A 69724-nucleotide genomic window follows, 5' to 3' on the forward strand; every position below is an offset into this window, starting at 1 on the left:
TGTCATATAGTATGTGATGAATAATTGATTTGTATCATCTATATATATGTTCTCGGCAATTTTCAGAAATTGATTTGTACCAAATATCAGTATGTAGAAGAATTTGGTTTGTCCTCTTCTTCTTCAAATTTCAAATTCATAGACAACAACTTTTTTTTTTAACAAATGATACTATTTACACTAAGATGGTGAGGGGGTGAGGGAGTGAGATAAACTTTGTAATGGGTTTGCCACGATAATGTGGTTTAACTTCGTTTTTGGTGAGAATCAAATTGAAGACCTTACTCTTCAAATCTCAGATTCACAGATAACAATTTTCTCCAACTTTTTTTTTTTTTTTTAAATAAATGATACTATTTATACTAAGAGGGCGAGGAAGTGAGATAAGCTTTGTAATGAGTTTACCATAATAATGTGGTTTAACTTCGTTTTTGGTGAGAATCAAACTGAAGATCTTATTTACAAGTGAAGAAGAATATCACCAGACCGTAATACTAAGTGGCCATAGACAACCACTTTAGTACCTCACCAACCATATTCATGACACCAACTCTATGACCCACTCTATTCCCATATCAACGATATTGCACCGAAAGACCACAATTTTCTTAAAACTGCAATTAGGCTCCCTCCGTCGGGACCCTCATAGGGTGGCCGCCTGGCCGGTTTCGGGGTGGGTGTGTGTGGGTGTGGTGGTGTCACTTGTATAGAGAAAACAAGTCCTCTCCACATCTTTGCATGTAATGAGGTTTTAACACCTCACTAACAAATTCAACACCGTAACCTTAAACCTTTTGCATGCATCGTTATTCACGCAGTTGTGAATAACAAACTTTTACTGTCACAAATTTTATAATTGAAATGTTTATTATTTTAATTATTTAAAGATCATATCAATAATATGTTTATAATCAACAAGTAAAAATTACAGTTCATGACGAAAATCTATTTATTTGATGTATATAGATGATTAAAACAATCTCTAATGATCTTTTGTTGAGATGATCTTTAAAATAAATAATAAATGATCCCAACTATGAAAGTGCAAGATAAAAATTTGTTAATCACAATTGAATAAGCAATGCGTTACACCTTTGAGATAGACCAAGTATTATGGATATATGGTGTGGCTCATTGTCATCTTTCTCCTTCCGCAATTCTGGGTTTAAGTCAGAAAATCATTGTAGGCACGTAGAAAGGCAGGTCTTCATCAAGCACTATCATGAAAAGGACAAGCTTAAAACAAGCTCTTTGTCTATAAAATCCCAGATGCATATTGAAGTTTTGCACCCAAATATCAAAAGATAAACATACCTTTAATTATTCGTGCTTAATGATATTCCATGGCTCTTACAAACCTACAAGGGCCAACTCCTCTTCTCAGCCTTTCTTTAACTTCGCCATGCCATGCCACGCCATTTGCTCCACCCAAGCATTTTCCCCCCAACTTGAAGACCAAACATTTGCACCCAAATATCAAAAGATAAACATACCTTTAATTATTCGTGCTTAATGATATTCCATGGCTCTCACAAACCTACAAAGGCCAACACCTCTTCTCAGCCTTTCTTTAACTTCGCCATGCCATGCCATGCCATTTGCTCCACCCAAGCATTTTCCCCCCAACTTGAAGACCAAAAATTTGCACCCAAATATCAAAAGATAAACATACCTTTAATTATTCGTGCTTAATGATATTCCATGGCTCTCACAAACCTACAAAGGCCAACACCTCTTCTCAGCCTCTCTTTAACTTCACCATGCCATGCCATGCCATTTGCTCCACCCAAGCATTTTCCCCCCAACTTGAAGACCAAACCATGCTGAAGAGGCACCAGAACGGGACGGCCCGATTCCAGCAGGTACGTTTATTAGGATGCAGAAAAGAAGGAGAGGCGATGCATGATATTCAAAGATAAAGTGGACTTCAATGAGGTGAAAATCATGGCCGTCAAGGTGGTCTAATTGGACAGTGCTTTCCAATTGATCCAACGCAATGGGTCAACACTCAGAAGTCTGCATTCCAAACAGTTTCCTAAACGGGTACGTATGTGCCATTGCGTACCAGCCAGTTTCTGTAGTCAATACTACTAGTGTGTTCATCATTATTGCCTTAGACCATGGTGTTACCTCAGCTGGATACTAGATTAGTAGTGATGGACTAAGTATTGGCTTGTGAAGAATTCTTGGCCCTTGGGGCACAAAATGGAGAGAGTGGATTATGGGGCTTTCATGCCAAAGGAAGGACTCTATGGCTTGCTGTATATAGAGGCTTCTTATCTAATGGAGGAGAGATTTTTCAATGTCACCTGTACACGAGGTGGTACATCACGTGTCACTATATAAATGGTGGGATATATGTACTAAAAAGTTAATAACTTAAAAAATAAAATTTCCCACCACTCCTATTAAAATACATGATATACCACTTGTGTTCCCGTCACAACTAAAAATTTCTCCTAATGGAGTGATGAAAGATGGAAACAATAAAGCCACGTGGATTAGCCCCAGTGCCAGGGGTGGGTAAAGTGATGGGTAGGAGTATGCTCGGTACAAAAATCCTCTAATGTAACAAAAAAAAGGGAAGAAAAAAAAATGATAATGTATAGAGTGGGTAAATTAAGACTAGATAGTTAACTTAAGGCTAATTAATAAAGCAATCGATAATGTGATATTTGCCACCAGAAGATGAGCAACGTTGCTCTTGTACCTGTTTAATTTATGGGAGCTGTAACAGATCAGAACCAGCCATGCATACTTGATATATGAAAAAGTCTAAGGATATATATATGGAACTAGAACTTAGAAAATACGGTGTTGGTTGCTACAACTTCAAATACAAACCGTATAGCTAGCTTTCTGTACGTACGTACACAGTAAACATTATTTAGAACAAACTAGCTAGCTAGAGCTATATTTTTCAGAGAGGGAGAATAAATACATTATATATGATGAAGAGATGTGTCTTTTCCATTGATAATGCTCCATTTCTACATCCATCGCCCACATATGCATCCCAGTTGAGCTCTTGTAGTGGTCCTGCAATGAACATGCATAGAAAACTAATGAAACAACTTCGTTAAATTTCATAACGAATTAGTTACTAGTTAAACATGATCAATGCCATCAAATTTAGTTACAGAATTTCACTACATCATAACCAAAAATAATTCACGATATCATATATTAGATATGTTGTCTCTTCTCTCTATCACTCTTCTCAAGTGATTTTTGTATAATTACTTCTTTGTCACGGTGAGCATCTCCGGGCCCCCTCTATCTCTTTTCTTGCATGACTAACACTGTGATAGGAAAGGTATTTGTCCCCGACTGTTTTTGGTCTACTGCAAATTTTCTTGTTGACAAGAAATTGTGTTTAACATGTTCAACAAGAAAGTGTAATAAACCTCTCCAACTTCCAGCCCTAACATACCGCGTGGCTTGAGCCAAAGTTGTTTGTGTAACTTATATTGGGTGATGTGAAAGCACGTATTATGTGATTTTGTTGAGCCTAATATGTGGAATGCTTGCTCTACTACTACGAATTACAACATCCAACCGAAAACCAATACCAATTGGTGGAGAATTAGTCTTAACATTATATAATACTGTGCAAGACTTTAAAGTTCCTGATATGATACTCTCTCAACATCAACTGGATCTAAGAAAAGAGTTCATGGCTAGCTAACAGAAGGAACTTTCTTATTAGTGAACACCAAGTGATCAATGTTTAACTTTTCAAAGGAAGAAACTTATAAATTTCGACGTGTAAAGATCAATGTATTAAAAGTGTGAGGCGTGGGCGAGGCGTCCGAGGGATAGCCCAGCTTAGGCGTGTGGCGTGAGGCTTGAGGCGAAGCCTCATGGAACCTAAATTTTTTAATATATACACAAAGCGTACACATATATTATATTAAAAAAAAAAATTATTAATCAATAATCATCTTGAGCACACAAATATATTATAAATACATATACACACATATATATACATATATTATATTATATATATAAAATAGAGGATGAAAAGCACAATGAACACACATATAACAATGCACGTAGACAGCACACACATTCATTATATAAAAAAAATAGAAACCAGAAAAAAAAAAAAAAAAAAAAAAAAAGGCAGAAAGACGATAGTGCAAGGAAGAGGTATGAGACAATTAAAACCCTACCCAAAATTTGGGTTTGGGAGAAAAAAAAAAAAAAAAAAAAAAAAATCCCTGAGGCGCGCCTAGCCAGCTCCGCCTTCCGCCTTCCGCCCACTCCCTCAAAACAAATGCGGCAACCCTTAAGCCCCGCCTCATAGGGCGCCTAGGAGCGCCTTGAGGCGAGCCTTTTAAAACATTGGTAAAGATAAAGACCATGGTTTTGGTCTCTCGATGGATCCTTGGGATTTCGTACAGAAAAGAGTTGGTATTTGTGGGGCAAATACAATTGCCTCACGAGAAATTTTTAATTGTGATGGGAATACAAGTGGTACACCACGTGTTTTAATAGAAGAAGTGAGAAATTTTATTTTTTAAGTTATTAACTTTTTAGCACATATATCCCACTATTTGTATGGTAACACATGGTGTACCATTACGTGTACTGGTCACACTGAAAAATCTCTCATTGCCTCAAGGGAAATAAGTTATCATCTAACCTTGAGAATATATATTAATTAACTAACTACCTAGCATATTGGCCTAATAATGATTACTTCCCCATTTCTCCTCCAAATAAAAAAGTTAACAATTTGGATGTAAACAATACCAATCTTAACTTTGAATCTCAGTGCATTGTTACTAATCAGTCGTACATAAACTTATTGGGCATGTTTGAGACTGTTAATCAAAGAGTTAAAAGTCTTTTTAAACAACAAAAATACTTCTGACCACGTTTGGAAGAAAAGGTAAAAGCGTTTTTGAGATGTAGTAGTACTTTGTGAATTAAAGCACATGTTTTTCCATGAAGCATAAAAAAATCTAGAAGTACTTTATATAGAAGTAGTCTCAAACAAGCCCTTAGTCTCGTAATTGAACACTTTTTGCCACTTAATGAATGTGTAATTTTAGCTACTAGCAAGCTATGGCCTGACCTTGCCGATTGATGTCAATTAGCTTTTCATATCAACTTCAACGGCCATACAAGAAGCTTGGAAAATTGAATCCGGTCATTTTTTGTGGACTCCAAATTCCAATATTTTCCAGTGCTCATTGTCTCAAGATGGACACACACACACATATATATTAAAACAAATTAGGAAGTACTGAAGCCATGTATAGAGTCAATCATAGGAAGAAAAAAGAATTGCTTGGAACATTCTTAAGATATGATGCATAAGCAACAAAGCTAATTAATCACTTGAGTTTATAATTAATGGAACATATAATCCTAATTGTGTGGAATACAATAAGATTAAGATAACTAATACAAAATACGCGAAGATCTCATATATGCATACGATTGAATCATTGATGCATACCTCAACCAAGATTTTAGGACGCAGTAGTGATTATATTTAAGCAATGTAGCTAAGAAAGGCAACGAATTCTTTAATAATTAACAACTAAACAAATCATATGTCAACTAACACACACACACACACACACACATATATGGTTTTGGATCCATCACAAGAATGATATATTGTTGCATGCATCCATACAATACATATAAATACAAAAAAGGGATTTGATTGGGTAGAATCATACTATTTTGTATAATGAGAATACACACACACATCAGTTTCAGCAATATACGTACGGTAGTACTTACATCCAGAGTATAAGACTCATGCAAGGATTTACGTTTGTATGATATAATCACAATGTATGGTGCACCCATGGGGGGCACTAAATCGCACAGAATCACAAAAGACCCCAAAACTAATGAAAAATAAAAATAAGAAAGAGAGTATATATAAACACAAACACACAAGCAAGATAGACATTTAATATTAAGGACAAAAGAGAAACAGAGTTTTGTCTGATTGATTGTGAGGAAGAGAGAGAAAGTAGTCTTGCCATCAAGTAAAAGGTACCCACCTCTACCAAATTAAATAAGTTCTTCATCGATATCACCCAGTGCACTATTAAGCTATAGGCTGTAGCCTGCAGTAACTAAAGTTCGATCTTGCAAATTAGGGTTGTTTGGGATTAGGGTTTTATGATGAAATTGAGATCTCAGTCTCAAATTTTAGTCAGAATTTTGAATCATATAAATTTCAAATTAATTAACCTACCTCCTCCATCTATCCTTTCAGTTTGAATTCCCTTTTTCAAGAATTGTTTAAAACTTATTTAACATGAAGCTGATCATGAATTACTATGACCAGGTATATATCTACAGCAGCAGATCGAGAGTAGCTACCATATGTATATAGTACTTGACGATCGGGTAACAAATTAAAAAGAAAAAGAAAATTTACCATTTAATAATCTTCAGAAGGCCAAAGTAACTATTTAAGAAGTGATCTGCTTCAGAGTACCCTCATCGTTAATTGCCTTAAGCTGACCGTTCCTCTTCTTCTTCTTCTTCTTCTTGTACGGAATCCCTCTTGCTTTAGCCTGACACTCCTTCACGTCACGTAAGTAAACCCGAATAGTTCCATTCCCAAAAGGGTTTGTCTCCGGAGACCCTCCATGCTCCTCGTAGGCAGCGCGGAGGCGTCCGATCAGCGCGTCCAGACTGCCCCATGCCTGCCTGAGGGGGCAGGTGCACGGGGCAGGCGGGTCAGGCTGCCCAAAGAAGACGCAACCCTGTAAGTGAACCTTAGTCTTTCCGAACTGATCCAAGTAGCGGAGGAAATCGAGGACGTGGTTGCAGTTGCAATGAGAGAGTGAGACTGGAGGTGATTGGTTCTTCAAGTACTGGCCGAAAGTGTTCCAGTCGCGGCGTTTCTGAGACTCGTATCGGCTGAGGGGTTGAGGTGCTTTCTGCTGCTGAGAAGTGGATCGTGATGAGGAGGAGGAGGAGCCCTCGATGGGAGTGGAATCTTTTCTTCGATGACTGTGATCATGATGGGGTGCAGACATGATATTATTGTGGTGGTGGTTGTGGAGGAATTCCTGTGTATTTTTGGCAAGAAATAGAGAAATGACAAGGGGTAAAAAAAGGAAGCAAATGGAAGAAAGAATGAATAGCGTATAGATTATAGTGCAATGAAAGAAAGATGAAAATCACATCTTGATGAAGTCTATTGAGAGGACTTGTCATGGGCCCTATGAAGGTGCTTTATGTTCCTCTTTTTCTCCCCCCTTCTCCACGACTCTCTCTCTCTCTCTCTCTCTCTCTCTCTGAGGTTGATTTTGACACTATTAGCACTAACTATATTTTATTTATGCTAATGTAGTATATAGTGATATAGGGTATTACTCATCCAAAATAATTAAAAAAACAAAATATTAGCTACAGATCACTATATAGTAATGCAAATATGATATGCCATCATCCATGCAATGATTACCATTTTCATATTGAATTCACATTGTAATCACTAATCACATATCATATTTATGGACCCAGGTTAATTACACACAAATATATCTACATACATATGTGAACAAAAATGAGAATTTACTCTTTTTATTTTATTTTATATAATCTAGCATAAGGAAAAATAAATAAAAATTAATTACCGTTCCTCGGATGCCTTACTATATATCAACTATAGTTGGTACTAATTAGAATTGACTAATATTCGACACAAACACGACATAACATGATTCAGACACGATATGACATGACTAGATTTACCATCTTTAATGAGCAGTAAATGCACTTAGGAAACACAAATAAAAGTTTATAGAATTATTAAAGAGCTAGAGATAGTTTAGTATTGTGAAAAATTATTACCAGCATGATTCATGATTTATATATTCACCCCACTAATAAAGTTATATCCTGCAGTGACCAATAATGTACATACGTATCCTTATTTTATTTTGGATACTGTTTTTTTTACCCATAAATTTGTGTTTTCACATTCGTTTTTATTTTGGATACTGTTTTTTTCTTTTTACCCAGAAATTTATGCTTTCACATTCGTTGCTTGCCAATGTTAGCTTCAGTTTCTTTATCTTGCTTCTTTTTTCAAGATTTTACTCGAATGGGCATAAAATGGCCATGGGAATATTAGAGATATGCTCAAATCCTGCGTTGCAAAATTAGAGATATGCTCTAATGTCAGCTCGTGTTTGCGTAATGACAAATTTTCCTGATGATCATGCAGGTACGCTCGGAAAGACTGAATCCTCTCATCAAGACTCGAGGTAAATTCAACAGAACATTACGACTTTCTGCTTTTGCTGCAGCAGTTAAGAACATTACGACTTTCCAAAGTTTTACTCACAAACTCCTAAACCTAGTACTAAATAGGGGTACTTATTATATACCCATAATTTTGAAATTAACCCAGAAAGAATAGGGTGTATAAAGAGTGAGCCATCAGTTAACTGTTTAGCTGAGTACTTGCTCCCTGATAATTGGGCATTCGAAAAATCGTGCGTTAGCTTCAGTGACTAACTACTAAATAAGTAAGTCTTTGAAAAATCGTGTGTTGGTTCCAGTGAATAACTACTAAATAAGTAAACTACTAAATAAGTAAGCCTTCGAAAAATCGTGTGTTGGTTCCAGTGAATAACTACTAAATAAGTAAGCCTTCGAAAAATCGTGCATTGGCTCTTGTAACAAATTATTGAATATCGATCAAGCTCTCGAAAAGTCGTCCGTTAGTTTTCGATGCGGAAATTGGTTTCCCTTGTGACCCTATGTGGGGCCACTTGTTGGGGGTGTGTTGGAGATGGAATCTCACATGTATCATATGACAAACAATCAATATGTAGGAGTTTTCACTTCTAAATTACTGAGATCTTTTGAGATAAAATCAAACATCTAGTGATAAGTGGTTAACTTGGAACAAAATTGGTGATGTTGGTGGTGGATCATGTTAAGCCTGAAAGGTTTAAGTTAAAATATGATTGCCTAGAACTTGCCCTGTGCTATGGGCCACAAGAGCTTATACATAGCTCAACTCTTGCGTCTAATTATCTAAAAGTGAATTATGTATGTTATCTATATATCAGAATTGAGATACGTGTTTTTTACTATGGAGAAGATGATTAATAAATCACAGTTCTGGATTACATCATATGAACAATACACAAATTGGGTGTGGACTTAGTATACTTATATCTAGGGTTTGAAACTCTAGATTTTGGAGACATCTTTGAGAGATGAGTAAGGGTCTATGATCAACATACTTTTATAGAACTTTGAGAGATGAGTGAGGTAACAGATTCGAACAAATTAGAGGACGACGATTCAACCTTCTATTAAACTACTCTAATTTGCAGAGGGCAAACAAGTTCAAGAGTTAAGAACAAACACAATGTTCTGACTAACTTATCCAAACTCAAGACTAAAGACGGAAAATAAAAAAAAAGAGGTATAATTCTTTCAGGAAAAGTATGGGAAAGAAAAAAGAAATCTTTTGCAATGATTATATGCACAGCAAGAGTAAAGATTACGAGACACTAAAAAGAGGGGATGACGCAAATTTTGTAGACATCTTTGAGAGATGGGTCCAACCCTAAGTCTATGTTCCAAATGCATAATGCTGCTTGGAGTGCGGACACAGGCTTTATGGGAACAACTTGTATGGCATTCTAGATTTTTTACAGGGGAGCTGCTATCGACATTTTAAAAATACTATTTTGATTTTGCAGCCCTAAATAACTAAAAAAAAAAAATAAGAAAAAAAATGTAAAATGATTTTTTGTTGTGGAGTTCTAATAACAATTCTTTACATATATATGATGGCTCTTAATTTTGCTTATTCATATTATACTTACTATGAATATAACTTTGAATGATTTAGGTAGTAATTGAGGTGTGTGTATATATACACATACATACATACATACATATATATACATATATATATTGAACAATATGAACTTCCTAGAGACAGAGAAACACACTCTCAAAGGTCTCATCATCGTCACGAGCGATGATCAAATTTGTTAAATACTTCCGACACATTACGTTCTGGAATTAATATTACAATTATGTGAGGTTGATTGTATATGGATGGGTCTTATTATGTTTACCAACGTTGAATATAGTGTACACGTGTATAAAAGTACACAGATCATCGACCCGAAACACAGGGTGGACCGAGTCATATAGCTAGGCTAGGAGATGGTTTGGTGAAATAAGCTAGGGTTAAGTTGTTTCTTAGACGACTAGAGAACATAATTGACCCGAACACTCAAAAGCTATTTTGTTAAAACAAATCCAATTGAGTTATCTCCAAATTTTGAGTTGTATTATTAAACCATAAATCTTAAAGGACAATCCTTAAAATTTCATCATATCAGCTACCCAGGGCAATTTTTGGTCTTCACATTCTGATGGAGGTTTCAAATTATGGCTCATTTGGGATTTAAATTTAGAGAGTTTTAACGAAAAGTTCTCGGTACTGTTCATTTTAACGAAAAATTATATTTTTACATTAAAAAATTAATCATGATACTATTTACTTTATCATTTATTTTATTGTTATCGTTAAGATTTAAAGTTTACAAGTCATTTTCATAAATTTTGTTTAAAAAATTAATGAACTTTTCTTTTTGGCTCTGACATATATTAATCAAAACCTTTATGCTGCTTTCAGCTTTGTTTGGCCAAAGATGGTGGTTACTAAAGGCAAACAAAACTTTCTCAGCAACCAAAATTTTACATGGACATGCAAATACTGTTTACCCTTTGGATTATATCTTTAGGGATTTTGGTGTGCCCTTTGCAGGTCCCTTTGACAATTGACAGCTTACATACTCTACCTATATTTTTCAAACAAAAATATCCTGTGACTACTTCACCAGTGCGCTTTACAGAGATCCACTGAGATGAGACCATCATTCTACATACTGTCAAATAAAAGACTGATATATATATATATATAAGTTTTTCATTTTTAAAAAAAAAATCAGAATATCTTCTTGATCATTAAGTTTGGCTTTAATGAAATCATATTGTTAAGATTCTGTGACCTGTGATTTAATTTCAACCATAGAATTTCCTTAAAGCCAAATCTAATGATCAAGAGGGTGTTCCCATTTTTTTTTTTGAAAAATGAGGATCTCTTCCCTTAAAGGGCATATATATATGTAAATCCTTTAACAAGAGGGATCCTCATTTTTCAAAAAAAATGAAGACACCCCATTGACCGTTAGATTTGACTCTAATGAAATTAAGTGATCTGTGATTTAATCATAACCACATAATTTCATTAAAGTCAATCCAACGGTCAAGAGGGTGCTCTGATTTTTTATTTTTTTTAAATAAAGATCCCTCTTGTTAAAGGGTTTATATATATATATATATATATATAGAAGTCGCTGGTTGGTGCAGTTGGTAAAGTTTTTCTTTTAATCTGAGGAAGAAACTGGACGATCTACCATGTTCTTTGAGTGTCCAAAAGAACTTGATTTTAGATTATTTGCTGTAAAAACATAAAATTTTATTCTTTCATGCAAATAGATCTTCAGTCTCTTTCAACCTTCCTTTTTGTAATGAATAATTGGTTCACACTGTTGTCTTGTCTGGTCAAAGTAATAAGTTTTCTGAAGATGAAGATATTATTGCATCTCTCTTGAGATTGTACCAAACGTAACAGCTTTTGTCATATATATCCTCACCAAATGACCAAACAGAATCACATGTACTGGAGTTAGGAAAGTTTATAGGGGTGGATTATTTTTCTTTTTCGGTTCGACGTAGGCTAATTTTATCAAAAAAGGTTGTGCTAATTTCAAATTAGACAACTTTAGCTTATGAATTGACATGTTTTTTTGTACTTCCAAAATTTACCCTAGGCTATAGCCCACCCTCATCGTACTCGGCATCTGCCCTTGCATGCATTTTCATCGGTAATACAAATAATAGACATTTAGATAACATATATTAAGTGACGTGAAACACGTGTAATAGTTGGACTTCACACATGTAAGTGAAGCTACTCTACTACTATAAGTCCCGCCGTTATCTAAAGTTTTAATTTGTAAAAACCAATTAACATTTAATGTAGTGAGTAATCCAACTTCTTGTAAAATTAATTATTGAATTTTTTTTTTTTAATTGGGACGATTCACATCCTCACTTGAACTATCATTTCAAAAGTAGCACATGAAAAATAAAAACACTTGATTAATATTAGTTGATTAGTGTATATGTGGGCACACACTATATATATTGGAAATTTTAATATTTAATATTTATATTTCCGAATTGATGGAAATAAAAAGTTGTAACCCTTATTAATAAAGCAATTAGATTCTATTTTCCAACAATATATTCCAAACATGTTATAATGATATTTTAAATTTGGGATGGATGTTCATGAAGAGTTATTAATTGATTTTTTGCTCCTTCGAAATAATTGAAGGGTTATTATCCAAAATAGTCCCTGAGATTTGCATGATCAATAGAAATAGTCTCTGAGATTGAAAATCAATAGAAATGGTCATTGAGATTGTCCACCATCCATGATTTTGGTCATTTCGTTAAAAACTCTTTGGGCAATTTTTAAAGTTTCGTAACTCAATCGATTCTTAACCAAATTCGACCCATAATATATCAAAATGAAGATAAGAAAGTGTAGAACAAGATTATACATATTTGGAAGTACAATGATTGTCGGAGACGGCTGGAAAATAGCCTGAAAGGTGACTGGTCCGCATGAAAACTGGAAAACTGGAAAACTCGCCGGAAACTGGGTAAACTTTAAACGTTCATAACTTCTTCAATACTCAACGAAATGGAGTGATTCAAAAACAAAAATCATACTTCTCGATGAGACAAAGAGAATGGTATCTTTTTGTACTGCTAACTCACCGTGGTTTGGCCGGAAAACTGCTCGAAAGTGGCTAACTCGAAAATAGTTAGCCATTTTCGAGCCGTTGTCCGACCAAACCACGAACAAGTTAGCCTTCGAAAAATGTACCATTCTCTTTGTCTCGTCAAGAAGTATTATGTTCGTTTTTGAATCACTCAATTTGGTTGAGTATTGAAGAAGTTATGAACGTTTAAAGTTTACCCAATTTCCGGCGAGTTTTCTAGTTTTCCCGTGAACTAGACACCTTTCAGGCTATTTTCTGGCCATCTCCTGCAACCATTGGGTTTCCAAATAGGTATAATCTTATCCTACACTTTTCTATCTTCATTTTCATGTATTATGGGTCGAATTTGGTTAAGAAACGATTGAGTTACAAAGCTTTGAAAATTCCCCAAAATCATTTTTAACGGAATGACCAAAATCATGGATGGTGGACAATCTCAGAGACCATTTCTATTGATTTTCAATCTCAGTGACCATTTCTATTGATCATGCAAATCTCAAGGACCATTTTGGATAATAACCCATAATTGAATGAAAAACATTACACAAACTATCTAGTCATGATTGGAAAAAAAAAATGATATCTCAGATAATGAGACGATCTTGTGTGGGACAACTTAGTATATAACTTTGTGGTATATTATTCTGTCAACCAACGTGGACAATGGGGCCAAGTGTTTGCTTATGAATCAAGTAAATCACCACCACTGTAAATTTCAATAGTCACCACAAAAGAATTAATCTTCGGTAACTATTTTGTTTTTAGTATTCAGTCTTTCAGCTAAGAATAGGAGAAAACTATATAGAGAAAAGAATAAAAGAGGAAAGGTAATGAAGTAAAAAGAAATTGTAATGAAATGTTATATAAAATGAAAACTAAAAACTAAAAGCAACTTGAAATGATTTTGCTTTGAGTTTTTGTTTCATGCATTCTCCTTCATTTGTTTATCCTCCATTCTCTCTTCCTTAGTTGATTACAAAATTAACCCTAAGTTAACTTATGTTTGGTACAATACTTCTCCCTCTAATATGAAGGATTGGTTACAATAATTAAGGCCATGCTTCTGACCATTACAGTAAGTCTCTATTAGTTGAGAGTGAATCTTATGTCGAATAACTAAAGCCTTGCCTAATAGTTTAAATGAATTTGGACCTCTTCATCCACTGTCAATTAATTTTGAGTTAAATGCTCGTATTTAAACACACAGTTGAATCTCGATATACCTCATACAAAGGAAATTTGACAAGCTTAATGAATAAGTTGAGGTTTCACCATAAAACCAAATGACAATATGAGAGTAGCCCAATTATTTATAAGCACATGCAAGGCTCCTTTTTTCGATGTGGGGTTAATACTCTCAACACTTAATACTAAGTTTGGATAAAGAACTTCAAAGTACGAAGAAACTTTAAATTCAGTTGCTAAACATGCAATACATGAACATTACCAATGAAGTACTCTAGCATTACAAAGCTACTACAATTGGTAGAATCAAACCTTTGTATGTTTGTTCTTTCCTTCTTAAAAATTAGTGGTAGCTAGAATCAAACTTGTGTGATGCATAGTGAATTGCAGGGTCACTTTAAAGGGGAATTATGCAGTGTTTAGTCATTCAAAATGGAAAGGAAGGCAAGTGGGTTATGCTTATGCGGATTGCATTTGCACTGAATCTCGGTTGCTTTATAATATCAACTTAGAACTTGGGAGTAGAGTAGATGCTTGCAGCTTGCTTATATTACTGCTCATCAACAGTGGTTTTTGGTTCCAACCAAACCAAACGAATTATTACATTCTTTGCTTTTAATTTCCGTACAGCATGGACACGTGATTGGCCCCATTTTCTTGTCCAACTCCAATTCCTTGGTGATTGGAAAGATATTTCAGTGTTTTAGAATATGGCTAAATACATGATGTATTGGACCGTGTTTCAAGTACCTGAAAAATTTCTCATAAGATTGCACCTCCCGGTCAAAACCCTAAAAATTGGAGTTTGACTTTAACCTGTCAATTTATTTGCCCCATTGCTTGCCACTCAACCCAAGAGACTTTGGGCCGACCCTAAGATCGAGTGCAGGCTCGGTATTAGAAGCCCGATAATAACCTTATTTTTTTAAGTCATGCGTGCCATTGTTGGTCTCCCAAACCCAATGCATCATGAACCACAAACCTATGGTGGAACAAATGAGATGGCCTAGACAAGCAAAATTGGCAATTGGCAAAAAGAAGACTGATAATAGGTTTTGGGACCGAAAATATTATTGGGTAGGGCCGTCCGTGTCACGTTATCTATCTGTTTAAGGCACACACAAAGAGGCTTTCTGCATTAGAGCAACTCCACCGGGACTAATAGCCCGATGGACTGGCGATTCTTTTTACCCAATAGCCCCAGCTCCTTGCTCCAGCCCATGCGGGCGATTGGGCTGAGGGCGGCCCGAGTGAGAGGCCCGACTCGAATCGGTGGCTCGAGAGCTCGAGGCCAAATGATGCATGGTTGACGTCAACCACGTTATAAAAAAATTTGCATCAGGCGCATGTCGCAAACGTGCGTGTGGGGGCCTGTCACCAACAACTTTTCAATCGGTGGGGCCCGCGGTGCAGACAGCTGAAATGTTACTGTTGGTGGGCCATATGGCACGTTCTCATCCGTTGGATTTCAACAGTTACTTTTTTTGGACCATTGGATTTCCAATGGTCAAAAAAATTTCAAACGTTCCGCAATATCAGCCGTTGGATTTAAGATCAATGGTCCACGTTATTCACCTTTAAAAATTAAAAAAAAATTCACATTAAAAAATTCATATATGTTACGTTGTGCCACGTGGCACAATCTGGAGGGTTGGATTTTTTTTAATGCAATGGTAGAAATTAATTAAGTTAATAAAAAATGTTAAAACTTAATTAAAAAATCCGAATTTTCTTTTTAAAATTAAAAAAAAATAGTTGATTTTACTTTTCTATAAATACCTTCTCATTATCTTCTACCTTACACCACAATTTCATATTTTCTCAAATACTTCAACCACATTCCAATCTTTCTCTCAAAGTTTCAATCCAATTGGTTTCCAACAAAATGACTAATGATGCAGGTACGAATTGGACGCTTATCGAAGATGTTACGTTGTGTTCTTACTGGGTTGAAGTTACTCATGATTCGATTACGGGTAATGAGATGTAGTTGCAAGAAATGTGGAGTTTTATTCATACCCTTTTTCTTGAGAAAATTGGTGGGAAAAAAAAACGAAAGAATCGATATTCAGTCGTTGGAGAATACTTAGCCAATCGTTTAGTCTTTGGAGAGATGCCTTGGCACAAGCTAGTAGTAATCTTCGAAGTGGGGAAAATTTAGCGGATCAAGTAACAATATATTATTTATTTGTTTGTACTATACCCAAATTTACATTAGCTACTTTGATTATAATTATTTCTTATCCCGCATTGTGTAGACACTTCAAGCACAAGCTTGGTGTAATGCCAAAACCAAAAACAAAAACAATCATTCACCAGGTGGGAATGTTGGAATATTGTCAAAGATTGTCCTAAATTCAGAGTTGTGCCTGTCTTTCCAGAAGTTGTCATGAACAACACCCCTCTACACTTTACGCCCGATCATGCTTTGCATGTTCATGAAACCAACACAAAAGAAATGCTGGAAACGCCCCCTGAACAAGGGTTGGGGACGACCTGTTATCCAATTGGGCCTCAAGGTAAGAAGGCTTCAAAGAGAAAAGGGAGTGCTTCCAATAATGATTATGCAAAATATACGGAAGAACTTGCTTGTCAAGTTGAATTGGCTTTGGCGTGGGAAATGGCTAAATTTGAGGCTGATAATGCTAGAGATGAGGCAAAAGCTGCAGCTGTTGAGAGATTATTTCAAGCTAATGAGAGAGAAAGAAAGCTACTTAGGCAAGAAATGGAAGAGTTTAAAGAAGAAAGAAGGGCTCAACAAGATCGTGACATTATGAAGGAGCTTGTAGATGCGATGTCTTCGAATTCTAAATATTTTTGGAATTTGGAGAAAGTGGACGTGGTGCGAATGAGGCGTGTAAGAGAAGCGAGAATAAGAGAAGATGATCTTAGCACCACAAGAGGAGATGGTCCTAGCACCACAAATTGGTTAGGTGATGATTTTCCATTCACGATGAACTAGGGAATTTGTTTTTAATTGGAGCCCATAATTTTCCAATCACTTTGGGTAGTAATTTCTTATTTATTGAATGGAGTACTTTATGTTGTTTCCAATTTATTGAATTTAGTACTTTATTTAAACTAAGAGTATATTTATTTAATTTGATAATTTATTTAAACTAAAAGAATCTTTATTCAAGGGACATAAACACACCAAATAAAATTACATAAACATACCAAATAAAATTACAAACACACTAAATAAAAAAAAACTCACTAAATGAACTTAAAAAAACACACCAAATAAAATTAAATAAACACACCAAATAAAAACAAACACACTAAATGAACTTAAGTTTCTTGAGCTTGTTTCAATTCCCACTGTTGCTTTATCAAGTCAATTTGTTGGGCATTGTGCATATATGGGTTTTGAAGTGAAGTATATCGTTGAATGAGCCTTTCATTGTAATGTCCATCCTTTTGGAATGACTCATGTTGCACGGGTTCTTCGGTGGTGTCATGCGCACAATATATTTATGTTCTGAAATTGTCACGCCCCGATCCCGACATACGTCCAGGATCGACATGTGACGCCACTCAAATACTCGTAATCTCACATACCCCGTCTCATAAATGTGGCAAATCTCAAGGAAATTTTCGTTTACCTTATGACTGCATCTAACCTCCTCGTTAGACTGCCAACGTACCCTCAAATAGGGATCAAGCCATTCGTAGTTCATTAACACAAAATCAGAGGTTTATCCCACTAAGTTCAGAAAGAAAACAAAGCATTTCTCAAACATTTATTATAACCTGATAACATGTAGTTCCTGGACTCAGGCTACATAAGCAACCCCCATGAAAACATGATTTCTCACCCATCTAACATATAAATCATTATGTATCATCATGATATCGCAATTCACAACATACATCATATTTAAGAACCGACGACACACAAAACCATTCTCTAGCCGCACTAATTAATTAATTTGATCAAAGTAATAACAATCATTCTCATATGTTTTAAATTCATACCTTATGAAATCATAATCGAATCATGAAAACTCCCGAAGGAGTCACCCGGACGTCCAACATATTTTCTAACTCAATTCATAAGACTCGAAACCATTGAAACAAATATATATAAAAACTAAGGCTAGAGTGACTTAGTTAGGCCAAGCCTACTTCTCTAAATAATGAGATTTTAGGCCACTCCACGAAAAACAATAACTTGGGTTCCGGACCATCGCTCAACGGAACTAAACCAAATATGATCACCTACAAAATGTACCAAGTACAATCAATCATCATCACCTCTAGAATGCGTATGGTCCCCCATCGTGGGTATACCAAGCAGGACCATCCATGTACCACCTCTACATGGTGCAATCTCATCATAACACATTGAACACAATGTTAGCATACATGCTATCGATTCCACATATCAACCAGCATCTAGTCAAATGGCGCACAACACAAGGAATTCCCTCAATTACTATTTCCACTAAAAATCTAATAAAGTACCTAACTCATCTTCTGACTTCCATCCCCATCTCATGCTAGGTAATAGTGCCAAGTTCAAATAGGTATTCAGTTGGCAAGCATATCCAAATAATTATCAAACAATATTTAATTCCCATAATTGCCATAATGTTCATCATAATTATCAATCACATTATTAAAAAGATAATTAAACACATATATCACAAACATCATCAGTACACAAGCCAAATCCTATTTAATAAGCATAGGTTATAAGTATGTAACATTCACATTTCAATAGAAATCACATTATAAAACCAACTCACATTTTCATACTAGTAAACATGCATAATATTTCTCAACTATGCAATCAACATCGTAAGGTTCTATGTCTATGTTTCGTAACCTTCTTTCTTTATCGTTTAATAACCAACCTAAAGTTAATGGTTTTTCAAAACACTACCTCTTCACTTCTACCACTACCCCTTTTCGACAAGTATAAGCCGCAATTATATACATATATATAGACACACATATATACATATATAAGAGAAGTTGGTTCGTTTACCATTGATTTGAATATAAATACTCGTAAAAAAACAAAACTCTTAAACCCCAACCAAACACACTGAAATAATCACAAAATTAACAAGGATGTTATTTCAACTAGAATTCCCTTCTAGGTCTAGATGCTTGGTAACGAAAGAAGCATTTCATAAATCAAATGTTACATATCAGAAAATTCAATTTTTCCCAAAAATTTCCAAATTTCACAAGAATGAAGATATCAACAAGTAGAGTAAACTTTATACCTGCGGCCAAGACCAATTTGGCCGTAAAACACCCCAAACTGGCCACGAACCGCCGGAACCCAAAGATGGGTGCTCTTCAATTCGACTTCCTCGGTATCCCAACGCCCCTACAACCTATTGGGTCTTGATCCTGGGTCCAAGGGGAGTTGACTAAGGGTGGTGATGGGTGGTGAAACTCACCGGAACGGTGGAATCGCCGTCAAAACTCCATAGGTCACCCACATGATTTTTACATGGTTTTGGACCCAAAACCTTTCAATCCTAGGCGAAAAAGGTAGAAGGGAGGTAGTGGAAGAGATTGCAGGTAGTTAATGGTGGTGGTTCAACGGAAAAGATAGCGAAAATCGCCGGAATTTGCTTGGGGTGGGACGCGGGTGTACGGACGGGAAAGGGAGATCTCTTTCTTCCTTTCTTTTCTTTTCCCCCCCTTTTTCCTCTTAAAATGCCGGTCCCCCATCCCAAAAAGGGTTTTGGCCACTTATACTCCTAAGTGGAAATTATAATAATTTCCACAATCTATAGTTTCACAACTTCAAACGTCCATAACTATACCGTTATAATTCGGACTTGCAAACGGCTTTCGCCTATGCGCTCGTGGCTTCGAGACCTATTCGAAAACGTTACTTGTGACCTCGAAAGGTCAACGAGTAAATAATAATTTTCCAAACTTCACCCTTCATACCTAGTTTAATTGAAATCTAATTTCAAATAAATTAATATAATTTCTCAAAAATAATATAAAATCTCAATAATACAAATACATAGATTATAACAGTGAAATTCGGGAACGGGATTTCATAGAAATTGTTCATCATGTTTGGCTCATATTCATCAACAACATCATAATCGTACTCATTTTCAACAATCATGTTGTGAAGAATGATGCATGTCATCATGATGGATCGAAGTAACTCTAAATCAAACATTCTGGCAACATCCCTGACAATCACCCAAAGAGCTTGGAGGATACCAAAACAACGCTCCACATCATTCCTACACCCCTCTTAACAACTTGTAAAGTGTTTTTCCTTTGCACTTCGCGGACGTGGCACTGTTTTGACAAATGATGACCACCTTGAGTAAATGTCGTCTGCTAAGTAGTATGACCCATGGTACTTATGTCTGTTGACCCAATATGTGACTCTTAGTGTTTTTCCTTGCAGGACATCGTTGAACACTGGGAATTGGGTAAAGACATTGAGGTCATTTTGAGCTTCCGGAACACCAAAAAAAGTATGACAAATCCATGTATCAAATGATGCCACTGCCTCCAAAATGATACTTTTTGTTCATTTTTTATCTCCATAAGCTCATTGTCATGCACTTGGACAATTTTTCCAGGTCTTGTGCATATAGTGGATGCTTCCAATCATCCTAGGAAAACTTCGCATCTTGCCCTTCTTCAGAAGCCTTTGCAAGTCCATCTCAGTAGGTCTTCGGAGATACTCTGTGGTGTAGATAGATTCGACTGCCGAGCAAAACCTTTTCAGGGACTCAAGAATGATTGATTTTCCCATCCTCGCTATCTCATCCACTTGGTTTGCAGATACTCCATATGCAAACATCCGCAAGGCAGCAATAATTTTTTGCTCAGGAAAGAGACCCATAACACCAAAAACATCATTCTTTTGCATAAAGTAAGAATCATGGTTGCAATAGCAATTATGATTTTGTTGAACAAATGTCGTTCCATTCTAAAACGACGTCTAAAGTATGTATTAGGGAATGCACTATTACGAACAAAATAATCGTCCAAGAGATCCGTACCTCGTCGTTGCCTGCTTGTATCAATGTTTGTGGAATGGCTGGGCCTAGAGATTTGAGCCACATCTTGGATGACTTGACGGGAATGTAAGACTCTTTGGCTTCTTGCTTCGTCATTTCTCCTTCCACGCTCCTCATCCTCTTCTTATTCCATCTCATTTTTACCCATCTGGAGATTGAACATTTCTTCTCATTGCTTAAACAATTCTTTCTCTTGCTCATCGATTTCCCACAACATCCTTGAAGAAGACATTGTAAGAAGGAAGCAGAAACTATGAATAATGATAGAAATTTTGATTTTGGTGTGTGATTTTTTAGGATGGATGGTGGGTTATAAGGAGGAAAAAGAAAGGATTAGGTTATAGATAATGCCACATGGCATGCCGTCGTTCGTTAAAAATCTGATCGAAATCTATCCTTAACGATTCTGAAAAGGTAACGACATGTGGCACGACAGCATTGGATAAAAATCTTATCGAAATCTATCACCAAAAATTGTCTTTTCGGATAATGACACGTGGCACAACAAGAATGATTAAAAATCTTATCCGAAATTACAAATAAAATTATTTTGTATTATTTTATAAAATAAAAAATACTAATATTTTATTACATATTGCCATGACTATTCAGTTTAGGGGTGGAGATGCAAAAGGCAGTTACTGTTCATTAAAGGCAGTTGTTGTTCACTAGAGGGGATTGAATATGAAGTTGCCCTAGGGGGCCTTTGTCACGTTGGAGTTGCTCGTAGGATCTCACACGAGCCCATTTTTGTGGACTTGAATTTAGGGGGTTTTCGTATGACTTATACTATGTTTCGATGAGGAAAATAAACTTGAAATTTGGATAAAAGTTAGAATTTATAAATTGACATGCCCCAATTCCCTTGTTTGGATTCGTTAAAGTTAGAATTTATAAATGGGTGAGAAATCATGTTTTCATGGGGGTTGCTTATGTTTCCGTATTCAATTCCATTGTTCTTTTAGATTAACCAAACAAGAAAATTCACAAATTCTAGAAAATAAAATCTCGTCGTTTCAATTTTTGTTATTTTAAAGTTCCTTAATAATGTTAAATTTCTTCATCCAAATATAATGTTATGTATATCTTGAGTAGATAGATAATGCGACACAGACTCGAATTTAATTATGTCGGTAATGATTTTGTCAAACCGGAAATTGGTTCTATTAAGACGGTTTGGTTTTGTTCAGTTTGAAAGACCAAGTCTTCTCAATGAAGGAGGAACTGTATCCCCAATAAATGCAGGGGAACCAAACTTCCCTAAATTGGTCTTAGGACAAGGAAGGAGAGCATTTGCCGGCCCAATCCTGCCATGTTTAGCTAGCGAGCGTTGTGTACCCACATATATGTTCCAAAGTTAATTCTATTTGTATCCTATACATTTTTCATACCCAGAATGGTCCAAAAAATTATGAGTTAAATCTTGCATATAGAAATTTAGAGCTTGTTTGAATGTACTTTTAAAATGACTGAAAACGTTCTTGGTGAAAATATTTTTAGAACCAATCATTAATAAAGATGCAAGTAGATTCTGGAAAAACACTTAAACTACTTCCTGGAAGAAGCACATAATTGGTACTTCTTGCAGAAAACATTTTAAGTGATTTTGAAACCCAAAATATTTTCTTTAAAAACGCTTTCAGCTATTTTAAAAGCACATCCAAACGAGCTATTAATATTCTTTGCAACGCTTCTTTTTTTAAACAAAATTTATTATTATTAAGGCAAGAGAGAAGAGTTCAAAACTATTACAATAATTTAATGAATTGAGAGTTGTGAACTCGAAATGTATAAGTAAAAACCTAACGTCTTATCTACTAAAATATTAGACCACATGTATTTTTTTATAACGGTTAACTTGGTACGTAGCATTATAATTAAACTCAGTAAAAGTGAACAATTTGGGAACTTGAGTTTAGATGGAAAACCTTGTTCATTGGTGATCATGATTCATGCATGTGAGCATCTTCAGACTGGCAGTAAACGTGGACAGAGGAGGCCTAAAACCTTAATTGCAAATATTTAGCCCACCAACTCTGCAAATCTGCAGTAAAAACAATTGGACGCTAATTAATGCATGCATCGATTCATGGTGTGTTGGCTAATTTTGAACCATGGACCATACTTCATATGGATCATCAAATGCAAAATTTAATCTCTCCTCGGGCATGCAGCAGAAGATGCAGAACTAGAGAATTAAATAGCGTCACCTCCTACTTGTAGTGCCATACTGTCATTCAATGACAAAAAATAGTCCACTTCTGTTTGCCATGGCATACCTAGAATCTTAAGTCGAGAGTTACAGTCATCGAAGATCAAACTTGAATTAGAAGTTAATCACAACCACGTACGTATTAACTGAATCAACCCTTTAATCATGCATTGTATTGCGGCATTCTTTTCTTCCTAATTAATAATTATATGCAAATATTTGCCTAAAGTATTACATTGTAGCTGCATGTTTTGGAATCAATGATATAAAGTATTACTCGGTCTGCCACGCTGCTCATACTATAAGCATTGCACTGCAACAGTGACCGTCGACCGATATTGATGGTGGAATATTTCGGGCGGTAGCGTGGAAGACCCGCCACGAAGCCGCTACTATCTTTGGTGGCGGTGTAGTAATACGTATTTATTCCACTTCAAATATAATACAAGACTCATGATCTCATTTATATTTTAGGTATGACTTGCAATGTACTAGGACTCGGTCTCATAACTTCCATACTAAAATATTTTCAAAAGAGTAATGCTATTTATACCATATTAGGTGGTATCTGATATGGACAACTATATTATTTGAAAATTTTGCAAAATCCAAGGAAATGAAGGAGAAAGACTTATCGTATATCACAATCATCATTTAATTAACTAGTTTTTCTTAATTACTAGTTTATTAAATAGAGAGTTTTAACGAAAAGCCCGCGGTACTGTTCACTTTAACGAAAAACCATATTTTTACACTAAAAAGTCAAACCTAGTACTATTCACTTTACTCTTTATTTTGTTCTTATCGTTAAAACTCAAAGTTTTCAAGCCATTTTCATTAGTTTTCCTTATTAAATAATGAACTAAATTTAAAAATCTGATTAAATCAAATGATGTGGCTGTCCACATCAAATGCTATCTAAAATAGTATGAAAATATAGTACAAAAACATAGAATGAATAACATTACTCCTCTAAAAAAAATGTAATATAAAATGGTTTTTGAATCATAAAATGTGCAGTTTGTTATATTTTTCTAGGGGTTGGAGTGGAAGCTAACTAAGATTCTGGGATGCTGGTTGAAGGTCAATCGCGCACCAAATTTGAGATGAGGTGAGTCAACCCCATTGACTGACAGAAGATGGGACCTTAATGTTTGTTAGGTCATCTCGGCTAAAGTCGCATTTAGCCCTAAGTTGACAAAATCAATCTCCAACCAAAACGTTAAAGGAAAGCGAATACAAGAACATGCTAAATTTTGACCTACTGCATACTAAGTAAATAATGAGAAAAAGAAAAATCTAATTGTGTAGCGTATCTGGACTTACTTAAGTTGACTAAATCAGTGTATTTTTTTCTTTGTATAGAAGTTCAAATACTACTTAAATGTAATTTAGATTAGATTAAGATACCATCAAATAAAAAAACTACCTTGTGTTTTTCTAGCCATGTGTAAAGCTACAAAGAAAGTGCGTTTAGCAACAGATTGGCTCCCATCATAGTTAAAACTGCCTTAGTGCAATTGATGACCGTTGGTGCTAACAAAGTCAAAGACTCTTGAGAAAATTATAGAATACATCAATGCACGACATACATTACCGAAATTAAAAACTAAATTTTCAATAATTATTTTAAGAATTTAATAAACGAAAACAGTCAATTTCGTCATTAATTTTGTGGACAGTACAACTTTAAATTCATTTTTTTAAATAATAATCATATATTTATTTAATCCACATTTATAAATATCACTTTCCTTTCCATCACGCAATTTTCTGTAGCCAGAATTGAAAAAGATACAAAACCAGAAGAACCCAACGAAATTCCACTTTTACCCTTCATATTTTTGAAATGCATCAGAGTTCTCAAAGGCCACTTCACCGTGTTATTATATCAACACATAAGGGTATTTATGGTATTTCAACACAATGATTTCTCTATTGCACCCAAAGAATGGCTTGCAGAGTTGGCAATGTCGCCTCTCCCTTTCTCATTCCAAACGACACAAACACTCGCACTCACAAATCAGTCTCTCTCTCTTTGTCTGTCTGTCTCTCTCTCTCTCTCGCCCTCGGCAGTTAACCTGCTTCAATTCAATCTCACCACCTACTCTCTCTCCTCTCCCTCTCTCTCTCTCTCTCTCTCTCTCTCTCTCTCTCTCCAATTCCATTCCTTCATTCATTGCAATTTGCGTGTTATTTGAAAAGCTTCAAGCCTGCTTGGTTGCTATGAAAACATTTCCTCGGATTTTCTGAGAGCAAGAGAACATCAGCTGGAAGAGTAATTAAGCGAGAGATGCCGCTGGTGAGGTTTCAGGTGCGGAACGAGTACAGCTTGGGGCAGCCTCAGCTGTACAAGGAGGTGAACAGAGAAGATCCCAAAGCTGTGCTCGACGGCGTCGCCGTCTCCGGCCTCGTCGGGATCTTGCGCCAGTTGGGTGATCTTGCCGAGTAAGTTTGCCCCTTCCTTTGCTCCAATTTTACTCAGGCAGTTCATTTCTCACCACCCTTTTGCATTTTCTTCCATTTTCTGTGTATTTTTGTATCTGGGTTCAGCTCATTCAATCTAAAGTTTACTTCTTTTGGCGTTGAAGTTCTGTTGAAGTAATGCAATTTGGTAACTTTTATAATTTAGCAAATTGGGTTTTGCGTAATGGTTATTATTTTTTGAAAATAGCTGACAAATCATTGGTAATTACGTGTTCTTTTGGATTAGTTGTGGGATTATATATTACAAGTCGTAAAGTTGGTTTTTCTTCTTCTTTCTGCGTTATATGGGGATTGGCATGAATTATCACCTTCGCAAGGCCATTGAGTGTTTTGAAAATGCTCTGGATCCTGAATCTTTACAGGTTTCTTTGATTTTGGTGTTTTTATCACTGCAAAATATGGTAGCCTTGTGTTACAGCTATTTTCAGCGTAATGTCATTTTGGGGTGCTACCTATGAAGCACGGATGCTTTAGTTTGGTCGCGTTTCCCTATACTTCATCGGATACGATACTCGTCCAATACTCCCGGATACTCGCCGCTTATGAGTTTTCGGCTGTTAAGATACCGTTACACTTTCAAATGAGAAATTAAGAGGAGAACATTAATAGGAAACAAAGATTTAGTTGAAAGTTGATGAATACAATGAGCTTGCCTCTAATGGAAACAAGGAATATAACTCTCACACTTGAATGAACTTGAATTTGGATGTTTTCAGGTTAAGAATATGTTCTAAATTATATATTTTTACTGTCGTCTCTATGACGTATCATATCCTAGTTTTAGAGATTTTACGTAACGCTGTCGTATCATAGGGTGCTAGTAGATTTCTCGCTAGCTCTTGTTAGTAAAATGGAATGATTTATCATGGTAATGGAAACTTAGTTACCTGTTACAATTGAACTTTACTTTGGCCTGTTTGGGTACATTTGGATGCTGTGAGATTGAGTTTCATATCATTTAGGGTAGTGGGCCGGTATTTCAGTTCTTTTCAAGCGAAAATGGCACTAACTGCAATAAGATCCTTTCCTTCTTATGTTTTATTAACATTGGCAACAAGAGACTGAATAAGTTTAAACTTAATTTGCCCCCAGATATGAAATTGCTTGAAAGTTATTTGTTGGGTGGAGATTCCTATCTCCTGTGCTTAGTGGAAGTTCCTCAGGTTGGTGAAAGGCCAAAATGTGAATTTTGGATCTTCGGTATAGGCTATCAAGTCTGAAATGTATAACGCAATAGGTTGAACCTAGTGATTATTCTGTTATAATTTATAACAACTGTTTGTATACATATAATAGTAAACGGTACTAACTTAGAAAGTAACTTAAAACATGTAGGTTTGCAGCAGAGGTCTTTCATGGCTTGCAAGAGCAAGTGATGACTACAGCTTCTAGAAGCCATAAACTGATGGTTCGTGTGCAACACATTGAAGCTGCAGTTCCTCCCCTCGAGAAGGCTGTACTTGCTCAAACAAGCCACATACATTTTGCTTACACCAGTGGTATGGCTTTTGTTTCTCACCTTTATGTCTGTATATCATATGCCAGCTATTAACAACTATCAGCAGATGTCGTTCACTCTTGTGTAAACTGCTCGGAACTTTTGTTAAATAAGCTGCAGGTTCTCATAAAATTCAATACTGGTGATGTAATACCTTATTTTATGATGTAAAAAAGGAATTATCTATGGTTAGTTTTAGCTACCACTATCATTCGTTACATATTTTTGTATAGGTTTGTTTTTGCAAACCATTTAAGAACTAGATATTGAAGCCGAAATCCTTAAAGGAAAGTCTAGGAAGATAGAATTATATGTCAATTCATAATCCGTGCAAGTATTCTTTTATTGTTTTGTAAACAAGAGAACTGCAATTTTCTTAGAAGTGGGTTATTTTTTTCCATATACAATCTTACGTTTAAAATATCTTGGAAACCTTGGATAACACTACTTACTGACCATAGCGGCAAATCTACACATATTCTGGGACAGCATTATATATACTCTGAATTTTGAGGGGATTACTTCAGTACAAACCTTTCATAATTGACCTTGTTTCATCTGTTCTTTATTGTGGATATTATTTTGTTATATACTCTATAGTCCTTATCCCATGAGTGTGACATCATTATCCTGATAATTGAATCATTAATAGAAAGCAGTTGCTTTGCAGGTATACAGTGGCATCCTCGTATTCGAAATGAGAAAAATCATTTCATCTACAATGACTTGCCTCGTTTTATAATGGATTCATATGAAGGATGTCGCGATCGTCCATGTTTGGATTTACTGGACAAGTATGATTGAAATCTTTTCTTTACCTATCTTTACCTTAATTGGCTTACATTTTGTGGTTAAATTTTTTTATTCACCTTAATTGGTGTACAAGTAGTGTGGTTAAATTTTTTTTATTCACCTTAATTGGTGTACAAGTGGTTTAAAATTTTATAGTAGCTGGTACATGATGGAATTATTTCCTTTACTGTTCAGATTTGATACTGGTGGCCCAGGATCTTGTTTGAAGAAATATTCAGATCCAACCTTTTTCAAAAAAGCATCTGCTATCCCTGATGAAGAAAATGTTGAAAAAATCCGAAGATCTAGGAAGGCTCAAAGAAGCAAGGTATGCACCAACCTTTTTCAACGGCTTCATGTGCATCCAAGTTATCACTGTCAGAAGTGGCTATTTAATAGGGTATCAAAGAATGCCCAAAGCATAAGTTGCAACCTATTGCCAACCCATCTTGACCGGTTTCTATTAGGTTTGGTTTTGGGTTTTGAAAAGTCACAACGTGTAATCTCCGGTCGGTTCTGACTGGAGCCCAACCTAAACCATCCCAAATCTTGCCCACTCTTAGACATTAGTGCTTCATCCCAAGCAGAGAATCTGTATTTCTTATTTGAACGAACTTTGCTTATATGCAATATTGTGGATGAGTCTGGCTCCAAAGTTTTCTTAAGACAGATAGATGCAAGCATATTTTATCATTGTTAAGATAGTGAAGTGCAATGGCCTCTCACATCAATTTCTTCTTGATCAGAGTTTGATTTTCTGCTATCTGTAATCTGTATGTAATGTTTTGTTGGATTATTCTATCTTCTAAGTACCTCAATGGTTCTGTGACTTGGGATTTTTCTAATTAAAATGTTGAAATGGACAGAAGAAAAGAGGATCACAACGTAAAGGAGATGTATTGCGTGGTGCATCAGCATCTAATCGCAGTAGCAGGTATCCTATATGTTTACACACACATATGCATAATAGAGGAAGTCTCTAATTAATGCATAAATCTATAAGTAACAAGTGGCTCCCATCTTTGACTAAATGGAACTAAATACTTATGATGTCTGACCATGCAGAATGCGATATATTTCTCCTATTGTAAATGGGCAAAGCTCGTCTTCTCAAACTGCCTCCACAGCCGACGTGGCATTGAAATCTGACCTGGGGGACAATTCCACTTCTTTTGATTCAAGAACTGAGTCGGGATATATTGAGTATGCTGCCCATCCAAGTTCCTCCATGCAAGGCGAAGAACATGAATCCAAGGAATCACCTACTTCTAAATTGGTGCAACATGTTGATACTATTGATTCTGTCTCACCTGCTGATCCAACTGGATTTGTAGATGATAACTCTCCTGGAAGTTCATTACAGGACCAAGTTACCTCTGGTTCATCTTGTGTTAACTGGGATGAGAAAACAGAGATAGTGGATCCGAAATGTCAACAGAATGGTATAGATGAAACTACAGAGACGCATCCAACAAAAGATAACTTGGATGCACATGAAGCAGGAGCTGGTAACTTTAGAATTATTGAGCGAATGGATGCCCTCTTTGATGATGAAAACATTGTGGAATCAATCTCGAGCGGGAACCAGACTGATGAAATTGAAAGTGAACCAGACAATTTCATGGATGCGCTTAACATCATTGAATCAGAATCTGAAACCGATCTTGATTGTCAAACAAAACGAGAAGTGGAACATATTGCCTCTGTTGTCAACAATGAAGGACCATACTGTGTGCATGAGACTACACGCGATTGTTCGGACGATCAAACTCCAATTTTTGAATCTCATACTTCAACGTCTTACATTTCCTCCGAAGTAGAAATGCTGACAGATCTGCCAAACTCAGCCTCGTTAGAGAGTCCCATACATAAGCAGGTGCCTCAGATAGACAGGGAACCTTCTAATCCAAACCACGCTGTAGGCACCAATAGAGCTGACATTTTTTATGGTTCAAGGTTAGAATCTGTTAGTGGTGATTCAGTATCCTCTGGCTCCGGAACTACTAACTTGCAGGATAAGACCATAAGCAGTATATATATTCCTCAAGAATCTCCTGCTGACGTTTCCAGGAGCAGTTCAACATCTCCTTCCTCTGGAACCGCTAACGATCAGGACAAGACCATAAGCAGTTTATGTGAGGCTCAAGAATCTCCTGCTGACGATTCCAGGAATAACTCAACACCCTCTGTCTCTGGCTCTGGAACTACTAGTGTGAAGGATAAGATCACAAGCAGTTTATGTGAGTCTCAAGAATCCCCTGCCGACATTTACAGGAATAATTCAATAAATTTCTGGACAAATGGTGGCCTATTAGGACTTCAGCCATCAAAACCTCCTGATTTCAGCATGTCAAGTCCTATAAGTCAAGATTCTGCTAACAGAAATCACACTGAGACAGTTGATCTCTCAAATCATGCTTACAAGCATATAGTCGATGAGCTTGAAAGCAAAGATAGTCCGTTGGTTGAGAATGCTGGCAGTAATGATAAGGATTTGAGTTCTAAATGCTCCATATCATGCTCTGAGAATCAAGATGATGGCATCTCTTTCAAGAAAATACCTAACGGATTTTCACCCATTGAGTTGTATCCAAAACTTCGTAATATTGGTGATTCTCATACGATAGAACCTGGGACTGTGTTGCCAGTTGCTCCGTCCACTTCCAATGAAGCGAATCAGGAGAAAGAGGAAAACTCTTCTTGGGTTTTTGGGCTTGGCCGTAGGTTACTTGTGAATGATTTTGGTCGAAAAATTGCACATGTCCATGATGACGGATCTGAGCCTACTAGTTATTCAGATGCTGGTGTACTGGACCAGAGAAATGAGCAGCAGAGAGTAGAGTACCAAGCATTTCCTGAGACATCCGTCAGAGAGCCATTTGAGGATGGAATTGGTGTTGATTCATCTCCTTCTTCACCACCACTTGAATATATGAAAATATCTTTCCATCCCGTAGATGGCATTGAAACTTCCATACTCAAACTGAAATTATCTGATGGAAATCAAAGCCATGAAAGTGCAAGAGACATGTTTCAGTCATTTCAGTTGATCCCAGAACCTGCTGTTCCTCTGCATGAATTTGTTTCTGATTCTGACGATGATACATTCTGTAGATCATCTGCATATATATCAGATGATTGTCATAGCCATCTCTCTGAATCGAATTCTGAACAATGGGAATCTGGTGAAACTCTAGAAAGAAATAACCATGAACTATATGATGGTTTATGTGGAATCTCATCAGAGGAACTATACGATGGTTTTTGTGGAATCTCATCAGAGGAACATATATCCACCTCCCCAGTACTAGACGGAATATCCCATAATGCCACTTATGGTGATGGTGGAAGTAAAAGTGTGCACACTGAGAATGGTCTGGAACATTCTCTCTCTGATCCTCTACTTGATCTTCCAAGTTTCGATGCTTTAGAACCTGTACTTCAGCAAGAAGCAAAAGATGATTCAGGTCCAAAGGATCTCCCTGGTTTGAGATGTTCAGAGGATTATACACCAGGATCACCACCTCTCCCTCCAGTGGAATGGCATGCTTCAAAACCATCCTTGAATGTTACAGAAGAAAAATGTGTATTCAAAGGTTTTAGACATGCATTAAATGCAGAACTTTTGGGGTCTGTCACCCTCCAGCAACCTAAGCCAGCACCAATACAGCAACAACAAATGAATGAGGATTCCATTAAACCGCAAGACAAGGTATCATGTATTTTAGTTCAATCCTATTATTTTAAGGCATGACAGGTATTCAAATAGGAATAGTGGCGACTGGCGAGTTGAAACTCAGTAAGGACATATTATCAAATTCTTCTTGCTGCAGCAGGACCACCACGTGAATGGACAGAAAGATGCTGATCAGGATCTAAATGGCAAAGGGATAGACGAAAAAGAAGATTTCCTGCAACAAATTAGAACAAAGGTGAGTCACCATTTTTTCTTGTCATTTGCCTGCTTTCCAAGTAAAAGTCACTTTGTGTTTGTACTGGAGCGTTTCATATTCGTATGTGAAATGTGCATCAACATTGCCAAATCGAGATTTTTCTCATCTCTTCTGCTGCTGCAGATCCATAGCTCTATTTACTTAGAACATGCCTGGTTGTACTAAATCTTGATAGATTGATTTCATCTTGTAGTAAAGCTTTACTTTCATCTGTTGCGACCTTGCAAACTAGACTAGAGTAGATTAAGCAACAAAGAAACTATTGCTAACTTCGTGCTCGTTTCTTGTTATGTCCTTCCAGTCATTCAACCTGAGACGCACAGTGCCAGCAAAGGCAGCCGCCACACCAGCACCTGCCGCCAATGTCAAAGTCACCGCAATTTTGGAGAAAGCAAACGCCATTCGCCAGGTTCCCCATTCCCCTGTACCTCTTTTCTTTCCTTTGCCTTTTGTCCATTCTCATTATTTGCATCACAGCAACCAAGTTGACATTTTATCAAAACTTATCAGGCTGTTGGGAGCGATGACGATACCTGGAGTGACACTTGATTCAACCGCGGTTTATGCCATCCCAGGAGAAGCAATCCACAAACTTGGCCGAGGCTGTGTTAAATATGTGTGAATAATTTCAGTTTCTTTGTGTAATTAGGTGTAGGGGCCAACGCCAATCTTGTATCCATCCAGTGAAGTATTTTGATTGATTCCTTCAGGTAGAAAGATGAGATAAGTTGTTGTCCGGTTGAGAGTACATGATCATCTTTACATATTTGAGGCAATCGTTTATACAAAATGCCATAAATGCCTGAATACATACATCGATCTATTCTTCTTGTACTGATTTTATTTTGAGAAGGCTTTTTATCCAAAGCGGTTCGTAAGGTGGTATAATTTTTCACTCCGTCCTGAAATTAAAATCGATAGGAGTGGTTATTGAGTTTGTCCGTCGTCAAACTTTTTGGTTATTATGTAAAAAAACTTGGTAACTAAGGATAAAATGACAAAATATTCTCAATTTTTGTCAAATCATTATATTAATTTATTAAATTAAGGGTATTTTTGTCATTTTGGTTTTTATTTGATAGAAAATTTTCGTTGCTGAACCAAAATGATTGATGATAGACAAACTCATAGACCACTTTATTGATTTTAAATCTTATGAACTAAAGTAAGGAGTTATGCTAATCTGAATTGACAGAATTTTCACAGAAACACCAAAATGATTTATTGTAGAAGAACTCATGATCATTTTTATCAATTTTTATTGTCAAAAATCAAAGTAACAAGTTATATTAATCTTACAAATCATTTTAGCTAAAAAGTTTATGTTATTGCCATGGGAACTTACATGGTATGTGGACAATAAATACATTTTCTAAAGAAAAATCCTAATTTTCTAGCTGGCATTGCAGCCAACCGGCACACTGAATTCAATATTTAGTATATAAATAAATAACGAACAGAAGACATTTTTTTTTATCATTGATTAAAGCAACTTGCTTACGGATTAAAAACGTGCTTACGAATTAAAAAACCCTAACAACAAAGCAACGAGCTATGCTTAATGCTAATCTTTCCAACTCATCCTAGATTAGCTATATTTTAAAAGATATAACAAGAAGGGATATGTGATTAGACATTAGAGGACATCTCTCTTCCCTTAAAGAGTGACAGATGTGCGATGACGAATTAACTAAAGTAATTAAACGTGACTCAATGGGACATGTAAGAGAGGAACTCGAGTAGTGTTGTCTGACTAAGACAGGATTTGACACAAAACACATAGAATATCTTGTATTTCTATGAGAAGTGTTTTATGTATGACGTGGTCGGACAACCCTATTCAAAAAGGTAAAGAAGGTAAATTGGAACTAATTAATGGAAGGGTTCCTAATGCCAAACGTGGGGAGTAATTTTTGGCTTCCAAAGTAATTGCTTGTATGTGGAAATAAAAAATTACTCCCATGTAATCAAGCCACAAAACGCCTAAACATGAGAAAGTGGGGTACTATAACCAAGCAACCTAATACCCACTACACAGAACACGAAGAAATAGGAGAGTGGGACTTGGAGTTTAAGACTTCAATGCTTATATAAAGGTCAATTATCTCACTACAAGGAGATGAAAAATGTATGAAGTTATTCTGAAATTCTCCTGCAAATATCGACGCTCAATAACTTGAGCGTCGTAGTGTTTTCTTACAAGTACTCACTCGTTCCCTTGCTCTCTCGTTGATGGCAAGTGAAGATGGTGTCATGTTATTTCGCAACAGAATTACAAGGTTACTTGTTGGAGAATTTAAAGGACGAATTTTTCTGCTCCAACACTGTCAAATACAAATTACGTTGGACTAATTAATGGAAGGGATTTTATCATGAATGGTCTCTGAAATTGTATAACTCCTCATTTTAGTCATGAAGTTAAAAATCAATCAATTTAGTCCCTGAAATTAGTTGCCACAAATCAATTTGGTCCTTATGTTCAATTTCCGTCCATTTTAGCATTAAAAGTGGTCACGTGGACTCAAAATAATGAATTATGCCAATTTTAAAGACTATTTATAATAAAAACATTAAATCAAATAATACGAACATGCAACTTCTAAAATCGCTATAAGAAAAGAAATTCTAATATTACTCCGCTGATGCTTTTTAATCTTTACATGCACACAAGAAAGGCAGTTTTACCCCTAAAAAAGAGGTACCCCAACCATAAAAATGATGCACCCAAATCACTTTGTTCTTTACATATCCCTTATTCTTTTGATTAAAAGGGACTTTGGAAAGCATCATAAAGAAAAATTTGCATGCATTTCATTCCAAGTAAAAAGTGTTGGAATTGTGCTACTTTGTCTGCATCATACAAGTTAGAAAAAGTGTTGGAAATGAGGTTCTTTTTTTTGCATAAACTATTTAAAGATTCCTTTATTAAAGAAATCCCATTTTCGCATTGCTTTTTAGGATAATTCTCCGAGAAATGATAAGGAGACTTTCAAAAGTAAGATTTTGCATGTAGATCTGCCACCTTATTTTTTTGGCACAATATTTTATAATGTTACCACGAAAATTGACATTAAATTATGAAATATCAAAGAGTCCCACTCTTGAAAGAATCCCCTTAACATAAAGCTGCCCCGGACCACAAACCGTACAATGTCAAGTGTGATGAAGGGGAAGCAACAAAGTTAATCATCAAATCCATTGAAACCTGAAAAGATGGCTTTGAAACAAAGTGTTTAGCAATAACATTAGATTATTAGCAAAAGTATCCCACTTTAATGACAATAACATGCCTTAAGCATCGCCTAATTGATATAAAATTTCACAAGTGATCTCCATAGTTTGTTAAAGTAATATATATGTAAGACACTCACCCCTCCTAGGAGGCATATATGCTAGCTCACTGCTGGCAGAATTTGGCAGGACAACAAAAATCGTTCAAGGCATGTATATGTGCATAGTTTTTCTCTTTTCTTCCAAAGGCATGTGTGTATATAGTTCTATTCATTATTATTATCAGTAGTAGTACTTATTAGTATAGAGGGGAAAATAGGACTATCTTCCAACATTGAAAAAAGAAATATCATCGCAAGTGAGAATAATCTCACCCAACAGACCAATAATTAGTTCATACGCAAAAAAATTGCATTTGCCTTGTAACATAAAACTATCATCAATTACTTAAATTCTTTACCAATTTTTTTTTTTTTTAAGATTGAATGATCTTGCCTTGCTCAACTACAAGCAAATTTCGGTAACGTCGCCTGATTAGTAGCTTTCACACTGGATAAGATCACTGTTAGATAAAACATTAAAATGAGACTAAAAAAATACAGATGATTTCATGCTTTTGTGAGAGATATCTTACGTACGAATAACATGATTGGATAACCATGCCAAGTTTTTTGCTCGTTTATTGGACCTTTACTATCGATTCAATATCCAACAGATAATCATTATAGATCTTAAAAGTGATTACTGATATACATATCCGGGTGAAATATACTGTAATTGGCACCTTTGATGTCATGTTAGCACCATACCGCAAGTGCCACTGAGAGCAAAAGGGCACAAATTACAAAAGCTGGGGAGCATGCATGCATGTTCAAGACCCCTTCTTCTCCACCCATGTTTGCAAGCTATAGCTTTTAGGACCACCTAACTAAAATCTCTCCTTTTCCTCTTTTCTTCGAAAGTTTGATTTATATTAGTTTTCCACTTATAGAGCTTCACCAGCACTGCTTACAGTTGCGAGCTAATTAGATGTCGCATTGATATTATTTATATGTTTTTAATCAGCCAAAAGTAAAAACCCTAATGCATGGAGATTTCTCAAAAGCAAAAACAAGAAGCACTTTTACTTTATCGCTTTTTTTCTCCATAAACTTTTTTAGGGTAGAATATGTACACAGCTACAACTTTCATTAGCGAGACATGCTTTAATCGATCTCTTTACGCTTCCCAACAACTTCTAACACTTTGTACGCGACCTAACTGGACGGGACCCACTTCTAGACTTCATGATGATGACGTGGAGTAATGATGTGGACAAAAAGCTCACCCTCAACTTTTGTCAAAACCACCTGCCCAAGCTCTTGGCGGCTGTCAAATGGATTTTTACATACAAATCCTGCTTTTAATTTAAGCACTTTTATCCACTCTCCTCGATCTATAAATACATAACCACTTGCAGTAGCACACCACCTTTCCTTAAACCATCCAAAGTGTATGTCGCTCAAATCATAAATCATCTCTCTCTCTCTCTCTAGCTTTTGTATTGTTCTCTCTGTCAAAAAATTCCATGGCTCAGGTTCAAACCGGCCAAGATGTTCATGGAATTAAGCTTTTCGGGAAAACGATTACACTGCAGAACAGATCATCACAAGTAAAAGAAGAACCCAAAAAAGATGAACAAACGGTGGAGAAGCGGCCTGATAGGATCATACCATGCCCAAGATGCAAAAGCATGGAGACAAAATTTTGTTACTTTAATAACTACAATGTTAACCAGCCTAGGCACTTCTGTAAGGGCTGCCAGAGGTACTGGACGGCCGGCGGGGCCCTACGGAACGTCCCCGTGGGGGCTGGTCGACGAAAAACTAAGCCGCCTTGTCGGGGGCTGGCCGGGTTACCGGAGGGTTGTATATATGAGAGTTCAGATGTGGTGCACCAGTTTGAGTTAGATGGGGTGGTGGAAGAGTGGCATGTGGCGGCGGCACAAGGCAGTTTTCACCAAGTTTTCCCGGTGGTGAAGAGGCGGAGGAGCGGCTCAGGTGGTCAACCATGCAGCTGAATCATCATATTGTCCTAATAGAAATTTCAAGAAATCGAAAGAAAAAAAAAAAGTGTATTGTGAATTAGCCTAATGGTAATTACTGGCGTGTATATATACAAATTGCGATCTATCAATCTCTATATACTAACAACAACAAAAATCTATTAATCCCTATATAAGTAATATGTGCATGGAATTAAATATCGATCGGAAAAGAAAAAAAAAATCACAAAAATATTGTGGAATCGAACATTCGAACAAAACCGTGCGAATCTGCAACCATAAATAATATTTTATGTGGCATGGAATGGTTGACCATGTACCACGTGGATGGATAAGGTTGGTTAAGTGAGCACAAAACTTAAAACACGGACGAGGTATGAATTACAAGCTACCGACTTCTTGTTTGTCCTTGCTACTTGCTAAACTAAAGGAAAATCAGTCAGTTATTAGACCTAGGAAAAATGGAAGAGAACTCGGTCAGTATATAGACCATGAACCGTCCGATCCCGGCTCCTTACAAAGGTATGAGACTTCTTAAATTTTAGCCTCATTTGTTTCCTATTAGTATCACTTAATGTGAAAGCTAATCTAATTAGAAAATTTTACCGAAAATTCTCTCAAATGACAAGTGTGGAGCAGGGAGAGAAAAGTGATTGAGAGTAAAAAAACTCGAGGAATATAAGCTTTTGATCAAAGTGATTTTTTTTTTTTTTTAAACAAACAATATTATCTAAATTAAAGGGAAGGGGTGGATTTAGCCTCACAATGGGTAATATGATTCAAATTCACCTTTAGTGAGAATCAAACTTATGACCTCTCACTTACAAATGAAGATGAATATCACTAGGCCGTAGTACTAAGTTGCAGCTTTTGATCAAAGTGATTGAGCGTGTTGGAAATAGTAGTAATAGGGGAAAACATTATTTTTATTTCAAGGATTTCTCTGAATAAAAGATGGTCGCCAGATGTGAGTAGCTCCATCACTGAGGAACTTCTTTGTATGCAGGTACATTGTGGTTGATGGAAAAAAACTAAAAAAATGTATATTCCTTTTTCTTTGGTAGGATTAGGTCAGATGTACATCTTACATCCATTTGGTTCAAGATTAAAATGATGGTGCTTATACAAGGTGCGCACAGAAAATAAAAGTTGGTAAAACATTCTGTAAGTCAATTGATTAAGAATATTTATCTATGCGTCCGAAGTTCTCAGTTCGAAAACCCTACCCCACCATCGCTTGTTAATAAGGCAACTTCTTATTCTTCAGTGGATGTGTCAGCACGTCTACGCCTGCAATAACTCAATAATAAAACACAATGGATTTGAATATGTACATACAAATGCCTCTTCCAAAATTTCTCAAACTTTGCGGGTCCTCTCTGACCCCCTCTCAAAAAACAAAATAAAATCGGTTCAAAACCAAAATTTACACCGTGCGGTGTAGGAATTTGCTTGCGCCACAAATGTGTGCACCGCGTATATCTTTTGTTATACTTTCGACGTTGCCAAACATGGGGCAAACTCATCTGCAATCTGCACCAACTGCTTCACTGATGGACTTGTAACCATCCCTTTCTAAGCACTCGGACAATTCAGCCTAAGAGAGACAGAGAGGAAGAAAAGAAGATGACAAGAGCATTAGATGCACGTCTTTGACAATAGGCCAAAAAATAGGGTTTCCGCAGAATGAGAGCACCAGAAAATACCTTTATCAGGGGGATGAGAGCAGGTCCCCCGTAAGCAAATGCTGTATAAAGCTGAACAAGACTTGCACCGGCTCGTACTTTCTTGTAAGCATCCTCGCCACTAAATCAATGGCATGAACAAGTTCTAGTTTCAAAAAAATGAAGAATAATAGATGTCAACGAAAACAAGAGCGAAGGGCTATTCTGATCTTACCTGCTGATGCCCCCACACCCGATTAAGGGAATCTTTCCCTGAACAATATTAATATTAATGGTCACGCTCTGATACATAACATATAAATGAAACCAAAAGGGAAGAACATAGACCGTAAACAAATAGCACACATAAGATCCGAAAGAGGACTAAATGTTTCACGCCAAAGATTTCCTTCCATAGAAAGCAAATAAAAGAAAATCAGTTTGGTACCAGTTGAACTACAGTACATGCAATTAGGATATGATCCAAAAACACTGACAAGCAACTCTACATGAAATTAGGATACGATCCATCTTTAAGTCTTCTACTTTTATAATTCTGTACTTTGTAATGTATGGGCATAGAAGAATTATGAATAGTCCAACTTTTCTTGTACTAAAGCTATATTAGGATGATGGATCCGTACAACAATGGCATACCCGACCAAAATTCTACATGCATGTTCAAACATGTCAGTAATCAAACATTAAAATGTGAGCAATCTTTAAAGAACATGGTCTATATACTCTACCAGTGTAAATAATGTGAATACCAGGTTATATGAGTTACAGAGAGACAGCGTACCCTTGTCAAAATGTACATCTCCTTTATGACATTGGTAGACATATCGAAAAGTGGCTTCCCACTCAAGCCACCAGCTTCAGAAGCCAACGGGTGTTTACTAACAGATTCTGGTCTTGAAACAGTTGTATTTGATATAATCTAGAAGAAAAAGTAAATAAACATCGTAAAGAATAGAAGAAATTGCACTGAAATTAAGTATTGATCAATATACTGAGAGAGAGATATATCATAACCTCATCAACATATCAACATGCAGAACACCCAGCATGAATTGACTTAAGTTAATTTTCTATATTTTCTTTAGAAACGAAAGGGACTAAGTAGAGATTCTCATTAAGAATATAATATACTAATCTAGTATAATAGGTAAGTTTGTGACCGGAAGAAAACATACCAATCCGTCCAAGCGAAGGGCAAGGGTAACCTATATCCATAAACAAAGAACCATGAGAAAACCATCTTAATTGGGGTAATAAGAAAATCAATTACGAGCATGGATGCATACTGCAGCAATATCTTCAAGGTCTTCTTTAGACAAATCTGGAGCAATTTTCACGAGCAATGGAGGAGGCCCCTCCTCACCCCATTGCATTTCATCACGAGCACCTTGAACCTTGATAGGAAGAAAGTGTTACAAGGGCTAACTTTTTCAGACGTTTTGGTTAATATATAGATAGAAAATTCATGCCTTAAGCAGTTGAACTCCATACCTGCTTCACAAGGTCCTTTAACTGCTTTCTTCCCTGAAGCATACGTAACCCAGGGGTGTTGGGTGATGAAACATTGATCACCTGCAGACAGATAAAGCATAAGTATGGTCGAATTAATGCAACAGGAATTGAACTCAACACATATACACATAAACTAAAACTTCATTGCTTCTAGTTTGGGAATTATTACTGACAACTTAACTTCTGAGGAATAATATAAAGAATCATGGAAGATAATGTATCATCACATGTAATTGGATGTTCAGCAATCACAAATTTCAACCGACTGTAATTTCAGCTTTACAGCTGAAGTTGAACAGCTTTTACTTTTTTGTAAAATTTAATCTGAGCCATTTCCACATACAAGTTTGATTGTTTATATCCTATTCAAGTAAATAAAATTGGACTTCCTAAATATTGCTCCCCACCTGACCTTTAAAGCTATTATTTTTCAAAATCTCTAGTAAACAAAAAACGTTGACTCGAAAATTCCTAAAAAATTTTAGGTCATTGTTGGCAGGCAAGGAATACCTATAGCATAATTTGTGAGATCTGATAGAATAGCCTAAAGATGGTATGAAATTATGCAACTTTCAAATGAATCAATCAACTAAAAGACCGCAAGCAGGAAGCCTATTCAAATGCATCTCTCATTGCTTTTCTGCATGGAGAACCAACACAATAGCAACATATCTTATTAGATCTTGGCCACGAAAACAGCACATTAATATAGGCACCATGATGAAGTTGATGCATTGGTGAGTAGCAAACACAAAAGTGATTTCTTCTTAAAAGAATGAACAATTTAGATCTGGAAGACTTTTTTTCTTCTTTCATGAATAAAATTCCAATACTTCGCATAAAAACAGAACAATTACTAAACTAAGAAAAATCAGTAGAGAGAAACCTACCAAGTAATCAGCATACTGGGACAATGTATGAACCCCTTGTCTATAATCTGCAGAAGCATCTTCACTTGTCTTATTCTTCCCAAGATTCACGCCTAGTATGCCAGGGCCAGCTTTGCCTCCAGGTTTGACTTCTTCACCTGAAGAAGATGAGCTTGTAGTTTCATCCAACTTTCTCTTACCGTGCTGAGCACCCAATCGCTTTGCAACAGCTACAATTCCCTCGCTATTAAAGCCACATCGATTGATGATAGCTCTGAACACAAAATCAGGCATTTTGATAACACATAAGTTAGAAAATTAAATGTAACCAGCCCAACTTATCAGAAAGAAAACTTTCAGAAGTTAAAGAACCTACACCACCTTTAAAAGTGACTCAACACAACAAATTCGAGGAAATTCGGTCCTTATTAACATAATAAGATGAATATAAATTTATAAAATATACTCTTACACTTCCTCTCGCAATCTGAAGATTCGAGGCTTTGGATTGCCCTCTTGTGGAACAGGGGTTACAGAGCCAATCTCTACAAATCCAAAGCCTAAACCAAGCAAACCATCAACAGCTTCAGCATTCTTATCAAAGCCAGCAGCAAGACCTATAGGGTTGGAGAACTTCCTTCCCCAAACTTCTAGCCCTAAATTTGATGGATCTGGTCTCTTCTCTCTAGGTACCCAACCACGTGCTGCAGCTGAGACAGCCAATCTGTGACCTGTCTCAGCATCCAGAAGAGCGAAGAATGGATTCACAATTTTTGTAGCAGAGAATAGCCAGCCACTTCAAAAAGTTGATATCCAAAAATTAGCATTATATGTAACTAAAATTTAAGCTCAATATTTCACAAAAACTTAAGCCATTCAACAATGAGAAAAAATGGCAATTCAATTTCTCTCATATGGTTTCAGCTTCATGCACTGAAATAAGTACACACTAGAATAATGATAAAAAACCTTATGGCCATGACAAGAATGATGCAGAACATAACAAAAGGGCAATTCATAATTTATATCTGATGAGTACCAAAATACCAATGAGTTAAGAAATTCCAATTTCAGTCTTTTGTGCATCCACCAAGACCCATACATTATGACAGGGCGCAATACCATCTTGGCAAAAGAAAATACGAAGATAACTGAACTGAGAATTAAGTGCTGATCCTTTACGTGCCTAGTTAGACCCGTAAAGAAATAGATACAAGTATCTTGTACAGAAGCTTAAAGGCTTCACCCTTACACTCTGACCAATAAGTTATGTGCATTGCAGGATACAAAGGGTTTATTCTTTAATGCTTCAAGACGCCTATAAACTTAGCAAGAGAAAACTTTAGAGAATTCTAAATCTGTTACGACTATAATCTTCTCATTCGTAGAATGCTAGGTTAAGATAGTTGTCATTGTAAATAAACATAGATGCCGGAACACCATCCACTCGTAAACCAGAAGAAAGTTTAAATGCAAACAGAGCATAACTTCTACTCGAAAATTTAAATTCGATACCAGAAAGTTGCTTCATCCACAGTGCTCACATAAGCTCCGCCACTGATAACTAAGCCTAAGGTGGCTGCCGTCAACAACCTCCCCTACAGTTTAAAATAAGTACACACACCACTTCAGAAATCAAACAAAAATCGACCAAAGATTAAACCGTGAGCAAGCAAAAGCGAAAAAACACCAATTTGGCGAGATGGGTTTGCAAATTTACTGGAAAAAATTAACACTTTACGTTTCTCTGCAACTATTTGCAACAAAAAGGGGAGAGAGAGAGAGAGAGAGAACGTACTTTCTTCGAAAAATGTGGAATCTTTGGAGCAGTTTGAGCAGCAGAAGAACAATGTCTGGCACTTGCAGCAGGAGCTGCGCATGCCCTTTTGAACAAAAAGTCTCTCAGCAATTTTCTGGAAGCCCTTGCCGCCATGGCCTTCCATTGATACAATTAAAATTTAAAAAAATTGAAACTTTTTCAATAGTTTAATTTTTCGACGAACAAGAAAAATAAAGGAAAATTGAATGGTAGAAGAGGAACGTACTAGTTCGTAGTGAGTGAGCAGCCGAAGGGAAAGAGAGCTGCACGGACGGCGGGGTTGCGGCGGCAAATTGAAGGAGCGGGGCAATTGGGCAGTAAAATGGCACAGGTGTGTTTGCCTTCTTCTCTCGCATGCGGGTTATGATTTGGGCGGTGGGCACCCGGTTTTTTATATTAATCGGGTTAGTTTTCGGTTTATGGGTCATTTAGTGGACTACGGTCACGTCAGTATTAATTCGATATTAATTTCTTGAGAATCGTTAAGCGGACTCTTTTAGAAATGAGATTTTTTATAAATTTTATGTTATCTGACAGTCATTTTACGATTTAAGGTTAATTTTTATATTAATATTATAAAATATTAAGTAAAAACATATGAAATGACAGAGCCCAATCTCACTTTTAAAAGAACTTAAATTTATGAATATCAATTATATTGTTGAATAATTTGAATATACTCCAAAAATTGTAATGTGATATTATTATTTCACTCAAATTATACCAGATGTTTTATTAATATATTGTAAAAGTAAGAAATATCAACATTATGGTTCATTTATATTATAACACGTGCAATGACAACATCATATGGTTGTATTTTGAGAACACTAAAACATTTCTTTATATTATTCACTCATATTATAATACATGAATTGATGTAATCAGAAGACGATGTTATGGTTTACACTTGACTTCTCAATTTTTTTTGGGATTTGTGACGTAATGATGAAAAGAATAATTATAGAAATGATTGTTTAGTTACTATATATCACCTTTATATTTTAGATGTATTATTCAGTTGAGTAGGGGGAGAAATTAGAACATTTTATTTTCCACACATTCGTTTTAATTTTCAATCATTAAAATAAAAAAAATTAAAAAAAAGCCATGCACAAAAAGTTACCTTAGAAAAGTCTCTGGCAAATAGTTATTTACTGATAACCATATTACCTTTATGTTTGATTAGCATGAGGATTAATTCTCTTTATGCATATCTGTTTTCCTATTCTTCATTTGTAATTTTAACTGACAAATTTTTTGTTCAAATATAATAGATAACGAGTTCAAAATCAATTTATTCTTCCACTTTTAAGCTCGAATTTTGTGACAAAATTGATGTAACTTGGGTAATATATAGATTATATGTGTAAAAAAAAGAGAGTAGTAGCTGATCACATGAGATTTGAAGAATATCGCAGGAAACCTTGAGAAAAATATAACCCTAAATTAAGTGCTACTAATGCAGATCGATAGATCGATGTATAATTTAAATTTCTCATACATATCACGTATGGATTAGTAGGGGAAATTAATAAAAAACCCATTTATTGATTACACATGATCGAAAAATGGAGGCTGGGATATCAATTCCCATTGGTTTTCTGAAGTACGTAAAATTATTGATGGCTTATTCAGCAGCGCCATCAGGAGCGGCATCAGGTGCGCCGTCAACAAGGTCGCCATCGGGGGTGAGTCCGAGCTCCTTGAGGACCTCAGCGCACCTAGGATCAACCTCCTTCTTCATGAAACCGAGAGGGTTCGCCATGCGATGAGGCCCGGTGATGCCATTGTGGTTCGTGAGGCTGATCCTCGCGCTGAGCTTTGCATGAAGCTCGTTGCTGATCTCGCTGCAGTCCTCCTTGGGACTCTTCACCAAGATCACCTCGCAAACCTCCTCTTCATGGTCTCCTTCCACCGGAATGGAGTAAGTTCCTAATTCCTCGGTGTCTGCCTCTTTGGTTAGAGTTACTTTTCCCCCTTCACTCTCTCTGCATTCCAATCTCACCTTTGCACCTGCACGTACGTACCATTCCATGCATGCAATGCAATGTCAGGGAAGAGAAAAAAAATTCTCATTTCGAGTATCAATCTAGTTTGTTTTATATTTAGTAACTTGTAATTATATATAGATACTGTATCAGGTACTATAGGTTGAACATACGTACCTGTGAGGGGCTCACTGATTCTGGTAAAGAACTGCGTGCGGCAATTATCGCAATAAACAATGCCGTGCACATTGAGGGTCTCGGCGCAGTAGGCGACGCCGATGAGCGACAAGAAGCAAAGGGCAGAGACAAGAACAATACTATTAGAATTGGCCATCGTTAAATTATATTTCGTGCTTGTTTTTTTTCTTTCTTGCTTGGATATCAGAGGACGACTTTATATGTGCAGATGAGAGGGGGATCGCTTTTTTATACAGAGAAGAGAAGGAATGTTTTGGGGGGATTTATTTGGTTTTCTAGTTGGCAGTTATTTTTCTGGGGTTGTCATTTCTTACCCTGTTTACTTGTGGTTAAGGTAATTATTTTGACTCGCTCTTTGCTCCTTGAAATTCTCTCCGTCTTCAATTCTATTTTATTTTAAAAAAATATTGAAAGACTAAGGGCATCTCAAATAGAAGATGCAAATCCCTTAAAATGAGTATTTTACATTTTTAGTGGCCGCAAAATTCTCTAATGGCGAGATGTAAAATATACACCTTGACTGAAAAATGTAACATAAAAGCCTAAATATGCGTACTTTTTGCAAATATTTTTGCTCATCACCGTATTTATTATCGTTAGATGAGTTTAAATTTCGAGACCTGAGTAGTGTATATACACAAATCTCAAAAATTAAACTTATACAATGGTGACAAATATGATGGTGAGTATTACCACCACTTCAGGGTGGTGAGCAAAAATGCACCCATATTTTTTACATCTTGGTGGTGAGTCCCTCCGACCAAAGAGAGAAAATTAAATGGAATTTCAAACTTATGTATCTACCATTGGAGTAGAACTCCCATCTATATCTCTGAAAAGTGTGAAACGAGACATAAATATGGTTTTGCATATCTCCATTGGAGATGCTCTAAATAACGGTGTTGGTGAATGCAGTTAGTTACTTACTAACCAGAGTGGAATCCGGTAGGCATTAACATTTTAAAAACATTTTACACGAATTTTCAGAAGCTTATGGTATGTCATAAGTTTCACGAAAATAGACTTTACGATGATTTAACATATAGAATGTTTCTTAATTTTAGAAGCTATAACGCGGCAAAAATGCCACAAAAGTAAGTTTTGATATATATATGTATTTTGTAGGATTTTGCACAACCGACGAAATCCGGTGAGTAATATCTCACAGTTGTGAAAATATGCGTAGGTCATCTTTCCGAAAGAACGTTAAACCTAATTTTACGATTTATTGAGTCACATAGAACCCCCACCAGTTAAAGGACGCAAACAGTCGAAGAAAACAAATTAAACATTCAGCAGACAAATCCCATTCTCAACAAACAGAGGATTGAAATTTGGATGTGTAGAAGAAAGCTTTTACATTAAGTCACAGTGATGAACTCGGCGTTTCGGAGTTGCAAATGCTACTAGCAGAACAACAACATTTAACTAGAATCTCACTGGCGAAAAATTAAAAACAAACACCATAAGAAACGAGACCCTGCATCGACTTTCTCCATCCGTAAAATTACACAAGCCCTGGCCAGCCCTAGGCCGCTTCCATTCACTGCACAAAGAAAAAGGAAACTAAGGACGTTGAAGACCCAGAAACCAAATAACTATAACACAATGCTTGACAGATATGGCCGAAAAATGAAGGAACAAAATGATGGTTGGTAATTGGATGACCGAAATAAGCTATACCTCTGCATCTTCACCCCCAGGTTTAGCAGAGCCGTCCCCCTTCTGTATATCGTCGCCTGTAGCAAGTATCAGATTAATATCCAATATCTCTCAGTATAATCGACCAAATTTCTAGGACACGTGAATACTATAAACCCAAGTACTCTGTATTGTTCAGAGCTAAATGTAATTCAAACAGAAAGGCGAATGAACATCTTACTAGACTCAAGCTGGTACACAAAAAGGGAAACATATTCACAATTCACATCCATGACACATAATAACACACAACGTTCACAAGACAAAACGTATGTTTTTAGATGTAACGTCTAATTGAATCATAAGAATATGAAAATCGCCTTCATAAATTATTGGAAACCAACCTGTCGAATTCACATTTTAATTGATCTTCAGTTTCCACTGAAGAAATTGTTCTACTATTAATTTTTCCATTGTGTTGATGATTGTAGCATACTAAAAGTGAGACAAGCATCTCACAATCACAATTTCATATACTCATTTCTCAAACCATAATCCAAAAGTTAGTAGTCAAAGCATCGCATGACTTGATGAAACTACACATAACAAGCCGGGAAAAATTCCACCACATAACATAACATTCTCCATAAGGCTATCTCATTACCTCCATCCTCTGGAATGTCAGAGGTCCACAATGTAAGGTTGTCCCTCAAGAGCTGCATGATCAAGGTGCTGTCTTTGTATGATTCCTCACTCAAAGTGTCCAATTCTGAGATAGCTTCATCAAAAGCTTGCTTTGCAAGGTGACATGCCCTGGAGCAAGTTGCCAAAACGCAACCAATAAGAATTCTTTTCTTCTAATTTTACTTTTGGCCAAAATGAAGAAAAAGAATGTGATATTGTGAATCTTGGTCACCATAAGCACGCATACCTTTCCGGAGAGTTCAAGATTTCATAATAAAAGACAGAAAAGTTCAAGGCCAAACCCAGTCTGATGGGATGTGTGGGGGGTAAATCAGTTTCTGCTTTACTAGAAGCTGCCTGCAAAATAGATAGACATAACAGACAGATGCAAAATCCAAATTAGAACAGCCGGAAGTGAGATAAAGTGAGAAAAGGGACCTAGCCGCGTCATTTCAATAACAGGCTGCTTCAGAAAAAAGGGAGCAACTTCAAAGTGTGACCAAGGGCGATGAGCGTACATCTCAAATCAATGGTAATCTAACGAAAAAAATTAAGCTAATACTTAGATGTAGCTAGCCACACCACTAAATCACGTAGTTCAATGCAAGGGCCAGCATCGCAACCATGTCTTGACACTAAATTTCAGCATAATGCAATGGAATCATAGCTTCACCAGTCATTTTCAACATGAGATGATACCAGTTTGGTTAGCACTAACATTAACATCAGATATCAGTTTTACTTTTTGCTCGTTTGAGCAACAAATAGTTAATAAAGCTGATTTCTTTTCTCTTCGAGTCCCTCATACTTCTTAGCAAACAAACAGCGCATACGCCAAAAACTTTAACTGACTGATTAGAGTTGATAAATTAAAGACTATCTCGTATTATACCTGATAAGCTTTCATTGACTGATCAGCAACCTCTTTCCTGTCATCACCAGTCTTAAACTCCGCCAAGTAGCGATAATAATCTCCTTTCCTGCAATTACACAAAATAAACCATTCAAAAGCCAAATACTTTAACCACTCCAAAACACTTAATCGAAGCATAAAAACTGCTCACATTTTGTAGAAAAACACAGTGGATTCAAAAGCAGTGCACGACGGAATGAGATGTTCATCAATAACCCTCATGATGTCGCTGCAAATGCTAGAGAGCTCGGACTCGACCTTTTTCCTGTACTCCTTGATACGGCTCACATTCTGATCGTTCCCTTTCCCCTCCTCCTTCTGCTCAATCGACGACAGAATTCTCCACGAAGCTCTGCGAGCTCCGATCACGTTCTTGTACCCGACCGAAAGCAGATTCCGCTCCTCTACAGTGAGCTCCACGTCAAGTTTCGCTACTTTCGTCATCGCCTCCACCATTTCTGCAAATAAAAGGTGCAGAAGGTAAAGTAAATGCAAGTCAAAACCCTTATTCCATGAAAAATTAAGAAATTAACACTCAGATCTCTCTTTCTTTTTCTTTTTTTCCTTCTGGTTTCTTTGATTTTCTGAGTAGACAAACAGAGTATAAGTCTTTGATTTCATGAATTTTGAAGCGAAAAAAATCATTAAAAAATAAAGTAAGTGAGAGAGTGAAGGGATGAGATGCTACCATCGTAACGCTCGGCTTGCTCGGCGAGCTTCGCAGTGTAGACGTAGTTCTCTCTCTCTTTGGGGGAAGCCATGGCCGATCTCACTCTCTCACTACTTCCTCTCTTCCTCTCTCTAGTCTCCGTGCGCTCTGAAGTTTCCTCTCTCTCTCCTCCTTCTTTCTCTCTCTAGAATGACTGTTTTATGTAAAAGGCGTGGGGCATCGTTCGGTGTGGTTGGGTGGGTGAGGACCGGTTTGGAGGGCCCCGGATTGGCCCCGCTCTCCCACTACGTGTAGAAATTTTTAGAGGGGTACATAATTTATTTTTATATAAATAGTCGAAAATTTTATTTTTAAGTTATTAATTTTTTAACTTATGTATTCTTGTATAGTAACATAGATATATTATTTGTGTGCCGATTACATTAAAAAATCTCTCTATTACGTTTATGCTCGAATTGGTCCGGCTCAAAACCCCACATACAATACCCACGCTCGACTCGAAACGTGGACGCACGTACTACTTTGGCTCCTTGAGAATATCAGTTGCGGCTTAGGCAGGGCGCGTGGAATAGACTGGTTCTTGATGGCGGCGGAAAACAGTTGAACGTGGAATTTAAGCTGAACACCTTTTTCCAATTTTCCATTTTTCTTTTGACGTCCTTTAAATTTGTAATTTTTCATTTTCTCTGTCTTAAATTTTTTTTTCTTTCGGAAGTAGTAATTTCTATCTAACTGTCAATCATAATTTAACGCTCGTGCAGAAAATTTTATTTTTTATTTTTTATTTTAATAATTTATATTCGCATGTGTGATTTGCATACTCGTTGATTCAAAAGAATCGATGGTGTTGGTTATTTAGAAGGGGGGCCAAAAAAAAAAAAAATATTCAACCATGTAAATTGTAACTTGCAACTGAAGTTTCTGCGTTTAGTATGTTGCTAATTTTCCCAACAAGTCATTTTTTTTAAGAAACTTTAACGAAAAACTTCCAGTACTGTTCATTTTAACGAAAAACCACATTTTTATACTGAAAAGTCAATTATGATACTATTTACTTTACTCTTTATTTTATCCTTATCGTTAAAATTCAAAATTTTCAAGTTTTTTTATTGGTTTTCCTTTTTATAACCTCTCTTTCGCAAGAGCGAAGCTAGCGAACTACATTCATCGATCACATTGCAAGCTACATGTACAAATGTGAAATGGTGAGGTTAACTTATTCTACATGTTTTCAGCTACACTGCACTTATATTACATACAGATTTGAAGCTATAAGCTGGCAGTGATGAATGAGGAGGAGGATTCCTGTTGCTTCAGGCTGTCGGCAACGTGAGCAACCACCCCGACGCCAGCATTGTGAAGCCATTCACTTTTCACCTGGATTCACAGACGGTAATCGATTTAGAAAACCAGGCAACAGAGAGACTGAAAACCTCCTCAAGAGAAAGATGAATTGATGCGGTACATGAATGTTGTTGTGGGCAAAGAAGGGCCAGAACGCCGAATGAAAGCTGACATCAACTTTTCTCCATCCTACTTGCTGCAAACCCCGTATCATTTCATCTGTTCACCGGAAAAGGTTAAGCTTCATCAGTAACCAATCCATCCTGGACTTCTGTTACCATTTATAGAGTTTTGGTACCTTCCACAATTTCATGATATTCCAACGTCTTTTGTATGTTGGGTTCGCTTTGGGCGGCTTCCTTTGCTTTAGCTGCTTCAGGAGGAAAATGGGGACCTTCAGATGAAACTGGAGGACAGTACTCCACGTCTACAACATGCTTGTACCCATCCAAAGACCGGCGAGGGGGCTGCCAATGAAATTCAGAAATATTCAGATTGACACATAAAACACAACGGTAAAAATACTCATCATTTGAATAACTCCATTTACTGATCATAATTTCCTTGGCCCTGTCAATTAATCACTAATTGTCACCGTAGAAGTACCAAACAAATGCTCTGTTTTAGCTAGCAAGGAATAAAAACATTCATTTAACAAGAGTGGCTTCGCCATGGGCCATTAAATAACTCGGTCATTTCAAGGAGAGAGTGATCTGTCACCTTAAAAATTTCGGTCTCCCTCCTAATGGACGATGTGCGCCAACCAACCATATCTGTTTGTTTTAAAGAAATTCATATACTGAAGAGAGGACTAAGGAGTTAAAAGCTAATAAATTCGTCGAAGTACGGTAAGAAAAAATGGATTATATGCAGTAGGATACGATCATAAGATACATTTGCATAGATAATCCGAGATTTGAATGCCCCCATAGCAGATCTGCATAATGAAACGTATTATAAATTTAGAACCATTACACAAGTTTGGCGAAAAAGTGGGCTTGCCCGAAGTAATATAGAAGCTCTACTTACAAAAATTTCCCATCTTTGCAATCGGATGCCATTCTCAGAAGAAGTGGTGGTCTTTCAGGCTTACCATCGGTGAGAAACAATTGACTACCAGTTCGACCAACAACAATAGGAGCGATTGGCGCAGCCAGCTTTTCTAAGAAAGGTACTCCTAATAAAAATGGAAGCTGCAGAAAACGAAAATCAAAATAATTTGAATATATTTCAAGGTAAGGTTGGAAGTATATCCATATACTGTAATTCATCGTGCAACAGCGATCTTAATTCATCATGCAACAGCAAAGAGTTGAAGACACGGTCAACAATTTACTTCGGTAATTGGTACAATCTACCATGCTCGCATTCAAAGTCTGAGTATTAGTATTATATTTACAGTAAACCTTGACTTTCGCAAGAAGTATGGCACATCGGTAGAGCCCAAACTGGCATCAATTAGTAGATATAATGAAATCAAGATGATATACAGACCTGCTTTTTCCCTCGCACCCCAAGATGTGGAGTTGCCAATGTTACAAAATTAATAGGCTCTAACCCAGCAATCTTTCCTTGTCTCAAGGAGTATGCCGTTTGTGAATTTGCAGTAGTTGAACTGGCACTATCGTTGGGTGTGTAAAGGACAGAAATTGCATATCTTGCAAATAAACCCCCCAGAGAATGGGCTAAAAATGAGATCTTCTTTAGGCCCTCTGTCTTTTGGACAAGTTGCATAACCTGTTTATCATGAATGCCAAGGTTATGCAACTATATTTCGCTATTTCCGACCAAACTTAAAGCAAAAAACTTTTAAACAGTGGCTCATAAACTTCAAAACTCACTTCATCTGCTAATCGTTTCCCAGCTCCATCAATACCAGAAAAAGTTTTGGTGTACGTGTTACACGAACTTGCTGCAAATACATTAACCATGATGTTAACACTCATAGACTAAAAGCCTACATCGAATTCATGCACTTCAGAAACAGGGAAATCAACTGCATTCTGATTTGTGAAGTATACTATCGTCATCAGTCACATCTTAGTGACCCCCAACCCTCATCGGTCTTCCTAGTCTGACAACTGTCAACAAACACCAAGCAACTATCTTTTGAGTGGTACTATACTCTGTTACTTATTGTTCTTGGAAATTCTAAAATTCACATATTTGAATTAAAGTAAATAAGATAAATTTACCATAGATTAAGAAGTTTCTTCCTAGACGCCTTTTTAACTCCGCTTCCACGTATGTCCAGTCACTCGGGCTGCATTACTAAGAATCAGTCAACTCGATACAATTTGGTGAAATAAGTAGCCAAAGGAATGCATCAAGGAGACAAAATTTCAAAAGCAACGAACCGCTGAAAGAGCTATTGGAAGCGTCTAACATGTGGAATCCGAAAATTGTAGCAAGTAGCACGATAATGAACTCAAAGATAACCAATGTATCTAATACAAAACTAAGCACATTACGTAACCCTCTACCTAACTTTCCCTTGTCATTTCCATTTGCTTGAAGAAAAGTGAAAAAACTTGACTTTTCCGTAAAGGCGTAAACTTTATGGAAACAAGAAGCAATTACAATGACAAGCAGAGATCAGGAGCAAGATATACCTCGCCAAGATGCCGTGAACAAGGACGAGAAGATGATCGGGTTTATTCTCCGCATTTGCAACACCCCTGGAGGATCCAAAATTTCCCTGACTAGTCATAGCTTGAGCCCTAAGGCCTTGGTTTCTCCAACTACCACATATGCCTGCAATATAATATCTACAAGAATTTGACGGACGTGGGTTAGGCCAGTTGGTCAACACGGTTCAAATTCTCTATGTTATAAACTAGATTAGTATAGAACATCGTCCTAAAAATCGAACAGGACGATTCTAATCACACTACAAATTAATTCTAATATTATCGAATGCCGTTAATTCGAGGATAATTAAGCAAATATTACACCTTTGAACGATAAATCTCAAAATTTCCCGGGAAAATTGGTTGAGAGAGAGAGAGAATTGATTACCGGAACCGAAGCCGAACGACGAACAGGAGGAGGAGGTCCCTAAAGGTCCTTGGGAGTCGTTTCGCCGATTGCAGCTGAAACTCGGTAAGTGCCCAAAGCGCGGGTGAATCAGAGAAGCGGACGCCATGTGTGTGTGTGTGTGTATATAGACACAGAGAGAGAGGAGAGAGAGGGGAGGAGAGAGAGTGGGGGTCCTAATTTCTCGGTTGAATCAAAAGGGAGGGAAGTCAGCATCGACGCCATAACGTGGTATCATTGCTGTGACAAGAGATACGGGCACGCAAACGCCCATGTCTCTTTCTTCCTCTCTCTCGTTAGGTTCTTGATATGTTGTAGTTTTGTTTCTTGCATTTTCCTCATTGGAGTTTAATTCTATTAGTTTAATTCGTTAATTGACACAATATTTCTCTCACGATAAGATATGTGTGCGCAAAAATAAACGAGACAATCAACTCGTTAATTTATTGTCATTGATTTTTTTCAATTCATTCGATTCAATGATCGAAAATTAAGAAGAATGTGTTTTAAGTAAAAGTAGGTGTGTGAATCACGCTAATCTTTCTCTAATCTTTTACGTGCAGGCGTTGGACCTCCTTGTTTACGATCATCCAAAACATCTTCTTTATTTACACAATTCATATATGTAGTTGTTCATGTCATGAGCCTAAAGTATTTCTTAAGCTTCATTTGTCACTGTGTTTACAGGAGATTGGTGCATTTAGATTTTATCAATCAATTTGACACTTCTCTTAATCATAACTCACAAATAGAGTGCGTGAGGCTAAAAAGAAAGGTGCTAGAACCAATAGCCTTTTGATATTATAACATGTAAATCACACAAGGAAACCAGGAACCAAATATTACACAAGTCCAATATGATATCCATGATTGTATCCTATTCACAAGGGCAGTGAAGAAAACTTTCAAACTAAAGTTATGATACAAACATCGTTGCCCACGACAACATGAACTGTAAATTGAGATGGGTCTCGTCATCACATACGAGACCTATGCAGTGATAACTCTGCATAGTATACACGCGCATAAGCTACGTACTGACATAAGCATATATATTCTTCAAACTGAAGGTGCCGCCAAAAAAAAAGGGTCGCGGAACAACCAGAATATGAGGGACACCACGGAATTAATTCACATTATGGAACAAGCATGAGGGTTTTCATCACTGAACACAGCAGTGGCCTGCTCATTAAACATGGTGGAATAAGGAGGAGGTTGATAGTAGCCGTGTTCCTGATTAGTGGAGCCATGCTTGTAGTAGTTGTATGAATAGGAGGAGGATTTAGGTACTGATTTGTAGGTAGTGATGGGAAGTTGGTAGGCAGTAATCTGACGGTCATGATGATGCTTATGACGATGATGATTGTGATGATGATCAAGCGGCTGATGTTGCTGGTAGTAGTCAAGACCAATGCTGTGGTATTGAGGGTTGTAAGGGTAAGGCCAAAGCTCAGCTCTCTTTCCAGTCTTCCTCACTGCCCTTAAAACCTTCTCTTGATCTGCCCATCCCATTACAGTCACCTTCTGCATGTTGAAGTCCACGTCAACAGCATCTACTCCTGCAGGCACATATATATAATTATATCAGAATCACAATAATAATAATAATAATAATAATAATTAGTTTGAATACTAATCATGTTGTTAATTAATTATACATAATTAACCAACCTGCTACTGGGAGTGGTTATCTGGGACCTTAGTTATAAGGAAAAAGTCTTGGTCTTGTTCTTTTGTTAATCTCTTTAATTAGTTTTAATTAATTTTATAACAGTACTACGATTCATAACCGAGCCACAATTACTTTCAATGTGAGGCATTTCTTCACATCCTCACAATCTAGATATTTATGAGAAAAGGTTTCAACCAGACCTGATATTTAGAAAGCGAAAAAAGAAAAAAGGAATAACTTGCACAAAACTATACCTTTCATTTTTTTTAGAGCACTCCTAATCTTGTTCTCGCAGCCAGCACAGTCCATGGTCACAATCATCTCTACGATCTGCACAAAACTAATAAACTTTAAAATTACAGTTCATGCAAGGAAACAAGATCAGAGTGAAACACAGCACACATATATGTTGATTTTTCTAATTAAAACGTGCGATCAATCGGTGGAGAAGAATATGTTGAGGCATTCACTTGAAGAAAATACATGCCATGCATATTGGAAACCCAGATAATTAATATGTGGATCCTGTTAACTGTAACCCCCTAGTCATGCATGCAGCTGTATGTGAAACTTGTAGAATTTTTTAGGTTGATGGGCCGAGGGCCCACTCCAACAACACTAATACTGTCCTCATTTTACTACATGTCCAATCCATTAGATGTGGGGTTATCACAAAAAGTCTTGGTATTAGTTAGAGTGAGGTAATCCTATATAAATTGCTTTTTCTCATTCCCTCTGGCCAATGTGGGACAAAGGAATTCCAACAAGCCCCCGCATGTGAGACCCCATTTTGTGGGTCACACGTGGAGATCCACATATCAGCAACCACGTGGAGCCAAGTTGGGGCTCACCCATCACGCGGGGCCAACGAGGACCCACCCAATCATGTGGCATCTTTGGCCTACTTGGAGCCATATCGGGACTCACCCATCACGCGAGGCCAAAGGGGGGCCAATCACGTGGCAGTATGAGCTTGTCTCCTGACTCTGATACCATGTAGAATTTTTCAGGTTGATGGGCCGAGGGTCCACCCCAACAACACCGATATTTTCCCCACTTTACCACCTGCCCAATCCGTCAGGTATGAGGTTTTATCACAAAAAGTATCGGTATTAGTTAAAGTAGAGTAATCCTATATAAATTGCTTTTTCTCATTCCCTCTGGCCAATGTGGGACAAAAGAATTCCAACAAAACTTTAAAAATAAGCATATGTACAACTATATATGTAGGCCAATGGTAGGACCCTTCACCTTTAGGTTTGACGGTAGACGTTTTACGTTCTACATCCTACTTTGAAGCAAGGTTCGAAAAAATGCTAGTCGCTAGTCAGGCGACAGATTGGGGCCTAGTGTTTAGGTAGCTAAGCGGAGGCCTAAGCATACTAGGTGGATTTAAATAAACTTATTATATATCGTATAAATAAATGCATGTTTATATTTAAAAATTAAATACATAATTGTATTGAGATAATTAAATTGAAAAATAGAATGACACATAGATTAGAAAATATCATAACATATTATAAACATGGGGAACCATAATATAATGAGTGTTCATCCAAGTATTCAACAAGTCTCTTACAATTTATTTTAAAAAAATGTAAAATGAAAATTTCTAATTTCTATTTTCTATTTAAGTGATAGTCATAAAATAAGCGGGTGCCTAGGCGGCTCTAGACACCATTTCTTAATTTTCTATTTTCTATTTAAGTGATAGTCATAAAATAAGCGGGTGCCTAGGCGGCTCTAGACACCATTTCTTAATTTTCAAACACCTAGTGATTAATCTGAACTGTGGTCAGCCAACTAGCGCCTAGGTGGAACCTAAGCAGCGCTAGACGGGAACTTTTAGAACAATGCTCAAAAGAGCTAAGATGGCATAGTCTTCTATTTCATTAAAAAAAAAAAAAAAAAAAAAAAAGGGTATACCAGCATATGTCGCCATGCATGATGATAACTTAGACATGAAAACAGAATTGAAAGGGTGAGAAAAGGGTTAAGCCATGTGGTTTCCTCACCGTCATGTTGGAATATTGAGATATATAGATCCTTGATTTTATTTGAGCCTCCCTTTCTCTGTCGAACTCTTTCGGAATGAGAAACTTAAATGCAATTGCACTCAATATATATAGCAAAGATTGCAGGGAAGACAGATATTATTTTTATGTGTTCGTCAACGTTGCTGCCAGGGCAAGATATATAAGTTAGTATCTTAAGAAAGCGAGTAGTCCCCACAACCAATTTTTTTTTTATTGAATGTTTCGTTTTCTTAATCTTCTTGTTTTGAGTGAAGTTGCAAAGCAAATGCTTAGAAGTTGAACTGCAGGCTGCCTTCGTCTGCTGATCTAATTAATTTATAAATTAATCAAGTGTGTAAATGAAGTAACACGATTTTATTAACTTTTCGTTGCAATTATTAAGCCCTTTGGTCATCTGAATATAGTTGTCAACGCCGTTTGCGATCGTCATCATCATGAAATCTTCTGGAATTGTCCGTTCGTCATCATCTATATATCTATGTCTAGTGGTTAAATATATACATGTACATGACATATCAGCTTTCTGTAACATTACATGTGCAAGTTGGTGAGTTGGTGTACTAATTAAGGTTCATCCAATTGCATTGGAGGGTACATGATAGTGGATACTCAATTGGTACTGGATGTGGATATCATCGTGACTGTCAGTCGTCAATGTATGTGAAACATCAACAATTTACATCACTCAAGCATACATAAAAGAATCGATTATTTTTTTTTTCTTTGTAAATTAGGATGAATAGAGACATTTTTCCTTGTAAATAAATCAGAATTTAACGTTTGTGTTTTTATTTACTTTTGTGATTTTGGTTAAACGCTTTGAATCAATACTGTTATTTACAATTTAAAGATATAATTTTCTTATGAACGGAACACATAAAAGTATAACGTCACTTTCTTATTACCGAAGAATAGAACTGACATCATATTAAATCATATCACGATTGGCATATTGATAGAACTGACATCATGAAAAAGACTTGGTCTCCGGATTCATACGTCAAGGTTTTTTCCCAGAAAAAGAGGCAGCGGGCGGAATTAATTAAACAAAAACTAATGAAAAAAATTAGGGAATTTTGAGTTTTAACAATAAAGATAAAATAAAGGGTAAGTGAATACTACATGATTAACTTTTTGGTGTAAAAATATGATTTTTCGTTAAAGTGAACAATACTGGAAGCTTTTCGTTAAAGTTCATATTAATTAATTGTATTACTAAGTAATGTCATCTAAACCAATTTTTTTACTGCAAACTATGTGATATGTCATCAATAAAAACTGAGCATGTTAATCAACACTAAGTAATAATTCAATTATTAATAATCACGTCATATGGTTTACAAAATTTGATCTAAATAGTTCCTTAGCATTACCTTTATGTTAGTAGGCCTAGTTGCTTCCTGTAGGACCATGGAGGGCTGGTTGAGATAGGTTGTAACCAATTACAATGGACTTGAATCTAGTATTTTATTTGTTGTGTCAAAATATGAGGGACATAACAGGATATGATAGGTTATGAATCCACAATAGAATTGATTATCTAATATGTCCTTATACATGGATTACAAATCATGTATCTGTCAATTCCATCCTAATGACCAATCTCATCCAATTAACCAAACATACATTAATTATTACAAATTCATGTGCACCTTGATGATCTATATATGATTCGGGGACTTTCAAGTGGACGACTTTTGTTACATTACAATTTAATTGGTGAAGCGACAATACGGCCTACGTGCGAAACTTACACAATGATATTATCCTACGAACTTTTCAAAAATAAAATAAAATAAAAAATATTGCAAGATTGATTTGAGCAAGGAAGGGAGATTTAAGGTGTTGTTTGGTGTTTAGAATTGGTTTGATTGAATGATGAAACGGATACTAACTCGTATATTGTTTAAGTTAAGCATAGAAGATGAATTGATCTAAATAAAACTTATCATTTCCAATCCGATCATTATTAGTTAATCAATAATAAAAAATAAAAATAAAAACTAATGAGAAAGACTTGAAAACTTTGAATTTTAATCAAAAGACAAAAATGTATTGTAAGTGAATAGTACAAAAAATGTGACATCCCACATCGCCCAGGGGAGTGATCCTTATATGTATATTCTCATCCCTACCTAGCACGAGGCCTTTTGGGAGCTCACTGGCTTCGAGTTCCGTAGGAACTCCGAAGTTAAGCGAGAATGGGGCTTGAGCGATCCCATGATGGGTGACCCACTGGGAAGTTGCTCGTGAGTTCCCAAAAACAAAACCGTGGGGGCGTGGTCGGGGCCCAAAGCAGACAATATCGTGCTATGGTGGTGGAGCGGGCCCGGGAAGTGATCCGCCCCGGGCCGGGATGCGACAATTTGGTATCAGAGCCTAACCCTGGTCGCGTGTGTGCCAACGAGGACATCGGGCCCCTAAGGGGGGTGAAGTGTCACATCTCGGCCCGGGGCGGATCACTTCCCGGACCCGCTCCACCACCATAACACAATAACTCTGACCAACACAACGGTGTGCGACAAGATCTACCATACAATGCCTCAAATGGTGCCTTGCCGATACTCGAATGAAAGCTGTTGTTATAGGCAAATTCCATTAAATCCAACCGCTTGTGCCAAGCATCACCAAACTGTAACACCGAAGCTCGCAACATATCCTCCAAAGTCTGAATGGTTCTCTCTGACTGTCCGTCCGTCTGAGGATGATACGCCGTACTATAAAGTAGTCTTATACCCAAAGCTTCCTGAAACGCCACCCAAAACTTAGATGTAAATCTCGGATCATGATCCGAGACAATACTCACAGGGATACCATGGTACTTCACGATCTTCGAAATGAACCACTCAGCTAATCGGCCCAAAGAATACTTCTCCCTCAGTGGAATGAAATGTGCTGATTTAGTAAGCTGATCAACAATCATTCAAATGCCGTCAAAACCATTATGTGTACGCGAAAGCTTGTACACGAAATCCATAGTAATGTTTTTCCATTTCCACTCTAGAACGGGAAGCGGCTGCAACAACCCAAACGGCTTCTTCTTTTCCACCTTAACTTGCTGACAAACAGCACACCTACTCACATACTCAGCTATCTCCCTCTTCATACCCGGCCAATAATAAAATGGTCGAATGGTATGATACATTTTAGTAGCTCCTGGATGCATAGCATAAGCCGAGATATGTGCTTCATCGAGAATTGCTTTCTTTAATTCCAAATTATTAGGCACAAACATCCTACCCTCCTGCATCAGCATGCCATCTGAATCACGAACTCTGAGGTCGGAGAAAGAGTTTTGTTGGGCCCAGAGATTGTTGAGGATACTACTCAAAATGTTCAGGTAATTAAGTCTAACCTGAAGGCAGCCCAGAATAGGCAGAAGAGTTTAGCAGATCGGCATGCTACTGACAGAGTGTATGAGGTTGGCGATTGGGTATTTCTGAAGCTTTCACCGTGGAGAGGCGTTGTACGGTTTGGGAAGAAAGGTAAGTTGAGTCCCAGGTACATCGGACCATACATGGTCACCGAACGAGTTGGTGAGGTAGCTTACAGACTGGAGTTGCCTCCGGAGTTGGCGAGAGTACATAACGTTTTTCACGTGTCTATGCTTCGACATTCGTCTCAGGTGATACCTCATCAACCCTTGGAAATCAATCCGGATTTGACTTATGATGAGGAACCAGTGACGATCCTAGATTGGAAGGAAAATGTTCTAAGGAACAAGACAATGAACTTGGTGAAAGTTTTGTGGAGGAATCATTCTGTGGAGGAAGCTACTTGGGAAACTGAAGATCGGATGAGAGATTTGTATCCTCGGTTGTTCTTTGATCACTAGGGGTTTGTTGTATGGTTGTTTTGAATTTCGGGACGAAATTCTTATAAGGTGGGTAGGTTGTGACAGCCCGTCCTGGAAATTTTTAAAACGTAAGCGTGAAAAGACGATTTTGCCCCTAGTGTGTTTTTTACGTAGTGTGGTTGTTTTGAGCTTGGTGTGGCTGGTTGTGGACCACACACATTTCCCTACACTTTTCCTTCACCCTTCCTGCCCTGCACCCTGTCCCGTGCCATTTCCCTTCCCATTTGTACGGACACACCCCAAATCTCTCCAAATCTTCACAGATCGAGGAAACAAAGTACATATTCATGCTCGTGAGTTCCCAAAAACAAAACCGTGAGAGAATGGTAAGCCCAAAGCGGACAATATCGTGCTACGATGGTGGAGCGGGCTCGGGAAGTGATCCGCCCCGGGTCGGGATGTGACAATTTGGTATCAGAGCCTAACCCTGGTTGCGTGTGTGCCGACGAGGACATCGGGCCCCTAAGGGGGGTGGATTGTGAAATCCCACATCGCCCAGGGGAGTGATCCTTATATGTATATTCCCATCCTTACCTAGCACGAGGCCTTTTGGGAGCTCATTGGTTTCGGGTTCCGTAGGAACTCCGAAGTTAAGCGAGAAGGGGGCTTGAGCAATCCCATGATGGGTGACCCACTGGGAAGTTGCTCGTGAGTTCCCAAAAACAAAACCGTGAGGGCGTGGTCGGCGCCCAAAGCGGATAATATCTTGCTATGGTGGTGGAGCGGGGCCGAGAAGTGATCCGTCTCGGGCCGGGATGTGATAAAAAATGTTTCGTTAAGATTCCCTAAAAAAAACAAAAAAAAAACTAGTATTTGTGAAAATAAGGAAGGAAAAATTTTATTCGTGACTAATCCATCTTCTCAACATCCATTTCTTCATTCAATATTCATTAAATTTAGTGAGATGCCAAATCAAGCATACACGTCAAACGAATCCCATGTCTCTAAAAGTTATGCCGATGTATTGGAAGCATGTGAATTTTTAGTGGGTAAACCGAAAATTAACTCTCTTACTGGTTGTGCGCGATTCTTTTCAAATCATATTAGCTCTGCATTGGGATTCATTTCAAATATTATGCTCTAGTTGGTCGCTGGAGAATGTTTACCCATATTTGGTCGCCGTGATTGTTCTTTGTTACGATTTCTCTTACAATTGGGTTGAAGAACCTTTTGCTTTTCAAGTTGTATTGCTTGAGCATAATAATTCTGATCATTTCAATAATTTTAGGATAGTGTCATCCGCATACCATATTTTACTTTTCACACATTTTTCTCAATAATTTTAGGGTGATGCTATTCATAACATGTTTTTGTACTACATTTTAATACTATCTTATGTGGCATTTGATGTGGACAACCACATTATTTGAATTAATTAGATTTTTAAATTTAGTTCATTATTTAATAAACTAATAATTAAGAAAAATTAGTTAATTAAATGATCAATGTGGTATACGAGGAATCTTTCTCGTTCATTTCCTTGGGTTTTGTAAATTTTTCAAATGACGTGGTTGTCCACATCAGATGCCACTTAAGATGATATAGAAATGTGATATAAAAACATGGTATGAATAATATTACTTTTGAAAAATACTAAAGGACAAAATTTAACAAAAATATGAAAATCAAGAATGGATGTGTGGATAACACCGCTTTAATTTTATGTAACTTTAAAAAAAAAAAAAAAAAAAAAAAAAAAAAAAACTCAAAATTTTAACTATCATCAACTGAATTTTTATTTCTCTAGTAGGAGACCACAATCAGAAGCCACATCAAAATACAGCCACTGATTTAGACAAAAACGATGGGGAAAGAAGAGTAGAAAACGGGCTTTCCCCAGACAGAAAAATGAAGTTGTGAACTGATGAAATGGAGGCACCTACCGAACGTTACTAGTCGACACACATTACTGCCCGGCTGCGAATGCCTCGACCGGGAAAGTCTTGGTGATACCGGCAAGGCTCTTGAAGTTGATTTTTCCGGCGGGCTGATCAACATTTATTTCACTGACCGGAGGCCATAGCATGAGCTCCTTAGCCTTCACTCCCTTGAGCTTCTTAATCCTCTGCTTCTCAATATAGCCTTTGATTTCAATGTCGTAACTCACAAGCTTACCGATCAGCTTGAAGCTGTGCTCGACCTTCTTCTTCTGGACGATCCACATGTAGCCGGTGGTCCTCACAAAGCCAACTTCGATCACCTCAGCAAGTGGCAAAAGCCCTAGCGGAAGTTCAAACTCCTTGAGCAAGGCGGTCGCCAATGCCAGTCCCTCCTCGTGGCCCTTCTTCACGATTCCTCCTTCCTTCTCCGCCATGATCAAAAAATTATTTTCTTGAAGTATTGAATGAAGCACTGAAGTTGTAAGTACTTTGGGTTAAAGAATGTTGATTTATACAAGCATGAAGGCCATTAGACTCCTGGTTTTAATCGACACAAATTTGAGATTACAAATATCGCAATCGTGTTTAAGTACAAAGCTTTAAGCATAAACAGGTGGAATTTTACTTTCCAAGCTGCACATAATACCCATTGACAGGTTGCAGTTGTCTTCAACGAACAAGAAGACTAGGAGACAACAAGAGCAGAAAAATTGGGAGATGACCACAACACACATAGTAGCTTCGGCGGTTCGCATCATGGATCGTGGAATGATGATAAATTTTATGCCGGATTAGAGAGATTTTGGTGACTACTACAAAGAAATCGCCTTGGTTTCTCCATTCTGTTTGTCCTATGCATGTAGCAACTTGATATAAATTAACCCATTTACCACAAAGTGCCTACAACTTCACACTACTTTGGAAACTTTAATAAAGATAGACAATAGTTTACCCATGGCCGAGAAGGAAGGAGGAATCGTGAAGAAGGGCCACGAGGTGGGACTGGCATTGGCGACCGCCTTGCTCCAAGAGTTTGAACTTCCGCTAGGGCTTTTGCCTCTTGCTGATGTGGTCGAAGTTGGCTTTGTGAGGACCACCGGTTACATGTGGATCCTCCAGAAGAAGAAGGTCGAACACAGCTTCAAGTTGATCGGTAAGCTTGTAAGCTATGACACTGAAGTCAAAGGCTATATTGAGAAGCAGAAGATTAGGAAGCTCAAGGGAGTGAAGGCTAAGGAGCTCATGCTATGGCCTCCGGTCAGTGAAATAAATGTGGATCAGTCCGCCGGAAAAATCAACTTCAAGAGCCTTGCCGGTATCACCAAGACTTTCCCCGTTGAGGCATTTGCTGCTGGCCAGTAAGCTCATGTTGACCACCAAGCAGGACAAGATCCCGTAGGTGCCTAGATTTGATCAGCTTACAACATAGGTCCTATTTGGGGAAGCCGATCCTTCTCCTTTTTCTATCCATTGCTTTGTTTTGATAACCTTTCGGATTGTTGTATCTTGCTACAAGAATAAAAACTTAGATGATGATAGTTAACATTATATGAAGTGGGAAAAATTTCATGCTTTCTTCGAAATATTAAATTTCGAAACAGACAATTTCTTTTTCCTGTTCTATCTGGGAAGCAAGGACATGTAAGCAGTAAAATGGGCATCAATCATCAAACGAACCATAACAAACAGTTTAAATCACCAGCTAAGAAGCAACAAATGAGGTTCCCGGAAGAAATACAAATTATACTGTATTTATCCAAGAGTTAAGACATCGAATTACTCAAACGATCAGCCTTACTTATACAGCGGAACCTGCATTCCACTGATTCCATGGTTTCGTTCGACCATCTTCAATTTTCTCAGCTATTTAGCCTACTGATAGACATCATTGCAGCAGAAAACAAAATATGCAGAAGTAAGCGAAGTTAAATTGTCAGGAAAAAGTAAAAAGCTTTATATCTATCACTCCGGAAAGTTCCGGCAACCCCGGAGTTAAATACAAATAGTTCCAGTAATACATTGTACCGCCCCTTCTCGATTCCTCCTCTTTTACTCTGTGTAGGAGGAGGGTTTCAATAATTAAATCTTCCCAATCAATCCCACGTCCTCTCTTTCTTTTCTTCCTGGTATGTACCCCTTCAGAAGCGCAAATATCGCTGCTGTTACCTGAACGAGCATTTGATGGACGCATAATCCTATCATTTTGCTGCTTGGCAGCATTTATCTTTTCTCTCCTCTTAACTGCCGCACAACCATTGACAAAAGACGGAGGCATAGCATCGGTCCAATCCTACATCTTTCTCCAACATCTCCTCCAGTAGAAGCCTCTTGCTCAATTCCGACAGTCCATTCCACCACTCAGTACAAGCATGGAGCGCAAAATCTCGGCTCCATTTTGTTCCACGAACCTCTTCAAACCCCTTAGAGGACTTGACATTGTCAGCCTCATCCGAAAACTTTGAGTAAATCATTGGTAAGCATTCGCGTGAAAGCTTCAACGCATCCATATCCTCAACATCCAGTCCGCACCCACCATCTTCCTACCTCAAAGTACCGAGACTCGTGTGAAAGCTTTAACTTGTCCGTTTCTGACCCAAAATCATCTTCAAAACAAACCATATCACTTTCATATCCACTATCATTCCTCATTCTCTAACATCGCCCAAATCCAACCAAATTCTTCTTCCCACTCCGCCGCATTGGTTGATCGTCGCGGATGAAGGTTTTTCAGGTCGGGGATTTGGGGCAGTGGTGGTGAAGGGTTCAGTAGTGGAGAGGATTGTTGCCCCTATACAACGACGTAAGTTCGAACCCCATCAGCTTCCTAATCTACCATCTAAATCATTAGCCCATTATACAGAGATTTTTGAATTTAGAGACTGAATTTTCGTTCAGGTTAAAATTTGAACAGGGCCCATTGCACAAAAGCGTACAAGTGGTTGAAATTTTCTTTTTCAAGCATTCAATCACTTACATTTTATAAATTTAGTATCCCGGACCCTAGTCCTGTCATCCCGAAAAATCTCTCAATTTTGAGATGGCAGACGCAATTAAAAAGTGTAAAACCCTAATAAAGTGTTCGATAACCAAAGCCAGATGATGAAAAGGAAGAGAAACTCTTTACGATTTAATTAAAATTTAATGTCATCTTTGTCTTATCACATAATTGCTTGCAGTAGTTCCAAATGTTACAAATAGATGATGACCTACAACATATAATGAAGATTACAATTCCAAGTTACTCCCATATAAACATTTGGGATTCCGGCAACATCTATCCCGATCCAAGCTTTCACGAGGATGCGTAAGCCAACTTCGAACTCATTTGTAAGCAGCCGAGAAACGCGTAAGCCTGCGTCATGGTATAGACAACACAAGAGCCAACAGAAACCACAAGGCAAGGCATAAAATGTATAATACATCAAATGGTTTCTTCAAACATCAACCAGTCTCAAAGCACACAGAGAGAAAACAAACGTTTGCGTATACAGGACACTGCAACATTACGACCTGGGGAGAATTTAACAACCCCCTCGTTTCCAATTGATGGTGGGTAACGAACACCCCAAAAAATGGAAGGAATACCATGTCAAGAATATTTCCTTTATGCTTCCTTTGAAATGAGGGTAAAGAGAAAGCACTCGACAAGATTTTATAAAAGGAAGATAGAATGATACGTTCCCGTTAAAGCAGATGGTATCAACTCTTTTACACATAAACAAGTATGAAAAGACCACAACTTGCTCCGTCATGTATGATATACAATAAAGGGTGACCATAACCTAAAAAAGAAAGATGCTCATAACTAAATGCTGCCACCGGCTTCTTTAAGAAAAGAGACCTTGAAATGATGTGGCAGGTTGTTTAAAAGTTCGCTTTTAAAACACGAACTAACTGAAATAAACAGTAGCAGACATAACACATAAGATGTATCCCCCTTTTGTTATATTGAGAAGATACATTTCTTATCTGAGATTGTAGGTTCGACTCCCTTTTTACAATGACAAAAGTGTCCATGAACGTGATGAAATCAGTTTCAGGATTTTCACCTATAGGTTTAAAACAGATACGAAAAAAAAGACAGTAAACTCCAAAGTTTGTAAGATACAATATATTCGGTTCCAATTGGCCTGCTCAGAACTCAATTAATACAAACCATAAAGTCAATGACGTAAAGTTTACTTCATCAACCATTTTACTCTCTCAAACACTAAGTCGAAACAAAGAAATAAATCGAAGTATGGACTCAATAGAAAACAAAGGTTTCTAATTTATATAGCTCGGCACTTAAAAAGTGGCCAGAGTGAAAACAAGCTACAACTTACTGATTTCCCTCAAAAAAATAAACATTTGATGCTCCAAAACAAGCGAGAGGCAACAATTATTTATATCATGACCACAAGTAGAAGGTTTCATGACCCACATACAAAGGTAAAGCCACGTATGATCACATAAAGAAAAAAACTATCAGCATTATAGCATAAACAAATGACAAATTTACAAACAAAGGGCAAGTTTTGTCATCAACTCAACAAAGAAGGAAATCCCTATTTCAGCACACAATTTATAGGAAAAGGTTATATCCTTTTAAGTAAGTTCTACATGTAGATCAACACCGATCAGAAAACAAAGCACAGCTCATAGAAGCAGATGAAGTGAACCAGCAACAGAATCACAGCAGTCCATATAATCTATCCAAAGATTTCATTGTCTGCATTCATGGAATCACGATAACCATTTAAAGCAATTGCGCCCAAGAAGCTTCTCAAGGACCTGAACCAAATACCCATTTAACACTAAAACAAATCAAATCTAAACCAATCGAAAAGCTTCTGCAATAAAAAGCAACTACGCGCATAGCACACATGATGAAATTGACTCAGGCAGCAATGAACAACATACAGCTAAAACAAAAGGAGAAAAAATAAAAACAAGACCTTGTCCATTTTCCACTCAAGTTTGGCACTTCACAAACATACATCATCGTGACGCTTCTGCTATAGCAACTCAACTCCTAAGTCTGTATATTAGCATGTATAGACATGTGTGTATACCAAAAACAGAAACATGAATACAAAGACTACCTCAGTAGTAAGGCGGCATGCCCTGGTACAGTCCACCAGGCGGAATTCGAGGCACAGAAGGCTGTTGATGCTGAGAAGGATGCGCCATGGACGATCCTAAACCATAATGTGGATCATCTGAGTATCCTCCAGGACCCATTCCAATAGAACTTGGCGGCAATCGAGCTCCAAATTCTCCTGGCGGTGGCACACCATATCCACCTCCCAAATTCGGATTATACCTGGCACCACCAAAATTATTACCAGAAGGCACCGGCAGCGGCTGATGCCCACCTGGAAAACCCGAATAAGGACCTGTCTGAGGCGGCAGGCCCTGATACATTCCCGGAGGCATGGAAGATTGCGGTGGCCGAACACCAGAATTATCAGGAGTACCTTGTGCCCCACCGGGTTTGCTCTTCTTGTTATCTACCGCCAACTTGCAAGCCACCTGATGACCGTCGATGTTCTTCAACGGTTCAACAAGCGCAGCCCTGGCGCCCTGCTCCGCCTTGTACACGAAAAAAGCAAACCCCTTTGATTTTCCGGTGACCTTATCAAACCCTAGCGGCCCTTCCTCAATCTCTCCATACGCCGAGAAAGCTGACAATAGTCTGTCCGAAGAGATATCAAACGGGACGCTCCCCACGTAAATCTTCCTGGCCGAGACGTCAGCGGCGTTGGGGTTGCTGCTGTTAAACGACGTCGCTAATCCGGCGGAGGCGAACTGCGTGACGGTGACTCTGCCGTCGATTTTCTTGCTCGGTTCTTTAAGGGACAGGAGGGCCGAGTCGGCGTGCTTGAACGTGACGAAGCCGTAGCCTTTTGATTTTCCAGTGGCCTTGTCGTGGATGACGATGGCCTCGTCGAGCTCGCCGAAGGCGGAGAAGAGGGAGCGGAGGGAGTCGGAGGTGGTGTCGGCGCCGAGGCCGCGGATGAAGAGCTTCCGGAGGGTGGAGTCCTTGTCGGCGACGGAGCGGACGGATTCGAGGACGTCGGGGTGGCGAACGACGGCGTTTTTGAGGATGTCGATGAGTTGGTCCTGAGTCAGGGGCTGGAGGAGCCTCCGGGCGTCTTCGGGAGTCAGATAGGCGGATTGGGAAGATGGAGAAGTCGAAACGGTGCCGTTTGGCTCGGTTTTGCGCTTCTTTGAGAAGTCCATGGTGGTCGTTTGGGATTTTGGGGGATGCAGTCTGCTGCGCCTGGACTGTATAAACCCTAGCCACGGCGAGAGATTCGTATTCCTTCTAGGGCGAATTGTACGACTTTGTAGTTGATGTCGTTCAATTCTGCCCCGGTACGTTTGGCGGCCTATTATGATGGGCCTCACTTGTGGATGCGATCCGGTTGGCCCAATAACTTGTATCAACCCCTTACCTTTTTTTTTTTTTTTTTTTTTTTTTTAATTTTTTAATTTTTTTTTTTTTAAAAGAATGGGGCTATTAGCCCAAATAAATTAAGCAAAAAAGTCTTAAGTCTGGACATCACAAACCGATCTTTATGAACAAAATTATTCATAGGTATAGGAAAAACTATTT

General features: G+C 37.4%; 11 protein-coding genes across 14 annotated transcripts; 3 read left to right on the forward strand and 8 right to left on the reverse strand.

Annotated features, from left to right (window-relative positions):
- Window positions 1-2764: 2764 nt before the first annotated feature.
- LOC137729853 (protein LIGHT-DEPENDENT SHORT HYPOCOTYLS 10-like) lies at window positions 2765-7154 on the reverse strand. Its single transcript, XM_068468899.1, has 2 exons — window positions 6419-7154; window positions 2765-3039 (listed from the first exon to the last, which is right to left on the reverse strand). Exon 1 carries the CDS (start codon window positions 7023-7025, stop codon window positions 6453-6455), a length of 573 nt encoding a protein of 190 aa, XP_068325000.1. The 5' UTR covers window positions 7026-7154; the 3' UTR covers window positions 2765-3039; window positions 6419-6452.
- An 18289-nt stretch (window positions 7155-25443) lies between these two features.
- Window positions 25444-32888, forward strand: LOC137728689 (protein SCAR3-like). 2 transcript variants are annotated; one of them, XM_068467429.1, is made up of 9 exons: window positions 25444-25757; window positions 27132-27295; window positions 27965-28088; window positions 28282-28414; window positions 28953-29020; window positions 29152-31798; window positions 31920-32018; window positions 32341-32448; window positions 32550-32888. In XM_068467429.1, the coding sequence occupies exons 1-9, from the start codon at window positions 25603-25605 to the stop codon at window positions 32586-32588; spliced, it is 3537 nt and encodes a 1178-aa protein (XP_068323530.1). In that variant the 5' UTR covers window positions 25444-25602; the 3' UTR covers window positions 32589-32888. The 2 variants fall into 2 exon arrangements, with proteins under 2 accessions (XP_068323530.1, XP_068323531.1); XM_068467430.1 differs by having other exon boundaries at window positions 31923-32018.
- A 3904-nt stretch (window positions 32889-36792) lies between these two features.
- On the forward strand, window positions 36793-37405 carry LOC137727476 (dof zinc finger protein DOF1.5-like). Its single transcript, XM_068466331.1, has one exon. The coding sequence runs from the start codon at window positions 36838-36840 to the stop codon at window positions 37327-37329; it is 492 nt and encodes a 163-aa protein (XP_068322432.1). The 5' UTR covers window positions 36793-36837; the 3' UTR covers window positions 37330-37405.
- Window positions 37406-38605: 1200 nt separating this feature from the next.
- On the reverse strand, window positions 38606-43546 carry LOC137729926 (dihydroorotate dehydrogenase (quinone), mitochondrial-like). The gene is made up of 12 exons (XM_068468976.1): window positions 43426-43546; window positions 43179-43316; window positions 42896-42978; window positions 41853-42176; window positions 41402-41654; window positions 40491-40571; window positions 40286-40393; window positions 40175-40204; window positions 39781-39918; window positions 39214-39251; window positions 39021-39120; window positions 38606-38911 (listed from the first exon to the last, which is right to left on the reverse strand). Exons 2-12 carry the CDS (start codon window positions 43311-43313, stop codon window positions 38837-38839), a joined length of 1365 nt encoding a protein of 454 aa, XP_068325077.1. The 5' UTR covers window positions 43314-43316; window positions 43426-43546; the 3' UTR covers window positions 38606-38836.
- A 1132-nt stretch (window positions 43547-44678) lies between these two features.
- Window positions 44679-45593, reverse strand: LOC137730301 (olee1-like protein). Its single transcript, XM_068469367.1, has 2 exons — window positions 45368-45593; window positions 44679-45215 (listed from the first exon to the last, which is right to left on the reverse strand). Exons 1-2 carry the CDS (start codon window positions 45522-45524, stop codon window positions 44830-44832), a joined length of 543 nt encoding a protein of 180 aa, XP_068325468.1. The 5' UTR covers window positions 45525-45593; the 3' UTR covers window positions 44679-44829.
- Window positions 45594-46697: 1104 nt separating this feature from the next.
- Window positions 46698-49500, reverse strand: LOC137727855 (14-3-3-like protein D). 2 transcript variants are annotated; one of them, XM_068466689.1, is made up of 7 exons: window positions 49315-49499; window positions 48778-49084; window positions 48606-48693; window positions 47961-48070; window positions 47694-47842; window positions 47072-47127; window positions 46698-46934 (listed from the first exon to the last, which is right to left on the reverse strand). In XM_068466689.1, exons 1-7 carry the CDS (start codon window positions 49385-49387, stop codon window positions 46932-46934), a joined length of 786 nt encoding a protein of 261 aa, XP_068322790.1. In that variant the 5' UTR covers window positions 49388-49499; the 3' UTR covers window positions 46698-46931. The 2 variants fall into 2 exon arrangements, with proteins under 2 accessions (XP_068322790.1, XP_068322789.1); XM_068466688.1 differs by lacking the exon at window positions 46698-46934 and having other exon boundaries at window positions 47066-47127; window positions 49315-49500.
- A 947-nt stretch (window positions 49501-50447) lies between these two features.
- On the reverse strand, window positions 50448-53788 carry LOC137727710 (lipid droplet phospholipase 1-like). Its single transcript, XM_068466529.1, has 11 exons — window positions 53659-53788; window positions 53253-53408; window positions 52836-52903; window positions 52482-52552; window positions 52135-52377; window positions 51670-51833; window positions 51522-51577; window positions 51361-51413; window positions 50939-51107; window positions 50762-50859; window positions 50448-50673 (listed from the first exon to the last, which is right to left on the reverse strand). The coding sequence occupies exons 2-11, from the start codon at window positions 53348-53350 to the stop codon at window positions 50566-50568; spliced, it is 1128 nt and encodes a 375-aa protein (XP_068322630.1). The 5' UTR covers window positions 53351-53408; window positions 53659-53788; the 3' UTR covers window positions 50448-50565.
- Window positions 53789-54557: 769 nt separating this feature from the next.
- LOC137727711 (heavy metal-associated isoprenylated plant protein 29-like) lies at window positions 54558-57491 on the reverse strand. Its single transcript, XM_068466530.1, has 3 exons — window positions 57367-57491; window positions 55603-55678; window positions 54558-55235 (listed from the first exon to the last, which is right to left on the reverse strand). Exons 1-3 carry the CDS (start codon window positions 57370-57372, stop codon window positions 54808-54810), a joined length of 510 nt encoding a protein of 169 aa, XP_068322631.1. The 5' UTR covers window positions 57373-57491; the 3' UTR covers window positions 54558-54807.
- A 5658-nt stretch (window positions 57492-63149) lies between these two features.
- LOC137728532 (uncharacterized protein At5g01610-like) lies at window positions 63150-63557 on the reverse strand. The gene has a single exon (XM_068467293.1). The coding sequence runs from the start codon at window positions 63555-63557 to the stop codon at window positions 63150-63152; it is 408 nt and encodes a 135-aa protein (XP_068323394.1).
- Window positions 63558-64077: 520 nt separating this feature from the next.
- Window positions 64078-64485, forward strand: LOC137728533 (uncharacterized protein At5g01610-like). The gene has a single exon (XM_068467294.1). It carries the CDS (start codon window positions 64078-64080, stop codon window positions 64483-64485), a length of 408 nt encoding a protein of 135 aa, XP_068323395.1.
- Window positions 64486-66239: 1754 nt separating this feature from the next.
- On the reverse strand, window positions 66240-69427 carry LOC137727712 (UBP1-associated protein 2C-like). Of its 2 annotated transcripts, none has more exons than XM_068466532.1 (2): window positions 68208-69427; window positions 66240-66475 (listed from the first exon to the last, which is right to left on the reverse strand). In XM_068466532.1, the coding sequence occupies exon 1, from the start codon at window positions 69346-69348 to the stop codon at window positions 68209-68211; it is 1140 nt and encodes a 379-aa protein (XP_068322633.1). In that variant the 5' UTR covers window positions 69349-69427; the 3' UTR covers window positions 66240-66475; window position 68208. The 2 variants fall into 2 exon arrangements, with proteins under 2 accessions (XP_068322633.1, XP_068322632.1); XM_068466531.1 differs by lacking the exon at window positions 66240-66475 and adding an exon at window positions 67576-67896.
- Between the last annotated feature and the right edge of the window lie 297 nt (window positions 69428-69724).

The sequence above is a fragment of the Pyrus communis genome, chromosome 3 (assembly GCF_963583255.1).
Source record: "Pyrus communis chromosome 3, drPyrComm1.1, whole genome shotgun sequence".
NCBI lineage: Eukaryota > Viridiplantae > Streptophyta > Magnoliopsida > Rosales > Rosaceae > Pyrus > Pyrus communis.

Coding starts and splice junctions, on each gene's coding strand:
- LOC137727855 (XM_068466688.1), bottom strand. CDS start 49,387: ATGGCTTCCCCCAAAGAGAGAGAGAACTACGTCTACACTGCGAAGCTC. Junction 49,085..49,314: donor GCAAGCCGAGCGTTACGATG/GTAGCATCTCAT, acceptor TTTTATTTGCAG/AAATGGTGGAGGCGATGACG. Junction 47,128..47,693: donor TGACATTCCAGAGGATGGAG/GTAATGAGATAG, acceptor TACTTGCTACAG/GCGACGATATACAGAAGGGG.
- LOC137728533 (XM_068467294.1), top strand. CDS start 64,078: ATGGCCGAGAAGGAAGGAGGAATCGTGAAGAAGGGCCACGAGGTGGGA.
- LOC137727712 (XM_068466532.1), bottom strand. CDS start 69,348: ATGGACTTCTCAAAGAAGCGCAAAACCGAGCCAAACGGCACCGTTTCG.
- LOC137728532 (XM_068467293.1), bottom strand. CDS start 63,557: ATGGCGGAGAAGGAAGGAGGAATCGTGAAGAAGGGCCACGAGGAGGGA.
- LOC137727710 (XM_068466529.1), bottom strand. CDS start 53,350: ATGACTAGTCAGGGAAATTTTGGATCCTCCAGGGGTGTTGCAAATGCG. Junction 52,553..52,835: donor AAGAAACTTCTTAATCTATG/GTAAATTTATCT, acceptor ATGTATTTGCAG/CAAGTTCGTGTAACACGTAC. Junction 52,378..52,481: donor GGAAACGATTAGCAGATGAA/GTGAGTTTTGAA, acceptor CATGATAAACAG/GTTATGCAACTTGTCCAAAA.
- LOC137729853 (XM_068468899.1), bottom strand. CDS start 7,025: ATGTCTGCACCCCATCATGATCACAGTCATCGAAGAAAAGATTCCACT.
- LOC137730301 (XM_068469367.1), bottom strand. CDS start 45,524: ATGGCCAATTCTAATAGTATTGTTCTTGTCTCTGCCCTTTGCTTCTTG. Junction 45,216..45,367: donor AATCAGTGAGCCCCTCACAG/GTACGTATGTTC, acceptor ACGTACGTGCAG/GTGCAAAGGTGAGATTGGAA.
- LOC137728689 (XM_068467429.1), top strand. CDS start 25,603: ATGCCGCTGGTGAGGTTTCAGGTGCGGAACGAGTACAGCTTGGGGCAG. Junction 25,758..27,131: donor CAGTTGGGTGATCTTGCCGA/GTAAGTTTGCCC, acceptor TAAAACATGTAG/GTTTGCAGCAGAGGTCTTTC. Junction 32,449..32,549: donor AAGCAAACGCCATTCGCCAG/GTTCCCCATTCC, acceptor AAAACTTATCAG/GCTGTTGGGAGCGATGACGA.
- LOC137727711 (XM_068466530.1), bottom strand. Junction 55,236..55,602: donor TGCTCTAAAAAAAATGAAAG/GTATAGTTTTGT, acceptor ATGTGCCTGCAG/GAGTAGATGCTGTTGACGTG.
- LOC137729926 (XM_068468976.1), bottom strand. CDS start 43,313: ATGGCGGCAAGGGCTTCCAGAAAATTGCTGAGAGACTTTTTGTTCAAA. Junction 40,572..41,401: donor CCCAGTATGCTGATTACTTG/GTAGGTTTCTCT, acceptor ATCTGTCTGCAG/GTGATCAATGTTTCATCACC. Junction 38,912..39,020: donor CTCTCATCCCCCTGATAAAG/GTATTTTCTGGT, acceptor TGTCTCTCTTAG/GCTGAATTGTCCGAGTGCTT.
- LOC137727476 (XM_068466331.1), top strand. CDS start 36,838: ATGGCTCAGGTTCAAACCGGCCAAGATGTTCATGGAATTAAGCTTTTC.